General features: G+C 45.0%; 1 protein-coding gene across 1 annotated transcript; it reads right to left on the reverse strand.

Moving 5' to 3' along the window:
- Positions 1-38,267: 38,267 nt before the first annotated feature.
- On the reverse strand, positions 38,268-58,576 carry Cdc7 (cell division cycle 7). Its single transcript, XM_038349138.1, is given in 22 exon segments — positions 38,268-38,684; positions 38,687-38,977; positions 38,980-38,997; positions 41,226-41,253; positions 41,255-41,317; positions 41,320-41,378; positions 43,437-43,462; positions 43,464-43,492; positions 43,494-43,518; positions 44,722-44,896; positions 46,917-46,983; positions 46,985-47,029; positions 47,031-47,092; positions 47,095-47,171; positions 47,983-48,076; positions 48,079-48,109; positions 48,111-48,125; positions 48,210-48,303; positions 50,796-50,931; positions 51,384-51,466; positions 57,804-57,989; positions 58,503-58,576. Coding segments are annotated over 21 exon segments (1,572 nt in total). The 5' UTR covers positions 57,905-57,989; positions 58,503-58,576; the 3' UTR covers positions 38,268-38,631.
- Positions 58,577-72,089: the final 13,513 nt, after the last annotated feature.

Raw genomic sequence — 72,089 nt, forward strand, 5'->3', positions numbered from 1 at the left:
GCACCCAGCAACCGTGGTAACGAAGTAATCTTGCCACACAAGAGGGACTCCCACCCTTCTGTGGTCAGTCCATACTGATAACTCAGGACATCTGGTTATCGGAAGGATCAAACGAGGGGCAGTTTCAAACTGACTTAAGAGGGCTGAAGCAGGACGGTCATCTCACTTTTCACAAAGGCCTGGGCACCAAGCCTTGTAGAGCGAGATCCTCCTAGCCTGCCTCCCGAAAAGCAGACATAGTAAATGCCTTGCCTAAACATTTAATGCTCTGTCTCCCGAGTACAGAGCTTCATCTCCTGAAAACAGACATTTAACACCTTGCATCCCGAATGCAAAGCCTCATTTCCTGAGAGTGGACATTGAAGGTCTGTCTCCCGAGAACAGACAAGATACGCTGCCCTTCAGAACGCTTTGCTGTCCAGAGAGCAAAGCTTCGTCTTCTGAGCAGACAGAACGCTTTGCCATCCCGAGAGCAAAGCTCTGTCTTCGAGAATAGTGAACTAAGAACCTTGTCTCCCGAGACTTGGTCACCCGAAAAGCCGAGTCCAAGGCCCTACATTCTGAGATAGACTAGCACCAGGCCATAGACAACGTTGTCAAGGACTGATCCAGTACCTGATACCAGCCTGGAACGGGACATGGGAACCTTATCTCCCGAGCGCAGACTATGGGGTCAAGAATCAATCTACGCTATCCAGCCCCCAGTGTAGACAAGAGCCCAGCCTGAAGAAATTCAAAAAGTCCTTTTTAAGCCAGGGAATACCAGGTCATATGATGCTATTTCATGTGTGTATGAGATGTTAAGAGAAGAGCATAAACGTGTTAATACATATGTTTAGTGTGTGAAATGTTAAGAGATATCTTATGGATAATTGATAAGATTAGGAAATATTAATGGATAAATTAAGGTTAAGAAGTGTTTATAGATAAGTAATGGATAAGTTGTATTAATGTTAAGAAGTGTTTTATGAATAAGTGATAAGTTAGATTAAGGTTATGAATTGGTTTTATGTATTAGGATTAATAGGATTAATAATTGTGATATTAAATTGCCTGTGTGTTGACCATTACCAGTCCCCCAAGCCTATTAAGACTGTAAACCCCATTGACGCATTGGATATTGAAGTTGCTAGTAAAGAATCATTATAAAAACAATTCTCTTGCTTGGTCTGGTCACTCATCGCTCTCTGGGGAGAAGGGCACAGAGTCCTCATAGATATTACTCGAAAAGAACCTGGAGCTGCAGCCCCCCAGCTCGTAACACCACATCTACTAGCAGAGGAGGGTGTTCCCCACATCTACTAGCAGAGGAGGGTGTTCCCCACATCTGTTACGTTTACTGAGCCCAGCACCTGGCAACACAAAGGCAAACACTAAAATTTACCAAATCTATGTAGGTATTACAATCTTAGATAAAATTATAATATAATGTAATATTATACTTAAAGGAAATTTTGACAAGAAAGAGAAAGGGTGAGTGTGCGGAGGTTGGAGAAAAAGAGAGAGAAAGAGAGATAACAGAGAGAGAGAGAGAGAGAGAGAGAGAGAGAGAGAAAGAGAGAACAAATGGAAAAGTAATGGCCCCAGGGGGCATGGGAAGACAAGGCCATTGGTGGGTCAGGTTTATAATACTGAGGCCAGCATAGGCTTAACCAATTCCAGGACGGGGTGGGGGGGCTCTTCTCTGCCCCTCCCAAATGTGGACTGTGCCCAAATAACTGTCACCACTCTAGGGGCAGTGGGACTGGGGAGAACGGAGCGGAGCCTCAGACAGTTCATACTCTGAGGGTTAAGTGGCACCACATGAGTAAAATTCTCAAAAGTTCAAGCTGTGTACAATCACAAGGACACGCTACACGTGGCAAAAACACATTTTTCCATAGAGGATTATAAAGGGTAGTTTGAATATTCAATTGAGTAACACCAGCAAGCAATAATGAGCAATCCAAGGTAAACTCGCTCCCATCGGCTCCACCTGGGAGGAGCACGGAAGCACATTCCGAGAACAGTCCCGTGTTTTGAAGAAACTGAGGCCACAAGACTCCTGTCTTGTTTCCTTGGAGTGTTCTCACAAGCTCAGACTTTTCCTCATGTGACTCCACTCCTGGACTGTGTTCAGACAGATAGCAACAGCCAACATTGAAAACAATTCCCCACCAAATATAACAAAAGTAAGAGATGCTAAAAAGATGTCTTCAAATGAATGAGACCAATCACAAAGCAAAATAGGAATCACCGAAAGAGGTCTAAACAGTTTATGAGGTGGCCCAGAACCAGGAGCACCTAATGGCCACCGGGTGGTGACCACTGGGTAGTGACCACTGGGTGGGCTTCACTGAGGATGGTCGTTGACAAAGACTAAAGGGTGAACAATATTTGTACTCGGTGGACAAAGCACTAGCCCTGCAAACACAAGTCCTATATCATATCCCTAGGACTCACGTGGGGCCAAATGTGGAGTATATAACTCTAACCCAACAAGGTCATGGAAAAGGTGGGAAGGGAAACCCACAGGAGACCCCTGAGAACTTGCTCTCCTGCAGCAGGAACAAGAGAGAATGCCCAAAACAAAGTGGAGGTGAGTGCTGACACCCCCACATGTGTGCCCTGGAATGTGCACACTGCCATGTACACATGCATACATATACACACACACCACAAAGAAGGAGGGAGAGACTCAGTGCCTAACTGAACTGACTTACATTTGACCAAATGCAGGAGAATGTGAGCTCACCCTGACACAACAGAACACCCCTGTGCAAACCCCCAGGGATGCTTAGCTGTCTGACAGCTGCCTGTCTGTAAAATGGCAGGATAAAAAGAGAAAATTGATGATAATTTTTCCATCTTGTTGGAGTGAGGGCTGCTTGTTGGTTTCCCTACCACCCGGCAGATCATACCCGAAAAAAAAAAAAAAAAACACAGAAACTGTATTATTTAAATCACTGCTTGGCCCATTAGCCAATAGCTAATGGCTTCTTATTTGCTAACTCTTACATATTAATTTAATCCACCTCCATTAATCTGTGCATCACCAGGAGGTCGTGGCCTACCAGCAAAGTTTTAGCATGTCTGGCTCCTGCGGGGCTACATGGCTTCTCTCTTCTCCATCTCCTTTCTCCCAGCATTCAGTTTAGTTTTCCCTACCTAACTAAGTTCTACCCCATTAGGCCAAGCCAGTTTCTTTATTAACCAATGGTATTCACAGCATACGGAGGGGAGTCCTACATCAGTTTGTGTTTTGCTTTGTTTTTAACTTCTGATATAACTGTTAGAGAAGAATAATGCATGAGGAAGAAACACTGACAACCTCACGGACATGATTCAAGGGAAGATTGGTTTTGCTCATAGCTTTAAAATATGTATTTATTTGATGTCTGTCCACACACCGTGTGCATGCCTGGAGCTGCCAGAGTCCGGAAGCAGGTGTTGGATCCCCTGGGACTGGAGTTACAGATGGCTGTGAACCTTCACGTGGTTTATGGGACTCAAACCCAGATCCTTTGGAAGAGCAGCAAGCTCATTACGACCGACCCATCTCTCCAGCCTTGCTCTAAGGCTGTGTGTGGAACCGAATCACCTTCTGGCAGTGACATCTCGTGCTCTGATGTTTGATGCACAGGTTGGTGCATGAGGAGGTGATTTCTGTTACTCCCCAAAGTTTCTCCCTTGATTGCCTGCTTCCCCAGCTGCCTTATAAGGTGTGATGTTTATTATTACTACTACTACTACTACTACTACTACTACTACTACTACTACTACTATTACTATTACTGTTGTCACTGTTGTGGACTTTGGCTGTCACACTGCAGCCTAGGCTGGTCTGGAACTCACCAGGAAACCCAGATTAAATTGCCTTTGCCCATCTTGACAATCATCTTCCCTCAGGCTCCTAGACACTGGGATTACAAGAAGAACAGTCACACCCTGCTCTGTTCATTTGTGACAATCCCCTGTCTCAGCCTTCAGAGTGCTAGGATTGCAGGCCTCAGGCAGGACCATCGTACCTAGCAGAAGAGGTTTGTTTTTCTTTTCTTTCCAGCTCTGGGGGTTAAACCCAGGCCCTCATGAATCCTGGGTAAGCACTCTCTCTCCGAGCCATACCCACAGCTCAGTTTTTAAAATTCATTTCCAATATGTCTTAGAGCTTCCCTCATCTTCACCCAGCCTGATGCTTTCCTTCCAAGCTGCCTGCTAGCGGCCATGTCTGGGGATGAGGAGCCTTTCTGGTTTCCTGAGGCTCAGTCAGAGACAACAGGACAGCCTGGAAAACACGCACAGGCCCTGAAAAGGGCTTATCTGCCAGAGGTCAGGGTTCCTCACTGATGATGTCCCCACCATTTGCTTCAGCCTGTGGAGGCTGAAATGATTGCTTTTCTGCCACTACCCCACCAAGGTAGCTTGGTGCTGCCAGGAGCAGATGTGTCTCACTGTCATGAAAAGTCCTAAATTTTTAAAACATTTAAATGCCATATTCTGAAGGTCTCTGAAAGATTTGAAGAATACCTATCTAACTTAAATATATCTGTATATATCTAGAAAACCTAACTAACATGACTATAATCTTGACTATTATAGATGACTATCTATTAACCTATATTTCTTAATTATACATTACATTTTTAAATGAAATACACAAACACAATACCTTAATCAAGGGCAGAAAAAAATACAGTATAACAAAATTGACCTTAAATTTGTATCAATAAACCAAGATCCATACAAAAGCAAATTATTAATCTCTATAGCATATCCCCTTTTAAATGTAAACAAACATTTAAAGACAATATTTGGGAATTTGGGTGTAGTTGTGTTCATACTGCTTCCAGCTGTTTGGGGTGCTGTTAATCAGGTCTTTCATGGTGTATCCTGTGTGCTAGGTTCATCTCAGCAGTTGGGCTGGCAGCTGGTGAAGTTCCTAAGGAACAAGTTGGAGCCTGAATGTTCTGAGATTCAGAGTCAAAAACAGGCGGCAGAAGGCATTCGAAATCTATTTTGTGTTTATAATGAGAAGTGAAAATAGTCACTCTTGGGGAGGGTACAACTAAAACAAAAGAGAGTCAGAGGGGCTGGAGAGAAGGCTCAGCAGTTAAGAGCACTGGCTGCTTTTCCTGAGGACCCAGATTGAATGCCCAGCACCCTCATGGTGGCTCACAACCATCTGTAACTCCAGTCCCAGGAGACACCCTCTTCTGTCTTCTTTGGGCACTGCATGCACGTGGTGCACAGACATGCCAGTAGGCAAAACAAACATTCCCCCCATATATATGTGTGTGTGTGTGTGTGTGTGTGTGTGTGTGTGTGTGTATATAAATATATACATACATACATATATGTATACATACATACATATATATATATTTTTTTTCCTGTGGTCCTCCATACTAGGTTGTGGGATACAAGACAGTCCTTAGCTGCTGACAGAGAGGTAAGGAAATCATCGATCAGTAGTGACTCTCATAACTAATTGTACCGAGCACTTGGTACTAACGATCTATTTTTTAAGCCCAATTCTCAGCTAAGAGACAGGGAAGATGGGCCTGTGTGTATAGATCTGAACTTCAGCCCTCGGGGTCCCTACTGAGGCTGCCCCAGGGGACAAGCGGCCCGTCATTACTACTTGGTCAGTGGGTGGCTCTTCCTGACTTCCAGAGGCTGTGTGCTCCCTCTGGCCTCCTGGCTGGCCTGGAAGGTCCTTGTGCTGTCGCAGACACAGGACTGTTTGCTCTCTCTGGCCGGGAGAGCTGGGCTGGGGACCAAACTGGCCCACAAGCTCAGCTTTTCTCATTTTATTTCAAGGACAGCCAACTTCAGGCCTTCGAAACAGGCTATGGCAACACAAGGGTGATGCCGAGCGGAGCCAAAGTCAATGCCACCCACAGGACATGCTGCCTTCAGAACAATTTCCCATCCTTTGACCCAACTACAGAGGGATTGCCAGCACATCCTCTAGCCTAGACTTCGTTTCCCAAACCATGACATACTTTTTTACAGGGGGGCACCTCTAAGTTTAGTGCTGAAGAAAAGAAACAGTAAACTTGGGTAAGTCAGGCAAATTGACTATTTTAAATGACCTCTTTCCTACAGAGGAAAAATTATATGTGTGATAATGCTAATATTAATAATAAATAATATCCAGCCTACCAGGCAAAATATTGCAATGCTGTTTCCAAGTTTCCATGAAGCCAAGTCTCTGCTCTCTGCTCGAGTTGTATTTACAAAGGTACAGGTTACAGGAGTTTCTAGGAAAATTCCAGTTCACAGTTGGAAAGTTTAAACAAGGCTGAAGGAGGGACTGGAGCTACAGTCCCCTAACAATGGATCACCTGGAGCTGACTCAGCGGCTAAGAGCCCTTGCTGCTCTTCCCAGAGGACCCGAATTCAGTTCCAGTGCTGGTATCAGGCAGTTCACAACCATCTGTAACTCCAGCTCCAGGAAGCCCAGTGCCGCCTTCTGGCCTTTGAGGCTACCCATGTGCATGCAATGCAACACACACATACACAGGCACGCACGCGCACACACACACACACACACACACAAATAAACCTTAAAGAAAAGAATCATCTAGTTTTCTATTCTCTCAAGTTCACAATTTAATGAAGTAAAATAGAAGAAAAGAGAGAAAACGTTGAGGTCTTTTAGTCTTAGGCTTTAGACCTGGAATTTTCTCATGGGTGGGGGCTTAAATGTGGATATAAAGTTTCACGGTGTAACTCAGGCCTTGGCCTCCAGGCTCCTGCCTCAGCAACCCCTGTGCTGGGACTATCAGCATGCACCGCCACACCCAGATTGAATAGATTCTATCCAGTGGAACCTCTGAATTCCAAACCTTTGCATTATAATATTTCTAAGGGTGTGTGTGTCTTCTATACAATCTTTGCTATAGACGCTAAAAGAAGCAAGCTCCTCTCTGGGTGCAAACCTGCTGCTATAGTCAACCTAACACTTCTGGGTTCTCCTTCTTCAGACAGACCTGAATTATCAAGAAGTCATAACACGTGGCAGGAGACTCTGTTCTGTGACCTGTAATCCAATAAGTAATGAAATATCCATTTGAACATTATATCTGAAAAGCACATGAATTCTGGGTCGTGGTTACAATGCTGAAGGAAGGGGCTATGATGAGGAGACATGTCTGTCCTGGTGAGCTCTGTCAGCTATGATGAGGAGACACGTCTGTCCTGGTGAGCTCTGTCAGCTATGATGAGGAGACACGTCTGTCCTGATGAGCTCTGTCAGTACGACAGTCTGGGATCATCTGAGAGGGGCGTGTTTGTGGGTGGGAATTGTCTTGATTATTAACTGGGGAGGATCAGCCCACTGTGGATGGCTCCTCATCCCTAGGCAGGTGTCCGGCTTGTGTAAGAAAGCAAACTAAGAGAGTTGGCTGGAAAGTAGTGCTCGCTCCTCCATGGCTCCTGCCCTCCAGTTCCTGAATGGGTTTCTACCCTGACTTCCTCAGCGACAGACTGTGGTCTCCTCTGAGTTGCTTTTGGTAATAGAGTTTTAAAGAAGCAACCAAAAGGAAACTAGAACACACACACACACACACACACACACACACACAAATAGACAAAAATGCGAGGAGCTTTGGTTATCTGAGGATAAACTTTGCTGATCACAAAGCAAGAGCTTCTTGGGGAAACCGAGGCACTCACCAAACCCTACCTGGGTGCCTACTATGTGCCAACACCCCTACCAAGTGTTTCACAGGTATCATTTCATTTACCTTCTCCCAGGCGTCAGCCAGGGAAGTGGTCACCATTGCTAGCAAGGACACTGGGGACACTAATTGCTTTGGCCAAGTCTAGAAGTTTTCCTGTCTCAAATTCAAGTTTTAACTACAATCTCTCCAACTTTAGTATTTTAATTTCCCATTCGGAATGTTTCCCCCTAAAAAAAATCAAAAACAAAAACACGCTGCTTTTAAATTTTAAAGTAGGGGAGAAAAGCAGCATGGAATAAGAAAATAGCCATATCTGGGATAATAGCATGCCCAAGAGTCCATGCCCTGCTTCATTTCTACGTATACCATTAGCAAGGTTCCTAGTACCCTCTTCTCCATGCTTACTGGCCTGTACGTCGGACCTACTCCTGCCTTGTCTTTCATCCTGAAACGTCTTTCTAAAAGAATTAGAAGGTGATGGATTCTGGTTTAGGTTTTCTAAATGGCTTTAATATTTTACCTTCTAGAGTCCCACAATACAACCAATGTAATCACAACAGAGTCCACAACCCTTCTGCACAACAGGAAGTGGAAGTCATTTTCCGTGCTGTGTGCTGTGCTCTGTTCCTTTAAGAACAGACAAGGGAACTCGTGTATCCATATCAGTCCCATGAAAGCAGCATGGGGCAGCCTGGAAGAGAAGCTGGCCCAGGATCTCACTGGCAGTCACTGGGGGAAGCAGTTGGTTGGCAATGTCAGCCAGGATGAGCCGTATCTGTCCACAGAGATGCCTCAACATCCTCGTTGTCTTTGTTTGAGATATTTCTTTGCTACTTTCTGGTTGGAAAGCTTATACTAACTCCATATATAGTTTAACTGAGGTAGGAAGAGGTCCTTGTGTGGCTGGCTGCCTTACCCTGAGAGGCAGACGGGAGTCGGGGTGAGCCTCGGAAACAGGGAGAGGGCTTTGTGTTGCTTGTAGGTGCTGAGGAACCGTGGTCTTGAGAAGGCTCCGTGGATGAAGGGTGGAATCACGGCGATGATTCAAAACTACATCTTCCTTCCTTCCACGGTGCTGATTGTGTGGTGTGAAGACCCACCGAGGGTACCAGAACTACAGTGTCTTGGACACCACAGTGAAGAAGATATCATCTACAGAGCGGTGTGCTGTTCCGAGAGGCCCATGAAGATGGTTAGATGGCTACCAGCTAACCCTGTACTTCTGGGTTACAAACATCAATTTCGGTCCGGCAGATGTTTGAGGCAACCATGCTGGGCTTAAATCCTGTCCATCATCCAGAACCTACAGTCCTGGGGAGCTTTACTTACCTCAGGCTCAGCTTTGTGCTCAAAGTAGGGGCAACTTGGTTATGATTGTGAAATGGAGTGAAATCATATCTGTTGGCATTGAGCATAGTCCCTGACTGCCTAGTAAGGCTGAGGGGGCAGGGCAGGGGACGGCAGTGGGAGGGGTGGGGGTGGGGATCTGACGCGGACTTGGACACCGTGCCAGGCTGCCTACTCTCGCAAGCCTAGGTTGCATATTGCCTTGACTTTGGATCTCCTGCTTATCAGCACAGCAGCGGTACTGAGGAAACTGCCTGCTGAGGGTTGGAAGGTTAATGGAGGGACCAGACAGGAGGCTGGGGAGGTTCCCTTAGGGATCAAGCTAAAAGTTAGGAACAGGATAAAAAGTCAAAATATTAAGAACTAGAATATTAAGCGGAGCTGGGGTTGGAGAGATGGCTCAGGGGTTAAGAGAACTGATTGCTCTTCCAGAGGACCTGGGTTCAATTCCCAGCACCCACATGACAGCTCACAACTGTCTGTAACTCCTGTTCCAGGGGATCTGATTCCCACATACAGACATACTTGCCAGCAAAACACCAATGTATATAAAATAAAAATAAATAAATTATTTTTTTAAAATCCAGATGGTGGTGGTGCATGCCTTTAATTCCAACACTTGGGAGGCAGAGGCAGGTGAATCTCTTAGTTCAAGGCCAGCCTGGTCTACAAAGTGAGTTCCAGGACAGCCAAGGTGACACAGTGAAACCCTGTCTCACCTCCACCCCGCCAAAAAAGAAGCAGGACTGGAGAAATGGGTCCAGAGGTGAGGCAAAGGACCTAGATTCTGTTCCCAGCACCCACATGGCAGCTCACCAACCGCCTAAACTCCAGTTCCAGGGGCTCCAATGCCCTCTTCTGGCCTCTATTGGAACTGCATGCATATGGTGTATAAGCATATACATGCAGGCACCCACACATACACAAAACATAAAAATGAATCTTTTTAAAAACCAAGGCAGGCGGATCTCTGTGAGTTCGAGACCAGCCTGGTCTACAAGAGCTAGTTCCAGGACAGGCTCCAAAGCTACAGAGAAACCCTGTCTCGAAAAACTAAAAAAAAAAGAAAAAAGAAAAAAAGAAAAAAGAAAAACCTAGTAAAGCAGAAATGGAATTTAGGATGAGAATGCTTGTGGGGCTAAAGCTACCATGGGAGGGGTCTGAGGATGGCCCACACCCTGAAGAAAACTGACACCCCCCCCAGCAGGTATCAAGTGTCAGCTGTACCTGGACTAGGGATGGGACTTTTTGGGCTCCCCCACATTTTGTTTTTGAAGCAGGGTCTTGTAATGTATCTACACTGGCCCAGAATTCAGAATAATCCCACTGACTCAGCCTCCTTGGGTGCTGAGATTTATACAAATGTATCACCTGGCTAAAATAAATAAATTGAATTAATTAAAACAATAATTAATCACAGACTCACAGGGACAACATCTGGTGTGCCTCGGTGACGTGGAAGAAAAACTGCACTGACTTAGTCCTCTTCGTGAACGCTCACCCACCTTTTCCACGGAAGTTTTCTTCGTTAAATGGTACAAACAAAAAGCCTCTTAACGCCAGGGACCAGAGGGCAGCTGGGTGCTGAGAAGGGGGGGGGGCTACAGAGGATGGACTTAGAGAAGAGGGGCTATCACCGGGAAAGCATTGGCCATCTGGGCGGAGCTGCAGAGGGAGGCACCGAAGGGAGCAGGCCCCTAGACCAGAAGGAATAAGCTGTAACAGAGGCCTCCTGAAAAGACATCCGGTTTTAAAAATGGGAAAGAAGTGTCTCTATTTGACAAGAACTCGGAAGACATCAGCCCCTAGCAGATCCACAGAAACCAGACCCATCCTGTCTCCAGCCCGAGGCGGTACCCAACACACCCGGTTGCGAATGAGGGGAATTCCCCAGGAAGGTGACTTTTGGTCATTCTTGCTCAACCTATGAATTGCTGTGGAGTGTTCCAACTTACTCCCTCCTCCCGGCATCTCCGTACAGACTGAAGCAAAGGTGGAGATAAGCCAAATACCCATTTGTGCCTGGAACATGTTTTCTGCCCCCTTCGGAGCAGGGTCAAGTGAACGGCACAACTGGGGGTTCTGAGAGATGAGGGGGAGGGCAGAGAGATGGTTGCCGCATTGCAAGACACAAAGCCGGGGAACAACCCTGTCTTTGCTTCATTGACAAAGGAGAATGAGGGACCGGAGCCAGGCTGGCTTGAACTGACTGTAGAAAAGCCACTTTTGTAATTCACGGCCCTCGGGCGTGCAATGGAAACACTGGCAAAGCAGCTGAGCAGGCGCGCACTCTCCAGGAAGCAAGAACGTGGTGTGTGAGATGATGAGAGGCTCTGTGGTTGTGGACAGGTTGCCCGGAGCCTCAGGGACTTCCAGGATGCGGTAGGAGTAAGAAGAGAGCTTCCAGCCCTCGGGGTCCCAGTGTCCTGGGTATACTTCTCAGGATACGTGCATCTAGCTTCCTGGCAGTGGAGGCAGTGTGGGCTTCCGCAGCGTCCTGGACATGGTACCTCGGAAGATGTCCAGAAGACATCGAGGGCCTCTAGGATATGGCTGTTGGCCGAGGAGAGGTACAAAGGCTGAATCAGTTGGTAGACAAGGATTTCATGGGCGGTGCACTCACTTAATGCGTGAATACACAGAGGTAAATAAAACCACTTTATTAAGGGAACGCAAAGCCAGGGACAAACTAACAGGATACAGATAAAGGTTGAAGCCGCTGCTGACCCCACACTGTCTCTCTGCCGTTCTGGGTCTCCCCTGATGCCAAGCAAGAGACAGAGCAAGAGAGCGAGAACCCTTCTATCTTAGCAGTCCCCAGTAGTACCTCAGACCTGAGTGCCCCAAACGCTATTGGCTGAATGAATTTACACAACACCCACCGCTCAGCACAGCTGACCCTTGGCTCCCATTGCCTTTAACTGGTACAGAATATTGAAGATCCGCACCCACAGGTGCTGTAAGAGCCTCAAAGAGAGGGTGGAGTCTTGTTGGTTGATAATGGATTTCTTATCAGCATTGGTAGGCACACCTTTTATATCCAAGTCATCAGAGAAAAGCCTTACTAACTACCAGGCAGCACCCTGCTGTGGTCATGTGCTAAATTAGGTGTGTGTGGGGGGGATACAGCTGTGCCGAGATGGAGCGAGATCTCCGGGTCCCAGAATGGGGTCCGTGCTGGAAGAATGGGGTTGGTGCTGACACATGGGCAGGGTATGGAGCAGAGGAAACTGGGGATGGTAACACAGTCAAAGACTGAGGTGAGCAGGGTGGGTTTAGGGGTTTGGGGTAATCAGCTTGTTTGAGGTTCAGCAGGTACTTTGGAGAGACAACTGGGGTACAGTTGCCTATGGGGCAGGACACCACGATGCTTAGGAGGGTTCTGGCTTTCAGGGTCTTGAGGTTCATTCTGGGCCCTCTGTTATGAAGACCTTTCATTGGGTTTCCCAGCATGTTTTGGCTGATTTTCTCTTCTCACTCACTGAATCCCCACTGCAGGGTGCTGTCAAGAGCAGGAGCGACTCCTCTGAGGTACTAAAATGCTGACACTGGGAAAACCTGTGCTCTACCCTTGCGAGAAATACGAGAATTACTCATCTTTTATGCAAAACGCAAGTTTCAGGTCTCTTGGGCAAGAAGGCAGGGGATGAAGCAAAGAGGCTTCGCCTTTGCTGGGAGACCACCAGGTTCTCTTTGGAAAGACAGAACCTAGGATCTGCTGAAAGGCAAGGACGTTTGCTCTTGCTGCCTCTGTTCCTCCTTATACAGATATCCTAATCGATGCTATGGGCAAGGAAGCAATCAAAGATGTGCAAATCAGAAGGGAAGAAGTAAAACTCTATTTCCATACCACAGTTTTATCTGTAAAAAAGCCTAAGGAATCCACAGATGTCTCCCAGAGCCAGTAAGCAAAGTTAGAAGGCCACAGGATACTCCATCAATAAACAATGGCACACACCTTTAGTCCCAGCACTGCAGAGGCAGAGGCAGAGGCAGGTGGATCCCTGTGAGTCCAAGGCCAGCCTGAGCTACACAGCAAGTTCCAGGACATCTGGAGCTATATAATAGAAAGACCCAGTCTCAATAAAACTATAATGATAATGGTAATAAGCAGGAAAATAAAACCAAGAAAGAAGTTTCATTCATACTAACATAAAAAGAATAAAACAGGACCAATATTTATCTGTTTAGCCTGTATAGACATACATCACACGCACACAGTGTCTGCAGAGGTCAGAAGAGAGCATCAGATCCTTCTAAAACTGCAGTTACAGATGGTTGGGAGCCACGATGTGGATGCTGAGAACTAAACTGAAAACTTCAAAACACTGCTGAGGATAAAAAAAAAAGAAAGAAAGAAATCACAGGTCTGAGCAAATGGAATGAGCCGCTGAATTCACAGATTACAGGATGCAAAAGTGTTAAGGTAGCAATTGTTGCCAGGTCTAGCTGAGAGGCCTGTGATTCCAGTCTGAGGCAAGAGGACTCTAAGCTCAAGTCCAGGCTGGCACCCCGTCTCAGGAAACAAACTAACTAACTAGCAACACAAAATGAAAAGGGTTGAAGACACTCAGTGGCAGAGCACCTGCCTGGCTCTGGCTTCAGTCCTCAGTGATGGGGAGAACAGAGCCCACATGCTGCCCTATTTAACTTTAATTTGTAACAACCCCCAGAAAGCATTTGCTTGTGTTTGTTTCGATAGGCTTGTCCTTTGTGTGGAAGTGCAAAGGACCTAAAGGAAAGAATTATGATCAAAAGTGCGGAAGATTTTTAATAAAGTTGCAGCAATCAGGGCGGTATGGTGTTGACCTAGAAACACAGATCAACAAAAAGGGCGGACTTCAAACACACTCACAGCCAACTGGCTTGACAGCAACGCTAAGACAAATCTTTTTTAGTCTATTTTAGAATATAGTCATATTTTTAGAAGATCGTCTTTTCAGTAAAGGATGCTAGGATACTTGGATGCCAATATAAAAAATATAAATAAGTAACATTTTTCATCTCACATGAGCCCAATGCAAAAATTAAAAATGAATCATGGATCCAAATGTATGAGCTAAAACCATAAAAATCTAGAAGAAAACACAGAAAAACATGTTTGTGTTCTTTGCCTAAAGATTTCTTAGACGTGAGACCAAAACCATGTTTTCTTTAAATGGAAAATATTGGTAAATTCAACATCATCAAAATTAAAAGCTTTGCTTTTTAGAGAAAAAAATAAGCCAAAAGCTGAAGATCATATATCTGTAAGGAATGTACGACCAGAATATATGAAGAATTCTAACATGAGAAACGAAACCATAATATTTTCGGGGAAATGGATGTAACTGGAGATTGTTATGACCAACGAGAAAACAAGACTCAGAAAGACAAATACTGGATGTTTTCTCTCGATAGGAGAAACTAGATTTTAAATTATATATGTGTGTGCCTGCGTGTACAAAAAGGAAGTCTAACAATTCAACCAGAGTTGATAAAAACAAAAATGACCAGGATTTAAATGGCTATTGCAGCAAAGCAGATCTGAAAAGACGATCAGCATCATTGTTTACTAAGGAAATGCAAATTAATGCCGCCACTGCCCACCACTAGAGTTCCAGTAACCAAAGATTGATGTTTTCAAGTTTGGGCAAAAGTCTGAAGAAACCGGAACCATAAGGTGGTGCATTTAATCTAGGTAATGGTTCGGCAGCTTCTTAAGATGTTAAACATATTTGCCGTATGATCCAGAAATTCCACTCCTCGGTATCTTCATAGGGATATAAAGTCCTATAATTACAGACTTAACATGCAGAAGTTCATAGCCACACTATAATAGTTCACACTGTAAATTATTTAGAGGACTTGTCAACCTGTCTATACATGAACAGAATGTGGGATAGCCATACCCACTGACACACGCAACAACACGTGTGAGCATCGTGTCACAGGTCAAGGTTTGATTGTATTGATTTGCCGCCTCTGGACGTGGCAGAGGTATGAAAAACGAAGAGCTCAGGGGAGCAAGGACATCAACAGTGACTGACTGTGTGTGTGTGTGTGCACAGTGTGTGCACATGTGCTTGTTCGCAGGAGAGAAAGCATCCACGGGAGATGGGTTTGAACCTGAGTGTGGTGGGAAAGCATAGACACTTTGCTGGGCCTGAATTTGGCTCTACCATATGCTAACTGTGTGAGCTGGAGAATTACTTCTCAAGTCTGTTCTGCCTTTTGTGTGTACCCTAGAGTCGTGTGCATTGATGGTCGCATGTGTGAAGCACTAAGCCTGGAGCCTGACACCATACAAGGTGCTTGCCGAGGGAAAGGTCTGAACTGATTTTCTTTCTTTCTTTTTTTTTTTTTTTTTTTTTTTTTTTTTTTGGTTTTTCAAGACAGGGTTTCTCTGCAGCTTTAGAGCCTGTCCTGGTTCTAGCTCTTGTAGACCAGGCTGGTCTCGAACTCACAGAGATCCACCTGCCTCTGCCTCCCAAGTGCTGGGATTAAAGGCGTGCGCCACCACCGCCCGGCTTTGAACTGATTTCTTCTAAAAAAAAAACAAAAACAAAAACAAAAAACAAAAAAACTCAAGGCTTTGTTCAAACCACAGACCTGTGGGCCCTCCAGGTATATTGTAGAAGATTCCAAGACACTCACTGGCCTGACTTAGCAGCTTTATTAACGGCCAAGGCTGACACTACTGTCCACAGACCACCACGATGGGTGTGTGTGAGTATACCACAGCTCCTAACCTTGTCTGGGTTCCCGGGATAGACCCTTCCTTCGCAGTGGGGTGTCTGGGTTCCCGAGATAGACCCTTCCTTCACAGTGGGGTGTCTGGGTTCCCAAGATAGACCCTTCCTTCACAGTGGGGTGTCTGGGTTCCCGAGATAGACCCTTCCTTCACAGTGGGGTGTCTGGGTTCCCAAGATAGACCCTTCCTTCACAGTGGGGTGTCTGGGTTCCCGAGATAGACCCTTCCTTCACAGTGGGGTTGCAGGATCACAAGTGTCCTGTGTAGTAGGGTGATGTGGGCACAAAACGCAGGGTGGGGGCTGGGGACCAGCACGAAAGGGACAGTCTGCACTGAGTCTGTGTGCTGGAACACATGAAGGGCAGCCAAGCGGGAGGCCATGGAAATTTTCACAAACTAAAATTGGCATTTGGAGCGGAGCTGGAAAGCTGTGCACACAGGATGCTGTGAAAATGGTGTGGGCAGCGTGAGGCTCTACCTGAGGTGTTGGCAGGCTTCACCCCTGCCTGTTGATTGCAGGAGGATGTTGGATCATCAGGAAATAGGGATTTGAAATAATCCCACAGGAAGGTGTGAACAACAGAAGTAAGTGGGGGACAGGGGCGCCCAGCACGCGTTCAAAGATGGCATTGTGGTAGATTCTTCCACGAACACATCCTGGAGTGGGGGTAGCTTTGGGCGGGCAACTCATTCCTGGCTCAGGATCCTGGCAGCAAGCCTTCAGTGTAACTGCTTGTAGAGGACACTTGCTATTTATTTTGGATTCCCAGTATACACTTCTACTTTTTCCTGTAACCTCACTTGAATTGTTTGGGGGGAAGTTTCCTCTTGCCCATTATGTACACTGTCTTAGTCAATACAGGAATACTGCCCTCCTCTGGCCAATTAAATCCTCTCTTGGAACTCCAAATAAGGCTGAATCACAGGCAAGAACTAAGACACCCTTGTGGGAGACCTGACTCTCAGGCCGCCACTCCACCTTTATTTCTAATGCTGGACCCCGCTCTCCTCCGGTTTTTTGGATGTTCTCATAGCCCATGACCTCTGGACACTAGTCTGTGAAACTGTTGAGCTAAAGGGGACTGTGGTCCATGCTGTTACACAGAACAGACATGGAATAAAGCTGTGATCTTTCCACGGCCATGCAAGGAGAGAGCACACCTCTAGCTATGCGCCACTGAGCTTCAGATTCCTATGTGAATACAGATGAGTCACGAACTCCTTCTGAGGGTCAGTTTCTCCCATGAAATGGAAAGACTATTGCTTTCCAGCACTGTTGAGATTAAATGTATTTATGCATCATGTATGTGCTGTGGGCCCAGTGATCTGGAAACCCGTGAAGAACCAAGAGACGTGAACAAGATGGACGTAGTCTTCATGGGTCATGTGCCCTCCGAATTGAGAAGAGACATTGGAAGTATGGTGACAAGGTTGGTAATGTCAACAGAGAAGCTCAAGGCACTGAGACGGTGGTTAAGAAGAGGACCCAAGGAGCCTGCAAGAGAGGGGCCCTTTCTTTCGGGTGTTCCTTTCCTCGTCGTGACATTCTGCATCTCGTAAGCATGTTTTCTTCTTCATGGACCCTCACGCCCACATATGTGAACGAGAGCACGCCACAGAGGTCCTGATCTCAACCAGAGGCAGAGAAGCAGCCACCTATTGTACCTGAATCCTAGATTCAAACCCACTCCTTTTAACAGGTGAACCAGTTTGTGGGGGAGAGTAGTCCTTCACCTGAGCTGAGGGAGGGGCCAAGGTTCACAGACAGGAAAAGGTACAGGAGGGCACTTACACCTTTAGAACCGACTGCTTCTTGCTAACATGGTCCAGATGGAGTCTTTCCTACAGTTGGTATTGACAAAACCATAGTTAGAGTGGGACCAGGGGCTGCTGGAGCCAGGACGCCTGCAGTAAGCCTTCCTTTCTGGGATACCGACTGGCGCTCTAGTGAGAGCGTTGGCTGTCTCCAGCAGACTTCACCTGGGAAAGGTTTAAGGTCCTCAAAAAAAAAAAAAAAAAAAAAAAAAAAAAAAAAAAAAAAAAAAAACGGATATTGGGAAGGTTGCATGAAGCAGCTCCAAAGTAAAGCAAGTATTACTCCAACAAATAGTCACTGAATGCCAGCTCTAGAAAAACTACACTGGGTAGGCAAAGGGAGGAATTTGAGATCTGAGAATTAACACTACCTGTCAGTTATTCAAGGAGGATGGGCACATAAACCATGCTGCTGCTCTGAGGCAAGATAAAGAAAGCCATGTTCCTCAAGGGTACAAAGTACTGAGGCTTTCTGGCATACAAAAATTAAGCTGGGAATGGTGTCGCATGCCTGGAACCTCAGTGAGAAAAAAGGCTGGGAAAACAGCTCAGTCAATAGCACAGAGACACGGATTGATTCCCCGGAACCCACAGAAGAAAAGCTGAGTGTAACCAGGTGTGGGAGAGCAGACCTTTAGCCCCAGCATTCAGGAGACGGAAACACACAGACCTTTGTGAGCTTGAGGTCAGCCGGTCTACATAGGGAAGTCTAGCCCAACCAGTGCTACACAGTAAAACCCTGTTCTCCTTCCCACAACTCAGTAAATACATTCCAGTTTGCCAGGTGTGGTGGTGCATGCTGTTACTCCCAGCACTTGGAGGCAGGTGGGCTTCAGTGTTCGAGACCAGTCTGGTCTACAGAGTGAGTTCCGGGACACTCTGTAGTGAGACACTACCTCAAAAATAACAAATAAATAAGTAAAGTGGTAGGTGCCTTGTAATCTCAGCAGTGGGGAGCCGAGACCAGCAGATCCCTTGGCAATCATCCTTGCCTACTCAGCCAGCTCCAGACCAATGAAAGACCATGCCTCAAAAAGGGTGTGTGTGTCACCTGAGACCTGAGACTGTCCTGGCTTCTCATTACACATGTACACATGTATATGCACAAAGAAAGAAAGGGGAAAGAAAAATTCTCTAAAGTTTATACCCATAGAAAACTAAAAAGCTTAAGACCAACCACATTTTTCTCCTTATTCCAACTCTGTCATATGCTGGAATATATATATATTCTTGCACAAGGAAAGGGACACAGTGTTCTCATTTCCACCGACTGCATGCATCCCAGCTGCCAGTTCTAACATCTGCCATCCCTTAAATGTGCAATGAAGCATCAGGCTTGAGGACTCACACAGAATTGCTAAGCCCCTACTTGGGCCGACTGTATAAATAGTCTCTGGAGAGAGTTAAGAAATCACCAGGGGAGCCTTACATCACCACATATATTCTTACGAATATTATAGATATCCATTCGGCAGAAGTTTCTAAAAGTCTGTGTGCACGGGAGAAAGTACTCCAGATTTCTCAATGGCAGGGTTAAGGCTGGAGTTCTTGGCTGATAACGTCGCTATACAAGGAGAGTTGGCTGCAACATTTCATAACTCCAGAGTGCAGGCCGAGGCCACGCTCTTACAACATAGCTGGACTCATCGCGTATTGTGGTGGAAAGAGAGTGGGAGGAAATTTAAACATTCTTAGCTTTGTTTGGATTCTCAAAACAATTCCTCCTTATTGAGAGCACCAAGGTGTATCTTATGACTTGTCAAGGGCAAAAGGCAGGTTAGGATTTGATGCGGAGGAAGAGAAGTGCACTGTTTTCTCCCCTCGCTACGTGGAGGCTGGGATAGAGGTAGGGGCAAAGATGCCCAGAAAGGGGAAGCTGAAAAGGAAATCAGGAAGAAGGTAGATGGGAGAGAGGAAAGAGCTCTCTCTTGGATGTCCTAGCATGGAAACAGTTAACAGAGTTAACTAGGCTCTCTGATCACAGGCAGAAGGGTGAGGAGAAAACGAACCCGCCAAGCTTCAAGAGCCACTTCCTTCAGTTGAGAAGGTGGAGTATTTGTGTTCATGCCCAAGACTTATACAACAACAGCTCTCTCTCTAGAAGTCAGCTTTCTTATAGCTTAGTGTCTGGCCTCTAATGCTGGGTCAGAGAGCTTAGAGCCCCCATGTAGAGGTTGAGAGTATGCACGCACTCAGGAATACAATAAGCCCTTAATCCCGAAGCTACTGTGGACACTGGAGTTGAGGAGGACTGTTGGGAAATATTTCCTTAACTATACAAAGAGGTGTTGCGGTGTTGCATTGGTTTAACTATGGAAAGACAAGCCGGGCGGTGGTGGCGCACGCCTTTAATCCCAGCACTCGGGAGGCAGAGGCAGGCGGATCTCTGTGAGTTCGAGACCAGCCTGGTCTACAAGAGCTAGTTCCAGGGCAGGCTCCAAAGCCACAGAGAAACCCTATCTTGAAAAACCAAAAAAAAAAAAAAAAAAAAAAAAAAAAAAAAAAAAAAAAAAAAAAAAAAACCAAAAAAAACAAAAAAACTATGGAAAGACATATTGCTGTTTTACTTTGTCTGCCTAAGGCATCTGATTGGTCTAATAAAAAGCAGAATGTGAGATGTGAGTCTGGGACCTCCAAGGGAGTAGGCCTGAGCCAGGACCTCTGCCAGAGCAGGCCCAAGGCCACAACCGCAGCAGAAAGAGCCTTGAGCAAGCAAGCAATCTCCATGGGAGCACGCCCGAAAGACCTATGGTAACGCAGAGCAAACTCTGGGAGTGCTGAGTGACCTCCAGGAAAACACAGTGACCAATGGGGTGATTGGAACTGTGGCCCTGACTGCACCACTAGGAGCAACCATCTGAGCCTTGGATCCAATTTTTAAAAAAATGGAGTACAGACCTAAACAGAGAAATCTCAACAAAGGAATCTAAAATGGCTAAAAGACACTTAAGGAAATGCTCAATATCCTTAGCCAAAGAAATACAAATCAAAACAACTCTGAGATTCCATCTTACACCTGTAAGAATGGCCAAGATCAAAAACACTGATGACAACTCAGAGGATGTGGGGAAAAGGAAACACTCCTGCATTGCTGGTGGGAATGCAAGATGGTACAGCCCCTTTGGATGTCAGTGTGGCAATTTCTCAGGAAATTAGGAAACGGCCTTCCTCAAGACCCAGTAATAACACTTTTGGGTATATACCCAAAGGATGCCCAATCGTGCCACAGGGACATGTGCTCAACTATGTTCATAGCAGCATTGTTTGTCATAGCCAGAACCTGGAAAGAACTTAAATGCCTCTCAATGAAAGAATGGATAAGGAAAATGTGGTACATTTACACAATGGAGTACTACACAACAGAAAAAGATGACATCTTAAAATTTTCAGGCAAATGGATGGAGCTAGAAAACATCATATTGAGTGAGGTGACCCAGACCCAGAAAGACAAATACCACATGTACTCATTCATAAGTGGCTTTAGACATAAAGCAAAGAAAACCAGCCTACAAATTCACAATCCCAGAGAACCTAGACAACAATGAGGACACTAAGAGAGACATACATGGATCTAATCTACATGGGAAGTAGAAAAAGACAAGATCTCCTGAGTAAATTGGGAGCATGGGGACCATGGGAGAGGTTTAAAGGGGAGGAGAGAGGAAGGGAGGGGAGCAGAGAAAAATGTATAGCTCAATAAAATCAATTTTTAAAAAGCTGAATTGCTAATAGCAAGGGAGGTGGTATAGGTGGAACTTTGGCAGGGAAAGTAAGGAGGAGAAGGGCATTCAGGCTCAGGGGACTAAGGAAGGGAGCCGCCAGAGGCTAGCCAGCCAGATACGGAGAAAGCAGGGATGTACAGAATGAAAGAAAGGTAAAAAGTCCCAAGGCAAAAATGTAGATGAATAGAAACAGATTAAAATACGTTATAAGAGCTAGTGGGACAAGGGCCAAACATTCATAACTAATAATAAGTCTGTGTCTTTATTTGGGAGCTGGTTGGCAGTCCAAAGAAAATGCCAGGTAGGGCTCGCTTGGCCAGGTCCTTACCATCACTAAGAAGAGGGCATCAAATATACTTCATGTATTTATCTCTCAGTGGACTGTATTAGATTGAAGAGCTATCGGGATGTATTATTTTTTTTTGTTTTGTTTTTGAGACAGGGTTTCTCTGTGTAGCTTTGTTGCCTGTCCTGGAGCTAGCTCTTATAGACCAGGTTGGCCTTGAACTAACAGAGATCTGCTTGCTTCTGCCTCCCAAGTGCTGGGATTAAAGGTGTGCACCACCATTGCTCAGCCTAAAATGTAACTTTGGAAGGGTTTCTCACGGTCAAGTCTGGTTCTTTCCCACTGTTGTGTGCAGCCTTATTGCTCATAGCTGTCTAGATCAACATGGGTTCTCCATCATCCACAAATACCTATGGGCTCCTTAAATTTGAGCTTTTGCAAGCCATGTATAACTTTTTAAAAAATCTGTGACAAACCCTTTATTTAGTCACTGAAAGCATAAACCAGCATAAAATCTATTTAGACAACCGCTATTGTATCTTGCTTGAGAGGCCATAGATGCTGTGGTCACCAAGAAAGGCTGCTGCCAGGTTTCTGGGCCATTTCGCCTCTGCTTCACTGACCTCAAAGAACAAATCACAGAAACATACTTCACTGCAGCTGCACCATGAGCCGATGAGATAGAACTTATGTGTGCTCATTTGTCAAGTATTTGTTGAGGCCTGATTATTCCAAGTATTAGAGATACAAAGGTACACGAATAAGATGATACATCCTTGTTATTGGGACCACAGTCTTAGTGGTAGACAGGAGGGACGGTCATACAGTCCTGTAAGTGTCCAACAGGAAGGGCCGGAGGCTACCCTGTACTGTGGGAACAAAGCCATTCCTTGCCATGCGGGTTCTGTTTACTGTGCCAAGGAAGAGCTGTTAACTAACTAAACCAAGATGTTCGAGAAGGCAACATTTGAGCAGAGTACCGAATGACCAGCATTGTGCTCACAAGCAGGACAGGATTGGAGGACTGGACAAGAAAGGGTGTGAGGTCGAGAGAGTCTCCTTACGAGTGATGCCCAAAGGATGAAGTCGGGCGCAGAGCCTGCGCCTGCAGTGAGCCAGGAGCAGAGGTCTGGGGAAGTCCAGAGAAGGAAGAGACATGAGAAGTAGTTAAACTATCGGTAGGTGTTTGCCTGAAAACTTAAGTGTTGTGTGAGCATTCACGTTTCGTGTTTATTTCTTCAGAGTCTTACTGATACACCCATCCCAATGTTCTGGACAGCTTGCAGAACATGCCAAAGGAATTCCTGCCCCCTGGTGGACAGAGACGACGCCATGGTGCATAGCTCCAGGTCAGTGAGTTAGGCAGTCAGATGGAGCTGGCTGTGGTGGCCACAGCTACAACCTCAGCACTAGGGAGGCAGAGGATCAGGACTTCAAGGCCAGCTGTGGTCACACAGGCGTCTGTCTTCTGACTGGTGTGAACCAGGCACAGCCGTGCTATACATACAGACAGACAAAATATTCATATTCATAAAATTTAAAGATCTAAAATGCCTTGATGTTCTTTATTCCTGTTATCATGTTGGTAAAGATTTATTTTTAATTATGTATGTAGGTGTGTGCGTGTGAATTTGGGTGCACATGGAGGTGCCCAGCATGGGTGCCCAGAACTGAACTTGGGTCCTCTGCAAAAACAGTAATTGCTCTTAACTGCTAAGCCATCCTTCTAGCTCCTCAGATGTATTTTTTAAAAAAAAAGTTAAGGAAAATTCTCTCCTGTACGAAAGACAACATGAAGGAGAGGGGAGAAAATGCTAATGGTGTACACAGGGATCTCCTGCATGCCTGCACACCTCCAAACGCTCACGTGAACCCCACTTCACAGTCGAGACTGCTTCAGCCCTGGTGGACTCCTTTACTTCACGCTCCTCCTGTCAGGGTTTCTTTGTCAATCAATAAAGGGTAAACAAGGAGGCATTAAAACATATCCTGGTTGTGCCTTTTGTACTTAAATGTGAATATGAAATTAGAATACTCCAGGCCCCATTCAGTGCCCAGAAGACCCTCAGGGACACACATCCATCCGTCAGTCCCCTGCACAGATGGCGCAGACACCCATAGTGCAAGGGACATACTTTTCAAAGTCAAGAAGTTGGCATACATTTCTAACAAGTTTTTATTACTCCCAGTTGAAGAAGACAGCCTTATAAATGCGATTTGGATGTAGAAATGTTGGGTTTCTCAGAACAAGTTTTTGCAATTGACATGATCCTTTTAGAACTGAAACTATCTTAGGAAATGTCTAGAATAAGCAGAAGTATGAATAATCCTGAAATGTATGAAAAGTAAGAATAATCCTGAAGTATGATTTATGTAGCGGGGCATAATCAAGTGTGAACATTACACTTTCCCGTGGTATTTAATACACACTTGAATTTTTTATTGTTATGGCGTTTGACCCATGAGCAAGAGTTAAAAATGGAGAAGTAGGAAACTTTTGCTGACTGGTCTAACACGAGGCTGTGGAGAGTTACTGAAGATAGGCCGTCCACCAGCTGTTTCTCCTCCGCTGAGGTCAATGTTCTGGGAACAAGTACCAGCAACTTGGAGAGGAGAGGAATTAGTATTGAGATGGATGGACGATGGGGGAGCTGGGAAGTCACAGGGCAGCTAGTTCAGCACAGGCAAACAGTATCACCCTTTGGCTGTCTAAGAATTAAAGGGGCTATCTTTAGACGGGGGCTGCTATGACGGGGCTCAAAACACCCGCCTGGGGTCAAGTTTCCAGGCAACTCTAAGGTTGAGATGGACTGCTGAGTCTCTCTAGTGGTAAGGAGCGTGAAGGAATGTTAAATGGGGTCTCTATCTTCACACGGCTTATACTCTCTATAGGTCTTCAAGGAAATCGCTATTTGGGCTGAGTGACCCTGGTAGGCTTTGTATGGAGAAAGGTGGGGCTGCTGATGACCAATACGAGCAAAGCATTTGGGAAACACAGACTGAAGGGAAGACATTCCAGGTAATGGCAGCTACAAAGTCCTAAGTCCACTTTGGTTTATTCTGAACTGAAGTTACACTTTTACAAGGAAGGGAAGACTACTGGAAAAATACACAGGGGCAAGCTATTTCCTTTCTCTCTCCCTCTAGCTTTCTCGTCTAGTGTAATTATATGCTGGTTTCCAGACGAGCTACAGAGGAAACGCACACAAAGATAAACACATCAATCAAACAACAGGCGTACGACTGAACATGCCCGTGACACCAGCACTTGGAAGAGCAGGGGCATCCTCGGTTACACAGGAAACTAAAGGCCAACCTGGGCTACACGAGAGAGACCCTGCTTCCAAAAACAAACAGACCAAACCGAATCAGATGACAAGCATGGATGGTCTTGTTGAGAGGTTTCTGACAGACAGAGATGGCTGGAGTCATGTATTTAGGAATATATGCAGACAGGTAATTTTAAAAAGAGGCATAAACCTGAAGGAGGGCAAGGGACTGTATAAGGGGGGACTTGGAAAGAGGAAAAGGGGTAAGCGATACAACTGTATTATAATCTCAAAAAAAGGTTTTCAGTCTGGAATTATTGCCAAGAAAGCAAATTAATTAACAAGTGGATTATTTCAAACAGTATTTGTCAAGCACTTGGCTTCTCAGTGTTAGGATGATGAAGAGACACTTCTCAAAAGACACACAGAGGGGTGCAGAATGCCAGGGTACTTCTAACATAAACTGATTACGCTTCCTTTCTATAAATAAGTGTTGGATATGAATATTTACGGGATTTTAAAGTTCGCCAAGACGGAAGGTGCTGAGGGCCAGTGAAGTGGCTCAAGGGTTAAGCCATTTGCTTCCAAGCCTGGGATTCAATCCCGGCCCAACTACCGAAGACTGTTCTCATGCGCCATTTAAATAAATAAACACAATAATTATTTTTAAAGATATGCATCAGGAAGATTATTCAGTGATTAAGAATGGGTACTGCCTGAGTTCGGTTCCCCCGCACCCTTGTCAGGAGGGCTTGTAACTACCTGCCATTCCAGTTACAGGGGTTCCAATGACCTCGGCAGGCACTCAACTCACGCACATACAACACACACATAGAGGTTGGTTGTGATGGCACATACCTTTAATTCCAGCACCGGGGAGGCAAAGGCACAGGAAATCTCTGTGAGTTCGAGGCTAGTCTGGTCTACAGAGAAACCCTGTCTCAGAAAAAAAAAAAAGCATATACATACTTTTTTAAATCATACACACACACACACACACACACGCACACGCACACGCACACGCACACACACACACACACACACACACCAGGCATCTATTTTACCACCATAGGGAAAAGTGTATGTTAAGGAAACGTTGATGAGACTTTTAGACATACCTCCATAGGCAGTGTGGCTAGTTTTGTTTTTAATCAGAGCATTTGAGTAGGAGAAAGGAAACAGCAAAAACCATGAGAAACAGAGAAACTGCTATTCTCTAAGAAGCATTACTCAGGGAGTCTAGAGACACGTGGTGGCAGCTGGGCTCCCTAGATGCTGCCACTGTTCATGGAGACTGAGCTAAACACCGTGAGGCTATGGAGCCACACGACTGCTTCCAAATTCACTTTTGTGGGCTCCTCCCAGTTGGGAGTGATGTCTACGGCATATGCTATCGTCTGCGGCTACGCTACAGAAGGAATCTACATACAGGGCAAATACATGATTAAATACATGTGAAAGCACACGATAGTGAATTCAAAGCAGAGAGGGAGCTTGTGCACCCCTTCTGGTGAGAAGTAGACCGTATGACAGTTCTGTCACCTAACTGTGCTCCTCACCCGCAGCAGACAGCATCTGGGTTTAGGGTGTTCCGTCTTTCTGGTCCCCCGATAGCGGCACTGACATAAGGGAGGTTGTTCATTCTCAACCTTCTCTCGTGTTGGGATTAAATGTCCAGTGCCTATTCCAGTCCCTACTACCTTCCTTTAAACATTTTTATAGGTTTATTTTCATGCGTGAAAGGTTTGCCTGCCTATAAGTGAATAGCATGTGTTTCTGGTGCCCAATGAAGTCAGAAGACGATGTTGGATCCCATGGAGGTGCTGGTAAGTGACCCTGGGTCCTCTGTAAGAACAAAAAAATGCTCTCAACCACTGCGCCATCTCTCCAGCCTTTAAAGCCCTGCTTCGGTAGAGTCCGAGGTAGAATCCACTCAGTGTGTCACCATCAAAAGGATATTCTGCTCACAGGATATGCTTTAAAAACGTGCAAAACCATTCACACGTCTCTTAGTCATGTTCTGGCCTCACAAAGGGTTAGGAAAACACGCTTCGAGGAGATTTGAAAGTTACTCATCTTTCTGCGTTCTTTTCCATCAAGTGCCAGTTTCTAAAGCACTAAAAAAAAAAAAATAAGCTTGAGGACAATTTTATCTTTTTAGTTCATTTTCTTCCACTGAGAAAACAAGCAGGCCATGTCAAGCTAACGCTCCCACCTCACTTTTGCCTGGTCCTCACCTGATCCGCGGCTGTTCCCAAGACCACACTTTCTCACTCGCAATCCAGAACACCGCAGCAGGCAGAAGCCTTACCTTATCGGTGACTCTGGTTATTCTGAGGAAAACCTCATGTGAAATGTGGGCCATCAACTACTTCTGATTGCTCATCTGGAACTTTCAAAGTCAGATGGCAGTTCAGACACACACCGACAAAAACAAGGAACGACCACATCAATTTCAAGAAGATGGAAAAATATTCTGAAGTAAGGCTTGACACAACTGTCTGCAGATAGTGCTCTTTAAAGACCACAGACGACATGCACCACATCTGCAGGCGCTGGCAGGCGGGACTACTCGCCAAAAAGAGATAAATAACTTTACAGTGACATGCTGGGCCGCAATTACATAAACAGAAGAAAGCACTAGGACCTAAGCCTACAAGTTTTGTGGGTTTCAAGATTTTATGCAATCAATATTCTGACATCTGTCACGCAAATTTGTTTCTACGATGCTGATGCCAGAAACTAAGGGATCAACATTACTTGATGACTTTTGTTCAGATTCTGAAACAAACACAGTTGGATTCTTTGGAATAACAACCCTTGAGCCACTTTTTATTTCTCTTTTCTTAATTTGGGCCATTAAGAAAAACACAATCATCTCCTTATTAGGCAAAGTTTCATTAGGAAGGCTTGGAGTACAGCCTGTTTCAAAAACCAGCACTTGTAGCTTATGTTAATAGTTCTAAATGTCTAAAGGCCCATTAAACCAAAACAACCTCAACAACCCGAAGTTCAAGCAGTATGAATTTTTAAAAAGCTGGCCATGAGAGTAGTCAGATATTCCAGGAACTTTTTAATAGGAAAACGTTCAGTCACTTTGAGACAGTCCTGTGCCACCATGTCCAACACTCTTAACCTTTCCTTAGCAATGACTGTCCTGAGATGGTGTTAACCACAAGGGAGCTGAGACGACTCAGTCAGTAATGTGTTTGCCACTTAAGCACAAGGACCTGAGTTCGGATCCCAAAAACCGACATACAAGCTGGGGTCAGTGGTAAGCATCTGTAATCCCAGCACTGGGAAGGTAGACATGGGCAGTTCCCTGGGGCTTGCCGGTGACTAGCCCCACTACATTGGTGAGCTCAAGGTTAGTTGAGAGCCCCTGTCACAAAACATAAGGTCTTCTACTGAGGAAGACATCTGATGGCAACCTCTCTCTCTCTCTTTCTCACTCACACACAAACATACATCGCCACACATACAGATTCCTTACTAATTTTGATAAATGTGGTGGGAATGTTCCTGCAAAATTGATGCAACAGCCTCAAGGTTCCCTGGAAACTAACTTGCAATACTGGCTTTCTTAAGAAGTTACAACAACAGCTGTGGATTCTAAATTTTCTAAGACTATTGATCCCTCTCTTTTGGCAAATTCTTTTACCCTCTGACTCTCCTGATAGTCAACTTGTGAGTCAACGTTGTAGCTGGGTTAGACTTCAGTCTGATTATGGAGACAGTGTTTTACATTTAGGCCAAAGAGCACATTGCTAGAGACACTGCCATCTTCTCCAGCCTCACTCAGGCCAGTATTTGTACATCTATTCTCCTCTATGTAGTGGAGGAGGATTGCACATTACTCTCAGGTGTAAAAATAATTTTATTTATAGACAAGGAATTCCTACAAATAGTAGCCTTTTAAGTTACCCACCCACTTGGGTGTGGCCTCTTATACTATATATGCCAATGTAAAGCACATATCTGACCTCTTTTCGGCTGCGGGATTCGGTTCCTGTTCCCTGTTTCAGCAGAGGATTGGGATCTGTGAGTCTACCCCTAAATAAATAACCCTCTATTATACTCAGTTCTGAGCTAGTGTGTGATGTCTTTTAAGTGTTCTTCATCTGGCGCCCAGGTGGATCTGGACTCTACACCTACCAGGTGGATCAGCTTAAAGGCCTAAAGGGTCCACAGCCCAGAAAGTCTCCCACCCCCACCTGCTTGCCTTGCTTTTACTACTAAGCAGTTTTTATATAAAACCCCTGCCACAGTGGAGCTGTGTGCAGCAACTTGGAAATTTCCCAAGCAAGCGCCCCCACCACCCCCACTGCCGTGTTCCCTGCCGTGTGGCAACTTGTGCAGCTTCCGGTTTGTACTCCCAGCTCCTGAGTTCTGGGCTTCTTGCTCTGAGTACAGAATTGATTTAATTGCTTTTAATTTGTAAAACAAAGCATATCTCTCAGATTTAACCAGCACCAAGGTGAAAAAACCAAAGCAGCTCAGGACTGTTCCTGGCACCAGGTTGTGCCTCTAGTCGCGACTCTGCAACCACAACACTGGCTGGACAATAAAGATTATTACACCTAAAACAATTTACCAGAACTTATGACAGGTAATTAATAAAACAATATGGCAGACTACATTAATATTGAAACTTTTAGTAACCTTTGTACTAATACTACGGATTGTATTCTACAAGGCTTATATGTTTATGTGATACTTCCATTTATTGGACATTGGGACTCAGCTTTTTCTTCATATTATATCCTTAAGAAAATGGTTTGACAACAGAGCCAAGAATGAGGCACTTTTAGAAATGATACAGTCTTTACAGACTAACAATGAACAGCTAGTTGACAGGATTAATACCATCGAAAATCAAGTTACCTGAAAAAATAAATACTATTGAAAAGGGTAACATTAATTTGACAGACAAAATTGATCCATGTCAAAGGACACTGAGGAAATTATCTGAAAGAATTCATACTGTTGAATTTGACAATCAAAATTTGTTAAAAAATTTATGATAGGTTAGCAGATAGAGTATCTCTCCAGGATGGCAATCTGCACACTATGCAAATAATGTCCAAGGATGAGATGTTATCTTTAAAGGAAAAAACTCAGACCTTGGAATCACATGTGCAGAATGAGGAGGAGAGACTAGGTGCCTCAATGAAATCACTAGAAATATATACAGGCCAGGAGATTCGGGATTTACAAAAGGCAGTAGTAACAGAGACCCACATTGGAGCACTGGACTGAGCTCCCAAGGTCCAAATGAGGAGCAGAAGGAGGGAGAACATGAGCAAGGAAGTCAGGACAGCGAGGGGTGCGCCCACCCACTGAGACGGTGGGGCTGATCTAATGGGAGCTCACCAAGGCCAGCTGGACTGGGACTGATGGAGCATGTGATCAAACCCGACTCTCTGAACGTGGCTGACAATGAGGGCTGACTGAGAAGCCAAGGACAATGGCACTGGGTTTTGATCCTACTGCATGTACTGGCTTTGTGGGAGCCTAGTCTGTTTCGATGATCACCTTCCTAGACCTGGATGGAGGGGGGGAGGACCTTGGACTTCCCACAGGGCAGGGAACCCTGACTGCTCCTTGGACTGGAGAGGGAGGGAGAGGAGGAGGGGGGAGGGGGAGAGAAATGGGAGGAGGGGAGGAGGTGGAAATTTTTAAATATTTATTTATTATGTATACAATATTCTATCTGTGTGTGTGCCTGCAGGCCAGAAGAGGGCACCAGACCCCATTACAGATGGTTGTGAGCCACCATGTGGTTGCTGGGAATTGAACTCAGGACCTTTGGAAGAGCAGGCGATGCTCTTAACCTCTGAGCCATCTCTCCAGCCCCTGGAAATTTTTAATTAAAAAAAAGGCAGTAGTATAGAGATTTGAAACACTTGAGGAAATTATTGGAGCTGATGAGCGGGGAAAGAAGGTACAAGGACAGTATTCAACATTGCCAGTAGCTCTCAGAGATGAATTACACAGGGTTTTAGCTGCCTACCCTGTAATCTACTCTGACAAAGCATCAAGTTCTAAAAGGCCCAAAGAATCCAAAGAAGGTAGATGAATACCTATAGGAATGAAAGATCTAAAAGAAATTAAGCAAGGAATTGTAATTTATGGCTTGCATTCTACATTTGTTAGGGAGATGATAAAGACATGAGCTTCTAGCATTAAAGCCATGCCACACGACTGGCTTTCAGTTAGTTTCAGTCCTGGATGATGGGCCTCAACTGGTATTTAAATGCTACTTCAGAGAACAGGCTAAAATCTTAGAACAACAAGGAAAAGCAAAAAGGCCTTGAGCACCCTAAGATTAAATTCTTGGTGAGGGCACTTATGCTGACCCACAGGCTCAAGCTCTTTACGATGAACAAATCTTGTCCCTATGCCACAAAGCAGCCTTAATGCTTGGGACGGAATTCAAGAACCAGGAAAACAAACTGAACATATACCAGGGTTAAACAGGGCCAGAGAGAACCCTTTAGTGGCTTTTTACAAAGACTAAGGCTGTACAAATAGGAGTAACACCCAGAGGCTAGATGAGTACTTATTGAATCTCTGGCTTTAGAAAATGCCAACTTAGAATGCAAAAAGATATTTGGGCCTTTAAAGGTTAGATAAGCACCAGTGGATGAATGGATCCTGCATACAATGAACATTAAGACATTTGACTATAATATTGAATCTTGGGTAGGAGAAGCAATTTCCAAAGCTATGAGGAGACATCAAAATGCCAAATGTTTTAATTGTGGTAGAATAGGACATCTGAGAAAGGACTGTAGACAAGGAATTCCTAGGAATAATGTCTCCTCTGGGAATGGCAAGAATAGGAGGACTCAGCCTTCAGGTATATGTAAAAGGTGTGGCAAAGGCTGACATTGGATCAATGAATGCAGATCAACAAGACAGACAAGCCAACCCGATTCCATTGGGAAACTCCTTGGAGGCCTCTCGCAGGCCCCCAAGTCAAAAGTGGCACAGTCATTCCCAGTCACTGTAAAAGACATGTCTCACCAGGAATATTAAAATATCTAGAGCCTTCTGCAAAAAAAAACATACTGTTATACATGATGGAATAAACATGAAGGATAAATCAAAAATTCCAATAGGAAATAGGAAATGTATATTCTGACAGACTTCTACAAATCATCAAAGACTAAAGCTAAGTATATAAATGGCATTGTTAATTATGGGTTTGATAGACACAGGTGCAGATGTGAGTATCATCAGTCCAAAATCTTGGCATCCAAATTGGCAGATGTTCAATTACTAGGACTTGGAACCCTATCTCAAGTGAAACAAAGAATGAGATGGGTTGAATGCACAGGGACAGAAGGAGAGAGGAAAGCTGAGGCCATATGCGGCAAATATTGCAGTGAATTATTTGGTTGTGACCTGCTGCAGCAATGAAATACACAGATTAACATTCCTGCAGTCCCAGAAACTCACAATTCTGGAAAGGATATTACAAGGTACTATACACAAAGGTCACCAGCCATTCAGGCTGTACAAGAACACAAAGCAACTAGCAAACCTTTAGAAGTACCAACAGCCCTACCTTTAAAATGGTTAACTGAGAAAACAATACGGGTTAAACGGTGACCTCTAGCTGAGGAAAAGTTGACAGCTTTAGAACAGCTGGTACAAGAGCAACTAAATGTTCACCATACTGAAGAATCAACCAGCCCTTGGAATTCCCCTGTATTTGTTGTTTAAAAGAAATCTGGTAAATGGAGAAAAGAGACATATCTAAGAGCTGTCAATAAAATAATTCAACATATGGGCCCTCTACAGTCTGGAATTCCTCTGCCTTCTCTGTTACCAAAAGGATGGCTTCTTATAGCTATTGATTTAAAGGATTGTTTCTTCGCTATACCTTTTAAAGAAAAGGATAGAGAAAAATTTGCCTTCATAGTGCCTACCTATAATAATTCTCAACCTACTAGGAGATATCAATGGACCATCCTCCCACAGGAAATGCTCAATAGTCCCACCCTGTGCCAATACTTTGTCAGTCAGCCATTGGAAATAATACGTAAGCAATTTCCTAAGTCTATAATTTACCATTACATGGATGACATTTTGCTATCTGATTCAAACATACTTTAGAAAATGTTTGAATAAGTAAAGAAAGTTTTGCCAAAATGGGGGTTACAAATTGCTCCTGAAAAAATACACAGAGAGTAGACTCTGTCAATTACCTAGGAGAGATAGGTTGTGGACACTTAGTGACTTTCAAAGTTGTTATGAGACATTTCCAGTCTACAATCAGCTGTTGGGATAATACCTGATCCGATAACTCATTTAAACAAAACCTTAGATGGTGATAAAGACTGAACAGTCCCAGAAAATTAACAGCTGAAGTGGAAAAGGAATTGACAATTGTTTAGGAGAAATTACAGGAGGCACATGTAGGGAGGGTGAATCCAAATCTTAATTGTATTCTAGTCATATTGCCTTCCAGAATTTCTCCTACAGGAATTTTAATACAGAGGGACAGTATTATCTTAGAATGGATATTTTTACTACATAAACCAAGTAAAAAATTAAAAACTTATGTGGAAAAAGTCTCTGAATTAATTATAAAAGGTAAAAATTGAGACTTCATCAATTAGCAGGTATAGACCCAACAGAGATTATAGTGCCTTTCACTACTGATGAAATAAAAAAGTTATGGGAACACAATGAACCATAGTAAAGAACTTGTGCTAATTTTTTGGGAGAAATTAATAGCAATTATCCCAAAAGCGATAGACTTAACCTTATAAAGAGAACTTCTTGGATTCTCCCCTGAATTGTACATGATGCTCCAATAACTGAAGCCCGTACATTTTATATTGAAGCAAATAAAACAGGAAAGGCAGGTTACAAATCAGAAGATTAAGTAAGGTGGAACAAAGCCCTTATAATTCTGTGCAAAAGGCAGAAATTATATGCTATTCTCATGGTGTTAGGGGACTTTAAAGAAACTTTAAATATAGTTACTGATTTACATATGCAGAGTTGTTTTGCATATGAAACCTCTGAATTTATACCACATAATATAGAATTGACTTCATTATTCATACAGGTTCAGTATATAATCACGAATAGGCTTTTTCATACATACATAACACACATCCGATCCCACACGGGTCTGCCAGATCCTCTAGCACAAGGTAAAGCAAAAATTGATCAATTATTGATTGGAAACGTGTTGCAGGCCTCAGAATTTCATAAAAAAAATCATGTCAATAGCAAAGGTTTAAAGAGTTTTTTATTACATGGAAACAAGCTAAGGAGATTATAAAGAGATGTCCTACTTGCACTTTCTATAACCAAACACTGCTACCTGCAGAGACTAATCCAAAGGGTACTCAAAGGAATGAAATCTGGCAGATGGATGTGTTCCATTTTACAGAATTTGGAAAATTAAAATATGTACACCACACCATTGACACTTATTCAGGTTTCCAGTGGGCAACTGCTTTAAGCTCAGAAAAGGCTGATTCAGTAATCACACATCTATTAGAAGTTATGGCCATCATGGATATTCCTGCACAAATAAAAGACATATAATGGTCCAGCATGTCTCTAAGAAAATGAGAGTTTTTGCTTGCTATAATATAAAGCATATTACAGGTATACCACACAATCCTAGAGGTCAGGCAGTTTTAGAAAGACCAAATCGAACTATAAAGGATATGTTAAACAGAAAGGAATGGAAAATACCCCCAGAAATAGACTGCATAATGCTTTATTAACCTTGAATTTTCTTAACACTAATGCCAAAGGGACAACAGCAGTAGAAAGACATGGATAACAGAAAAGTATTCTGAATTAAATCAGCTGATGTATTTCAAGGATGTGTTGACCTCACAATGGAAGCCAGGAGATGTGCTACGTTGGGGAAGGGGGTTTGCTCTTGTTTTAACAGGAGAAGAAAAGTTATGGATACCATAAAGATTCGCTTTGAAAAGAGGAAATCTCTTGAGAAAGAGAAATGACAGCTCATCCACAGAGGTGACAACCAATCAGGTGGTAAGTAAACCTTTTAAGGGTTGGGGCAGGTTCTGTTCTTGTCTTTGCAGGGAAAAAAACCTCATCTTCAAAAAGTCAAGAGACCCTGGGATAACTAGATGCCTAAAAAGGAAAAGATAATTATCCAGATAGGATCACCAAGCAAAGAGAATTATCACTTATGAGGACAAGTCACCTGAGGGTAAGAATCTCTAAACATAAATTAGAATAATATCATAACTCATTTAAAAATCAAAGCTGGCTTTGGAGTGGACAATGGCTCTGTCCTCTAAATCCAAGCATGTTGTTAAAAGAAAATTCAGAGTTTCTGTCTCATGTCCAGAGCTATCTGGTATGGGACAGAAAGAAGAAAGAATTTAGAAAAAAATTTACGTTTCTTCATATCTATTTTTGTCTCTATCATACCTTTCATTGAATATGTCTGTATATGTCTATATAAATAATGTTTAAGCTTTCCACAATGAACAATGAATTTTCCTACAGTAAACTTTGAAGTTTCCAAGAAGATGGGGCCCCACAACTCCACATTGTTGATATGATGTCATGATGCTGATAGACCATTTTGGGTACCAGCTGCCTCAAGATGGTTCCAACTTGGTTAGCTGAAATGGTGCACTTTTTTACAATGTTCTGGCCGGAACTCCAAATAGGAACCTCAGAAAAACCCTACTAAATATTCAAGAGACTATTTGCACTTATACCAGACAGTAATCTTGGAACCTTAACCATCATTTTACTTTTCACAGGATCCCATAGAAAGAACATTGCCCCCATGACAGCTGGAAGTAATTCTAGAAGATGACATCCTCTCTCCCAACAAAGTTTGTCCTCAGAGTTAGGGATGTCATTTAGGAGTTGATTATAATTGGTATAGGGCTGGGGGAAATTTATGTAGGACCGGGGGTCTCTTTTAAAAAAAAGAGGAAGTTGGATGGGGATAATAGATTATTCTGAGCTTACTCACACTAATAATAATAGTGAGTAATAGAGTGAATACTTGTGAGCTACTATTTATAGACAATTTACACTGGTATAGATTCTTGTATAGTGATACAAACTTATTGAATGTTCCTATTTTCATCTACAATATTTGTACATCTAGGCAAAGTTATTTTGCCATATTCTATGCATGCATACTTCTCTACCTCTGCTTAAGACATTTTGAATATTGATAATTTTAGGATATATTTATCATATTGCAATATACATTTCTACCTCTGAACAAGATACTTATACATTGAGATCAATGTCCTCATTTGTTGCAGTTGTTTAAAGATTGTTTAATGTTCTAATATGAAGTCTTAGTCTTTAAGTTATATAGGTATTAAGATTCATAAGTTAATAGTCATGCATGTTTGTCATACTTATAGTTAGACTAATCAGGTTCTTTAGATACATAGAGATTGTATTCTGCATAGACAAGTAATCTTCAACCACTTCAAGGAGCTGTAGAATATGACCTTTAAATAACTGTTGACCTGAGACAGGATTGCTCCTGGAAGCACCGATCTATTCCCAAGAGAAGGTTGAGCACCGAAAACACTCTACTTGGAGCTTGTCTTCTTCTTGGCACAAATGACCTTTGGGCAAGGAACTGCCCATGCATCAACCACTGACAAAATGCATGATGTCCAGACAGGACAAGCAGGACACAAGAAAAAAGACTGTCAAATCCTGCCAAGACAGGGAAAGATGGTTTTGAAAAATTCCCTGCCTCTGAAAATCGGCTGTCTGTTACTACTCTAGGCCTTAGCCAAAGTTGTTTGCTCCAATGTTGCAAATGAGACTTTGGGTGATTGCCCAGGTGACCAGTTGTTTCTGTTATTTGTTGTACATTTTTGAAGTTGCTTGATTACACTTCCTGCTTACTCAAGTAATATTATTTCCCTTCTCGGTCTTCATGGGGTTGAAGACTAGATAGTTGTAGTTTACTTTCCTCTCATGACTTGGCCTGAGTTATTTATTATCTAAAACTTAAACTCATTAGGATAGGATAATTATTGAAACATTTATTACATGTTCCTTGATATTGCGTATGCTGGCTGTAATTCTAATTTTTATACCTGTTATTGTTCTTATTGTATGTAACTTTGTGTTAGGCTTAGAACTTTCTTATTTAAACAAAAGGGGGAGATGCTGTAGGAATTCCTACTGCCAGTAGCCTTTAAGTTACCCATAAACTTGGGTGTGGTCTCTTATACTATATATGCCGACTCTGGGATTCATTGCTGTTCCCCATCCCAGCAGAGGGACTGTGATCTGTGAGTCTACCCCTAAACATATAACCCTCTATTATACTCAATTCTGAGCTAGTGTGGGGTTTCTTTTAAGCGTCCTTCTTCATAAGGTCTCACTATACAACCCTTGATAGCCTGGAATTCATTATCCAGGTGAGGCTGGCTTTGAACTTAGAGATCTGTCTGCCTTTGCCTGCCGAGTGCTGGGATTAAAGGTGTGTACCACAATATCTGGCTGAGAAAGAAAAATGTAAAGCTGTTCCTTTTTATCCCCCCTCCTCCCTATTCTTCTTTGGCTCTCTCCATGGCTCAAGCAACCTGGAGACTATAGCACACACCACACTTGTCCAACTCAAGCAACCTGAGAAGACTATAGCACCACACCCAACATGTGTTTGACTCAAGTTACCTGAGCAGAGTACAGCACACACACCACTTTGTTGGCTCAAGTAACCTGGGTAGACTGTAGACACTTACCACATATGCCTGGTTAAGTTTACCATTCTTTAAAGTAGTCTGACATAAATATTTAAAAGGAAATGTTTATTATTAAATACATATCCCCAAAACATTCACATTAAAAAAAATACACACAAGGACAAAATGTATATAAATGCTGATCAGTGCTCAAAACAGGATGAGTTTTCTGAGTGAGTGACAGCTCCCTAGAACCTGAGATTATCCAAGGGGACTCCTCAGCAAGTCTACCCTTCCAACCCCTGGGAAGCCTGGCAGGCTATCAGACACAGAGCAGTTTTTAATGTAAAAAACGCACAAATTGCTGTGCAAGTCCTTAACTGCTTTGTTTACTTCATTATCCTTCTTCCCAATCCACCTGAGACTCCAGTAACTATTCCTCTCTGAGCAAGGTCAGCTTAGAACAGAAACAGAGATCTGGATGCTCGCGGCAGACAAAAACCCCCCATACTGTTTCCAGCTGTACGCTCACCTTTCCTTGTGGGCAGATACCTAATTAAATAATAAACTAAGACAGTGTGAAAAAAAAATGGTTGTACAAGGAAAAAAAAGCATTTCCGCCTTATCAACAACATGCACGTCATTAGGCTGTCAATATAGACATGGGCTACACTCGGTAAAGGCACCAGAGACTGCAGCAAGCGCTGTGTAACCCCCCTACATCTCTGTGGTAACTATCTGTGCTTATACACGCACCTACAGGAAAGCCCATGCACAGTACGGACCGCACAGATCTGGAAGCAATCTTTCTTCTTCACTCATTTAGGCCCTGTCATACCCGAGAACTTCATGACCTGTCCCTTGAACCCGTGAACCAGACTAAGGCTGCCCCAGAAGCAGAGAAAACCAGGAACTAAAGCTCGGAACTCTACTTGGTGGTTTAACGCAAAGGTCGTGCCAGGACATTGCTTGCAGTCTGACCCTCAGAGGCAAATACTGTAATTTTAAAATAAGTTATTCATCCCTCCCTGGATTTGGATGCAAACAAGAACCTGTGGTTACCTGCCCCACCTCAGAAGAGACAGCAGTGACAGACAACTGTATCAGGAGCTCATATCTTTAAAGAATGGAGCAATAAGGCTCGCTTCTGCGGTATTCGTGAAGCTGGGTTTAGATCTAGAAGTTTATCAAGCAGGTCATAGTTTGCTTCATCAGGCACTGCGTCCCAGCCTTCCGAGCTGGTAGTACACTCCATGGGATGAGTCTCACAGCCACCACTGTCCCCTCGAACACAGAATCCTTCAAGTGCTGGTGTGGGTCTTTGTACGGGGGAAGACGTGTTCTCTGGAGAAGCACACCCTGGTGGACCAGCTGCTAAATTGGGGGTGTTAGGGTCCAGACCCCTTAGACTCTCACAGAGTTTTCTCAGGTCTTGTGCCGGAACTTCTTGCTACACAAAATTGATTTGCCTAAAGAAAAAAACCAATTACCCGAATTTATCAGAAGCAACTCGTGGTGATTATCTTGTTTGTACAAATGAAGCTTGCCTGAAGATCAGCGGGTGGAGTAGCCACTAGCTCACCCTGTCTGCACAGACAGGGAGTTACATGCTGGGTAGAGAGGAAGTGATGGGGTAGGGGAGACAAGAACTCAGTCTTCTGACTGGGAAGCTGAGTAGGTAAGGTGTGGTTTTGCTTCTTTCATCTCTCTGATCCCTCAGCATTTCCCCCAATATTTGACTCAGGGCTTTTAATAAGACCTATCAGAACTCGTGGTACAGCAACTCATGAGAAACATGTAAGCCACCACATGCCTCACGAATGTATTCACCTTCACAGCTGAAAGTCAGGTTACAAAGTAGGGAAGAGAAAACAGAAAGAAGGGATTTCCTGAGCTGACTGCCACTTCTCCGCATACCTCAGGTATGTTAGGATGTTCTGGTATACACATCTGGCTAAGCTCAAGTCATCCTATGTGTGAGGTCTGTATTCAGAAAGGGCACTTGTTAAGCTTCTGTTAATCAGTGGAGGGTTGTTACTGTGGTAAGGAATGAAACATGTCTGTCTCACCTACAGACTTTGAGCTCCTTCAAGACTCAGATGTTTTTGATCTCCTCAGACCTATGCATTCCTGGTACACACGGGATACTGTCAATGCCTGCTGTGCCAGGACATCCACGTGCTGGTCTAGACGAACCTATCCTGAACAGCAGCCGCCCACCTTCTCCACGCTCTGTCCTTCTCGACTCTACCGTCTGTAGTAGTAATGTTTCCTTGGACTTGGACTTCAGCTCACAATAAACAGTGCCTGGTACCCACCCCAGGCATGCTCATGAACAAACCAGATCTCAGTTTTTTCAAAACCATAAGGGTCAGGCGGGGAGGTAACCAGAGGATACAGCACTTGCTTGCATTGTGTGTGAGGAATCGCTCTCGTTCCCACAATCCACCCAAATGCCTAGTGTAAGTGACGGCAGACGGGAGACCTCTCAGGGCAAACTAGCTTTTAAGGATAGCCATATCATCAATCTGTGCCTCTGTGAATAAGGAGAGCAAGAGGAAGGCTCCTGTGTCAACTTCAGGCCTCCACAAGCAAGCAAGCAAGCGGCCACACGCGTGGCGCACACACACACACACACACACACACACACACCCTGTTTAAAAATATAAATGCCTGTAAAATAACCTGCCACCAGTCTGTTGCCAGAATGGGCAAAATAAGGACAGAAACAGGTCATGGTCAACTATACACTTCCTTATCAGACAGAAATGCAGCTGTAAACCAATGAGGTGAATGCAATAGGTCCCCTTGACGGAGCATACCGATGCCAACAAAGCAATCTTGGTAATAAAAAGCCTCCTTTACATATCCTAATAAATTACTGGACAGGAAAGAGGATGGGTGGGCAGGAATGGAGAAGCCAAGGAAGCGAATGAACACAGACTAAGCTGTGTGAGAATATAACAGGTGAGCCCACTCTTTACTTTTAAAACTCGCTGTTACTAACCCCATCATCCATGTACTCCTCCCCTCTGAGCTGGACTTTACTTTTTGTTTTTGTGTGTGACAATGTGCCCTAAACGAAGGTCGGGTAGTCTTACCTCTCTGCCACCCTGACCCCAGGACTACACATTCCTATTACCTTCCCTATGGCGGTCCTTCCTCCCATGCCAGGAACTTGACGCTTAATAAACAACACATTAGGGGCCGGAGAGATAGCTAGCTCAGCAGTTAAGAGCATTGCCCAAGGGTCCTGAGTTCAATTCCCAGCAACCACATGGGGGCTCACAACCATCTGATGCCCTTTTCTGGCCTTCAGGCATACACAGACAGAATATTGTACACATAATAAATAAATAAATATCTTTAAAAAAAAACAACATATTAAATCTTACTATTAAAAACATTTATATAATAAAAGTCAAATTACAACCAAAGAGTTAAGATTACAAAGCTGACTTCTAGCTGGTTGACGAAGAAATGTAGAGTCCAGCTTTTGGTACCAGAGCCATCAGTGCTCTGTGATACAGCAAATGATTTCATGTTGTAAATAACCATTTTCAAGCAAGTGACAATTTCCTAGGAGTAAATGACTATGAATACCAAGAAAGTATTTGCAAGCATTTTGTAAGGATTTATTTAGCAATTATAGGCGATAATGAAAAGCATCTGTGTTGCTCTAGGACATGAAACTCACCGAAAGCTTTAGCAGCCTGGACAGTTTCCCCTGGACCCTCGGACTGTCATGATCTGAGCCAGGGCAGTTAGGTCGTCGCTGGCCTTGTAAAAACGGGGTACCGCCCACTGGCAGGGATAGCAGGATGACACCCTGCAGACCACATGTCGATCGCTGTGACAGGAAACCCGCGTTAGAAACCTGTGCTCCGCTGTGAGCCTACAGCCATCTACACTGGTGTCTGCGGACCTTTCCTGTGAACTGACAGCATCAACAGAGTCCCCACCCAGTACTTCTGGAACGGCTATCTAAGTTTCAGAGGAGAAACCTTATGTATGTACCACAACTCCAGTTCAACACTCTTCCTGCAAAGTAGTTCTCTCTCTCTTCAACACAGTGGGGGGAATTAGAAACATTCCATCCACTGTGAGTAAATGTACATCACAATAAAATCAGAGGAAATTCAACAACAGCTACATGGGAAGAAACCTGGGTGCTTTTCAGGAATGCACCTTGGTAGTGCAGGGGTTCTCCTTTAGTGAGACACGAGCATTAACACCAGCACAGTGCAACCTTGGGTCTGAGCCCCAGGACCAGGAGGAAAAACACAGCCAGCCTGCCTCAAGCCGCCTCACCACTGTCTGCTCCTCCACCCTGTGCTGAGGTTCCTCAGAATTCTAGTCTCTTCCCTGCATATTTCCCAGCTCCACCACGCACAGCCACAGCTACCATTGATATCTGGTGCTCACCGTGACTCCGTTCCAGCTCCTGCCCTGAGCCTGGGGTCCCCACTCTGCAGGACATTCTGTCTGGATGGTGCCATGAGTCCAGTCTGATCTTTTCCCTGCACACCAGGCTCTCCTTCATTCTCTGTCTGCCCACATCCCTCAGGCTAGTAATTAAGCACACTGGATGCCTTTTTCCCTTCCAGTACCCCAACCAACAACCTACCAAGCTGTGCTTGTCAATTCCGTACCTTCTTCAGCCCCTGTACTAACCCCATCATCCATGTACTCCTCCCCCTCTGAGCTGGACTCTGTAGGACACTAGCCTACAGAAGCTACCTGCTGCAGTCACCTTACAATACAATCCCTACTGTCTGTCCTTGATGGCATCTACGGCCCACAGTCCGAGGAGTTTAACAAGCGCCACCCTGTCTTTCCCGTTGTACTCCAATCATGTCCCATTTCTATTTCACAAAGCAAACACTAGACCCGCGGCTTCCTCTCCTGCGACCGTGCTCTTTCTGCAGAGTCTCAGGTCTTGCTCACTGCCAGTCCCCAGCCCACAGTATTTCCTCCGCAGTCATCTTCCCAAGGGCCCCCCTTTCACACGCCCTCAGTGCCCTCCAGGTCATCACCACGCCCAACCTGCCCCTTGTAACTTGTGAATGTAGCTAGGCAGTCGTGCTCATTTACATGTCACTAGTGTCTCTGGACAGGTTCATAGTGAACGATTTCTTCGAGGGCCACGATCAATGCGAGCAGTGGCATCATCTCGCTCCTCTAACATGGCGTCTCCAGGCCCCACCACCACAACAGGAGGCTCTGCACTTCTGACAGGGTCTTCAAGGCTCTACGACTTCCTGGATTCTAGAAACCTTTCTCTTTTTCAAAGCCTGTTAACTGTTATTGAATTATTTTCATGGTAACAAAATAACTAAAACATGTGTCTGAATCCGGAGCGGTGGTGGCGCACGCCTTTAATCCAGCACTTGGGAGGCAGAGGCAGGCGGATCTCTGTGAGTTCGAGGCCAGCCTGGTCTACAAGAGCTAGTTCCAGGACAGGCTCTAAAAAAGCTGCAGAGAAACCCTGTCTTGAAAAACAAAAAAAAAAAAAAAAAAAAAAAAAAAAAAAACAACAAAAACAACAACAAAAAAAAAACAAAAAAAACATGTGTCTGTGCCACAGAAAGCATTGTGTAGAGACTTCTGAGGTGGAAAGAGAGACGGGTAAGTGCTGCGAGCTAACACTACAGGACTACTGGACAGTGCCCTGCTACAGGGTAGAGTGTGCAGGCTAACGCTACAGGACTACTGGACACCCCCCTGCTACAGGGTAAGTGCTGGACCTAACGCCAACAGGACTACTGGGACACCCTCCCTGCTACAGGCGTCCTTAGGAAAGAGCAGCAGCACAATCAGAAAGAGGACGATGCTGCAGCTGCCAGGACCTCAAGCCTCGGGCATTGGGATAAACCCTCTGGATGACTCCGTACCTCGTGCTACATACCTGTAGTTTGGTTAGGACACTTGTCAGGACTCCGGTGCCCTGAATCCTGGTGTGCCCTGCCCGAGGGGCAACCTGCTGCCGCCTTATGAGGAAAAAAAAAAGACACCTGGTTACATTTAAAATTGAGCTATTAGTGGGGCATGGGGGATACATGCCTTAATCATCCTAGCTTGAGAGACAGAAGCTAGCCTGGTCTACAGATAACAGTTCCAGGATAGCCTGGTCTACACAAACAGAGCTCCAGGCAGCCAGGGCTACATAGAAACCCTGTCCTCAAATAACAAACAAACAAAAACCCCACAAACGTTAACTGTGGAAGTCCAAAAAGTAAGTCTGTAGCCTGAATAATAAAACCCAGAGACAGATATCAGGGTGTCAAGCTAAAGATCAGCAAAGTAAAGCAGCCAGCCACTGGCTCTCACCTCTACCTCAGACTAAAATGGCAATTCTGCCTCCAGGAATCTCAGAATGAGACTGTGTCTGAGAGCTGTCTCCTCCCATCTTATCTTCCTCTCCAGGGCTGGGATTAAAGGTGAACACCACCACTGCCTGGCCTGTATGGCTGGCTAGTGTGGCTGCTTTGCTCTGATCTTCAGGGAAGCTTTATTTATTAAAACACAAATAATATACCACTATATAAGCTACCAAATTAGTTCACATGAATTCTGTCCTGGTGTCAGCAGAAATAAAATTCTCATAAGCACTGAACACTCCCTGTGATAAACATTCTCAATTGACTTTCATTCTCCTCTGCCAACCCCCACACACTGGCGCTATTCCAGATGGATTTCAACACAGTTTTCAAGTATAAAAACAGACAGTAGGTAATAAAAACTGTGATAGAAAAACAAAATACAACAGGAATTCATATAAAAACCCTCTGGTTGGGGGACCTTGAGTTACTGATATACTCACTCACGTGTAGATTTGAGTTAATCGGGAAGAACCTATAAAAACCAAACCTAAAGGAAAAACTTTCCAGGCAGAGAAGAGTAAGAAGCCTTATTTGGTTCTGGTTACTCAACACAGGCAGGAGTAGTAAAATCAACAGAAACAATGACTTCTGCGAGAAATGTCTCCAAGAGCCTCCTCCACCCACCCTTAGTGCATGTGAGAGCAAATGTGTTTTCCAGAGAAAGTGTTTTCATCACACGAATAGTGACGGACCGTAATTTACCAGCCATGTTACTCCCCTGCACCCACTAAACCAAGATCCCCACCAGTCCTTCCCAGTCTAAGCGTGTCTGGCAGCACGCTGTGATCTACAGCACAGCGGAAACCTCACCTCGCCAGGCAAATGCTGCACACTCTGTCTGTCCCGTAGCAGTCGCAGGTCAGCGTGGCCGGGCAGGAACTGGCGGTTTTCCTCACTACGCTAGCCACAGCTTTGGTAGAAATGGCTGCCTTTTTTGTTGCTAGCTTTCTTGAGATTACGTCCACAGTCTTTGATTGCTTATGAGCTACAAAAAAGTTGCATTTTCTATTTTTGTGGTATTTAACATGACACTTTCAAATGCTGGCATGGTAAAAAGCATATCAGAAGCATGAACTTCATTCAAAACTGCTGATGAGGAGCTACAGACTGCATTCAACAGCTGTCTACTAAAATGCTTAAGGCCACTGGGCAGGGTCCTATGTATTAGTAATAGCTGAACTAGGGAGGCTGAGGCAGGATTCCAAGTTCGATGCCAGCCTAGGCTGGGTAGTACAAATTCTGCTTAAAAAAAAAGTCTGGCTTTGTCTAATAACTAAGACTCACTAGTTAGCGTGGCAGATATGACGCTTTACTAGAACATGTCCTGACACACTAGAGAAGCACCTAACTGCACCTACAGTTGCTACTCACCAAGTCTGACTCCACTCACAGCTTTACACGCGTTACACTGCGTCCATCTGGGTGTCCGAGTGCTTGCCGCCAGAGTCCCTAGCTCAGGGCAATGCAACATCACCTGTCCTGAAGGCACATACAGTCTATTAACCTACTGTGTGGGGACTGAGGTGCTGGGAGCTCAGGTGGAGTCTAGCCCTGTTCTGAATGTTCTTCTAGAGAAAGAACAGCAACAGCCAATCAGAATTAAAAACTCCATCAAAAAGCTCGGAAAAGAATTAAAGATAGACTTTTGAGTAAAAAACTACCTTCTGCCAAAGCCAAAGTCTACAGCATGCTCTAGCGCTAACTCTAGCAGATTCCCTGAGCTCGTTGGCGTGAGGCTGACTGACAGTTGAGCTACGAAGCTACATTACTTACTTTCTCTGCGGGCTTCTCATGTGAAATGGAGCTGTGTATATTGAAATTTCTTTCTCCAAAAACAGAGCGCTGGACAGAAAGGCCACAGATCCCTCCTACAATACCAAGGGAAACAGGAAAACAAGGATTACATCTGTAACACTTTCCTGACCAGCGATACTCTGCTCTAGTTTGCAAAGAGTTAAGTGAACAAGGACAGTTTGCAGCCCACGACATGAAGGAGAAATAGCCAGGCAACCTGTAACACCCCACCACGTCATCACCACGTCCACACACACACACACACACACACACACACACACACACACAGCCAGGCAACCTGTAACACCCCACCACGCCATCACCACAGTCCACACACACACACACACACACACACACACACACACACACACACACACACACACATAGCTAGGCAACCTGTACACCCCCACCACGCCATCACCACACACACACACACACACACACACACACACACACACCACACACACACACACAGAGCTAGGCAATCTGTAACACCCCACCACGTCATCACCACAGTCCACACACACACACACACACACACACACAGCCAGGCAAACCTGTAACACCCCACCTACGCCATCCCCACAGTCCACACACACACACACACACACCAACACCAACACACACACAGCCAGGCAACCTGTAACACCCCACCACGCCATCCACCACCAGTCCAACACACACACAACACAACCCACACAGCCAGGCAACCTGTAACACCCCACCACGCCCATCACCACAGTCCACACCCACACACCACAACACACACACACAACACCACACACAGAGCTAGGCAACCTGTAACACCCCCACCACGTCATCACCACAGTCCACAAACACACACACACACACACACACACACAGAGTCCCCCACCACCGAAGTCTCTAAAACCACTTGCACAGATGCTTCACGTTCCTGAGCAGCTAAAATGGAGACAGACACTTGACATTTCCCCCACAATGCTTTTTAAAAAGGAGAGAGGGCATCTACATGTAATAACACATAGGGAATCCCCCCCATTTTATTATATAATGCACTCTATAACTGCAGAGACTGCAGGCAGATAGAGCAGGAAGCCTGAAGCGGAGTAACAATCCTAGTGAGGGGCCCACCAAACCAAACGTGTGACATTTAAAGGTCTGGCCTTCTATCCCCCTCCGGCGGCTGATGGAGAACATACTAAATGTTTGTATTTGAAAATGTAAAAGGCAGAACCTTTCCGTCTTTCCTGGCTTAACGTGAATCTGTGTGTTTGCGTAGGATCTTTTGACGGAGGTTGTTTGCGGGACACTGCTGATCCACATTTTTAGGTGCTGGACGACTTCAGTGATCCCTTGTGTCCAGTGACTCCGTGGTACTTGTTTCGTGAACAACCTTCCTGCTGGCCTCAGACTGAACAAACTTGAGAAGCTCAATTTTTGTGTCATGGGTTCCTTGGGCCAAGCCAAAGTCCACCAACGCATACCTAAGAAGCAGAGTTCAGTATTATCACCTGCTATAGCAATTTAATAACCTTATAACCTTAATAACATCCATTCAAACCATATCAGAAACTGTAATTCACTCCAGAACAGTTAAGAACTTATGATGGGGGACGGGGTGGCTTAAGAGATGGCTCAGCAGTAGGAACACTGCCTGCTCTTCAGAGGACCCAGATTCAATTCCCATCACCCACACGACAGCTAAAACGGTCTGTAATTGCAGTTCCAGGGGATCTGAGTATCAGAAAGGATGAATCCTTTAAGCGCCCAGTCAGTTTAAGCGCCCTCTCTCTTCTTTGGCCCGTGTGGAGACAGACAAGGCAGAGGAGGAGACAGAAGCAGAAGACACACCACCGGGCCATTCAGGAGCGGGAGAGGCTCACAGTGGGCAACCTTGCACTGGAACAAGTATAAAGAAATTAACAAAAACACAGGCTACAGAATTGGTCTTAGTTTCCTGATCAAACTAAGTATGATATTCAGCATAAATACTATTTTCAGCTTGTAACATCTCTTCCATATTTAATCATAAATGCCTTTTGGGGGTTAAAGGGCTCTAAGATCAAAGGGGCTAGAATTCTAAGTTTGTCTCATCTAAGTGCGTATCTCATGATGCACATGTTTATAAAGACAATTTTATTTTTCCTCGTTGCATATCCTCTCCTCTCCCCGGTCACAATAAAAACCTGAACAGAAACACAGTGAGCACTGTGGTTGTTTACATTGTATGTCTAAGAAATGAAACTCCACAAGTGCAAATTCAACTCTCATGTTTGCTGGATTCTTCCTACTTACTTTTTCAAGCGTCTATTATATAAAAAGTTGCTGGGCTTCACATCACGGTGAAACAATACCAAACTGAGAATCCGTTTCAAAGCAATGAAGAGATAAACATATATTCCCGCACTTCTTCAAAGGAAAGCAGAATTCAAAATGTCCTAAAATAGAGTTATGAGCGAAGTCACAAAACTACTTCAGCTAAACATTTAGCTAATCAAAGCTATAAAACTATTGAGACCTACCAGAAATGACTCATGTTCCAGATACGGCATGGCAATAACCACATGGTCATCCTTCCTGAAGCAGTACTTAACGCCCATGACGTGTCCTGCCCCCCTGGTGGGAACGAACGCACATGCACTTTAGAGGGAAGGGCAGAGGCGCTGCAGCTTTATCCCTTAAAAACGATATTAGTTCAGCAACACACATGTGCTTCTACTAGAATATGCAAAAAATCACATTAGGGAATACATATCATTTAACTGACATATAAAAGGTAAATTTTTCAAACAAAAATAGCACCAGTTATAAGCGTTACTATGACAACCCAAAGATGAGAAATCCCGAAGTTTTAAGTGAGGACACGGCAGATAACAAGGCTTATTAGCAGATAAGAGGGGGCAGAATTGACTGTAAGAGCCAGGGGGGACGGAGGGGCTCCAAGGAGACGGTGTCTTCCAGACACCGCAGACTGAAAGCATGTGTGAAGCACACACTAGGCCTGCAAGAGGTTCGAGACCCAGAACTGTGAGGGAAACGGGGGTAAGAAAGGGCTCCCACCCGTAACCAAGAAGCTATCTGCAATTGATATCCCCTTGTAAAGGAAACTATTTGGTTTTCTCCAACCGATCTCACCAGATGTATTAACCACCACTTAAAGGTGGGTGTGCCCAGCAGCAGACTGCCAACATGAAGAAACTCAATTCATTTTTTATAGGCATTTGTCTCATATTGTTTGTTGGGGCTTTTATTTTTTCCGTCTTACTAGCATTTTGTCATGTATTGTGGTTTCTGACCTTGTGTTGTATGGGTGTTGTTTGGGGGGGGTGTGTTTCTCATGATTTCTCTTTCTTTTCACTCATTCAGATGATCCTCCTGCCTCCCAACCCCTAAGATGGAAGTGTGCACCACCGCACCTGGCCCAGTCTGTTCTCTGTTTGACCGTTTGTTTGCTTTCCATACAGAGAAAGGATGTGGAACTGGGTGGATGGGAAAGGCCCCTAAAAGCAACTGGGGGAGGAAGCCATGATGAGTATATATTGTATGAAAAGTTTTCAGTTAAAACAAAACAAAACCCCAAACTTCAGTCTGCCAACACCTCATGAAAAAAGGTTTATCCTCCACCCCCTTCTCACAAATGAGGGAACAAGGCAAAGGAGACACCACCACCCCAAAGTCACGAAAGGAGTTAAGTCTGAAGGTCTGACTGAACCCAGGCAGTCCTTCCTCGGCAGTAGATACTCCTATTCACTGAGCTAGAAGGGACTTTAGAGGGAAGTTATCAGTAGTTAGCAGTAAATTAGGAAACACCAGAGATGGAAGCATCGAAAACACCAGTCAACAAGGCATTAACCACCACACCTTCCAGTGGAAGCCAAGCGAGGGACTGAGAACGCACAGGCAGAAAAGACACCTTTTGTAGCTCAGGTTCTCACGCTATAGTTCAGTCTGGTCTAAAAACCTCAGCGATCCTTCTGCCTTAGCACTGCTGAGATTATCGGCATCGCCCGACTTGGACAATGCCAGTTCAGGAGTAAAATGAAGAAGCTGAGGATGGTATCACGTGTCAGGCTTGAACAACTGAGCAGGCAGATGTAGTGTCTTTTACACACAGGCAGAGGAGAACAATTGCTGGACTGGTTATTTTCTGGCTAGGCAAGACAGATTAAAATTTAGGGGTGTATGTGCACATCTATACATAGACAAATACACATCATCTTGTTCACACATGGAAGCCAATAAAGTGGATCTCACAGGTAGGAAGCAAAAACAGGATCACTAGAGGTCAAGGTTAGTGATAATGGTTATCAAAAACACATCTGGCTTGCCAGCAATAAGGCCTGGGGTTCTGCTGCACAGTAGGGGTGACTATAGTTCAGAGCAATTATTTATACATTTCATCTGAGGTCTGAAATACAAACAAAAATAAATCTTTAAGGAGATAGAATTATAACTGCACCTGATTTTGCTTGTATAAAATTATTTACCATGCTCTATTGAATGTGCAATTATTTTGTGTCTGTTAAGTCAATTATGGTCAACAAAGAGAGCAACAACTGAGTGTGTAGTTCACGTGTGTAGGCAGAAAGTGTGTGGTCAGAAGTGTGTAGGCAACAAGGTGTAGGCAGAAACGACACATGTACATAACTTCCGCGAAACCTGGCGTTAAGGAGAGCTGAGGGGCAGCAGTTGTAACAGACGACGAAGGACAGCTCAGAGCAGGTGGACACTGGTCATCATGTCCGTGTGACGACAGGACTGACCGAGCTGAGTCTAGACGCCGCGGGGAAAAGAGGAGAACACAGGAGGAAAGGCTATCAGTCTGGAGAGGGAGACAGTTCTTCCCCTAAGAACAAGCCCGGGACCATAAGCCAAAGCCAGTATTTGCCAGGAAGGAAGGTTACAAAGAGATATTGGATAAAAACAGGAAGCCCATGCTGGAGCTCAGGAGAAATCCCCTCTAAAGGATTAACGGAAATTTAACCACTGCCAGGCGTGGGCGAAGCACTAGCCAAGAGCAGTGAGGTGACGGGAACTTCAGGCACAACCTCTCATTCCTGCAAACCACAGCCAACCAGTTCCGCTGAAACGCCCCGCGAGTCGCCTACCCCGCAACGGTCAGACACTGAAGCTCTGCGGCAATTCTTACAGGGTGGCTTGTTGGAATTAAGTGTTTCAGCCGCAATTTTCTCTCATGTCCTACTTGCAACTGTGCCGTGGCCAAATAAACAGAGCTGAAGGTGCCTAGAAGCAATTCAGTAGATTTTTTTAGTATTAGGCTTTAAAGATGTAAGGTAAACAATGCTATAAGATTAATATAAATGTCTCAATGGGGGGCTGGAGAGATGGCTCAGAGGGTTCAGAGCACTGCCTGCTCTTCCAAAGGTCCTGAGTTCAATTCCCAGCAACCACATGGTGGCTCACAACCATCTGTAATGGGTCTGGTGCCCTCTTCTGGCATGCAGGCATACAGACAGACAGAATATTGTATACATAATAAATAAACAAACAAATAAATTAAAAGAAATAAAAAATAAATGTCTCAATGGATAAAAGACTAAGTTATGACTTTCTGTTTTACCCTAAATATTTTTTCACTTTCATTCTTTCCAAGAGGGAGAAAATCTGTTCACCATAGCCACTAACATTATCATGATTTCAACAGTTTAACAATGTAAGATATACTCTTAAATTACCTTCTCCGATTTTGTCCTTGATTTTGAACAGACTGACAAGCTGTGGAACAGCTTCACAAAGCTTCTCAATATCTTTTTAATGCCTACAAGAGAAGTAAAAATTTATAGTTAGAAATCAATGAGAGGTATTTAAGGGTTTTGCTGTTGCTCATTTGGTTTGGGACAGGGTCATGCATTACCCCCCCCCCCGGATGTCCTGGAACTCACTCTGTAGACCAGGCTGGCCTTGAACTCACAGAGAGCTTGGGATAAAAGGTGTGCACCACCACTGCCACCAGGCTCAGACAGGGTCTGACTGCTCAGCTTCTACGACTCCTTAGGTTAAAGATAAATCAAGTCAGGTGTGGTAGTGCACGCCTTTAATCCCAGCACTTGGGCAGCAGAGGCAGGCGGATCTCTGTGAGTTCAAGGCCAGCCTGGTCAACAGAGTAAGCTCTAGGAAAGTTACACAGAGAAACCCCTGCCTTGAAAAACCAAAAAAGAATAAATCAATGAAATACATTTAAAGCAAGTAATTAACCACAAAAATGACTAAACATTAAAACCCCCACAGAGTTGCTAAAAAGTTACAAGCTACAAAAGTTACCAGCAGGAAAATAAAAAAGACAGCCCCAAAATCAAACACGGCGATTTCTACAGACTAGAGATACATGGCCAGTACATAGCTGGCCTTTAAGATGAAAATGCTAAGTTTAAAGCAAAGAGACCTAAAGGTGGGCAAGGTGGCCCACGCAGCAGTCCCAGCTACTCAGGCCCCTAAGGCAGGAAGAGCACTGGAGCCCCAGGAGAGAGTGTGATAATACATGCTGCACTTCCAGAGCCCAGACGTGGAAACGAGAGGGTAGGAGTTCAAGGCCAGCCTTAAACACATAGTGAATTTGAGGCCAGACTGTCTCAAACACCCAAAATATATGAATAAAATACAAACAAACATGCAATGCGTGCTGCAGTCACTAGGTGGCACAAGTAAGGGCACACCGCAAGCGTCTTAAAAACAATTTCCTTCACCAAGACCCCAAATCTCCCAGGCTGTCAAAGTGTCGTGCACAGATTGGTCAGTCCATTCTTAGACAGATGGCCTTCTAAGGTCCTCTAGTTTGGGGGTGGAGGGAAGAAACTCATTTAATGTGACCCCCAAAGGTTAACATCATCCTCTGTCTTTGACCCCAGAAAATGTCTAATTTTAACTAAACACAAAAGTATAGCTAACATTAAATAAGCAGTAACATAAAATCGAGTAAATTATCAACACAAAAGAACCCTGTAAGAATTGTCAAATAAGCATGAGCTAGTTTCTCAAAATTATACGCAAAGTGTACGGCATTTCAAAGGTGCTTTCTCACGCCATTACTTTCTCTGTGGTTCTTCTCCCTGCAGCGGTGTGGGCCAGAGCTGAGGGCTCACTAGGCTGGGCTACCCATCCTGCAGCACTTGGTTTCTTGACGCAGCCTTATTATGTAGCTCAGGCTGGTCCCAAGCTTGCAATCCGTTCTTCCTGAATGCTGGGACTCCAGGCCCACATCACTGCTTGGCCCTCAGATCTTCTTAACAGCACTGTAACGTTGGCACAATGACTATCTCGCCAGGCACGGTGGCACACAACTTTAGTCCCCTCACTTAGGAGGCATGAGTTCCCAGCAGCCTGGCCTACACAGGAAGTTTGACGCAGCTAGCTAGGGCGTTGTACAGAGTGAGACCCTGTCTAAATCAGATTCAGAAATCAAGTCGGAGAGGTTACATCATTTGCTCAGGATCAGGGAGGCACCACGACGCTTATACTCACTCACAATCACTACCTTTAAAATGTTCGGCAACGTATATACTCTTTAAAATGAACAAACTCAAGCAACTGAGCTTCTCCAGGAATTTTAGTCTAGTAGAAGAGACAGACTCTTTTGTGTTGTTTTTCTAAGACAGGGTTTCTCTGTGTAGCTGTGGCTGTCCTGGAACTCAGAGATCCACCTGCCTCTGCCTTCCAGTGCTGGGATTTAAACGTGTGCACTGCCACTGCCCAGCCTAGACAGGTTGTGTTCTAGTGTGAAAATGAAAGAGGGCATTTTAAGAAGACAGAACTATGTATGCAGAGACACTGAGAAAGGAAAGAAAGATCGGGGTGAGCAGAGGTCAAATGCAGCAAAGCCGAGAAGGGCAAAGCAGAGAATGTAAGCGAAGGCTACAGAGTTCAAAGCAGAGAAAGGACAAGGAGAAGACAGACTGAAGGGGAAGGAAGGGGAGCAGAGTCCAAGAGCAGTGTCCAGACAGAGGAGACTCCACAGAATTCAACACAGGAGGCAGCGAAACAACCCTGGAGATGGGAGAGTAGGGTCTGTCTTGAGCACAGAGTTCATCTCTGTGAATCTAAGTTTCCTATGCACAGGACTATGTATATCATCATCATCATCATCATCATCATCATCACCACCACCACCATGGTTATTGGAATGCTGAGGACCAAACCTTGTGCACACTAGCACAGCACTCTACCGCTGGGCTACGTCACTAGCTGTTGCTTTATCATCTACAGAATATAAATGTTGGGATAAGAAGGTTCTAATAATATCCATGTCATTTGGGCATTTAGAGGATTAAATAAACGTGTACACACACTTCAGACAAAGCTTGTCACATAGCAAACATCAATGTATGACTATGATAATTCTTACTATTATAGTTACACGGGTGGGGTGGTTGAGACAGGGTGCCTGTTAGCACTGGCTGTCCTGGAGTTTGCTATGTAGACAAAGCCAGCCTCAAACTCAGAGATCCTCCAGTCTCTGCATCCCAAGACCGTGAAAGGCTATGCAGCCACTACCAGCTGTAGGAGCTTGAGAAACATTAATCACTGATCTATCGCTAATATCTAGAAAAGCGCCTGCATATAATGAGTATATAGTGAGCATCCATCACTTGGATGTTCTCAGTCTCACCATAGAGCAATAGTATGGAGTATACTGATTTAATTTCCCATACTTAGGGGATCATGTAGTTTCATACAAGCTGGAATAAATTTTAAAGAATAAAAAGAGAGCAAACCAAGGTAATACCTGCAACCACTGCAAGCATGCACTCAGGCATCCTGTACCCACTGCAAGCATGCACTCGGGCATCCCGTACCCACTGTAATGCACACACTCAGGAATCCTGTACTGTAAGGATGCATTCAGGTACTCAGACCCTCTACTTTAGTTTAACACTATGTGGGAACATTAGATATATAATTTAAATTTTATTCTTTCATCAAATAAATTTTGTCATTAAACTTGGAACCTGTAACTTAAAAACAAGCTTGTCGAAACAACAATAACATTTAATCTAGCCCCACGCCAGGCATTGATGCAGTGCGGCATTTTTCTTAACAGGGAACAACTGAACACGATTCAAACTCTCAACAATAAAAAGGAATGACAGCATATGAAGCAATTAAATTTAAACAGAGCTGCAGATTAGTTAAGTACATAAGAAATGGTCAAGCTATGGACTAATCAAAACAGAGCAGAGGAGCCAGGGTGTTGCTCAGTGGTGCCGTATTGCCCAACAACACAAAACTCTGAATCCAATGTCTAACTGTCAAGATATGTATCCTAGGGCCAGGCAGATGCTCGGTCAGACACTGCTTGCTGTGAAAGTGAGGACCTGAGTCTAATCTCAAAACCCACATCAGAGAGTCAGGCATGGCGGTGTACACAGCAGAGACAGGCAGGCTCTTGAGACACACCTGCCAGCCGCTTAGCCAAACTGGTGTCTCAGGCTGCAGAGACACTGTCTAAAACAGAAAGGTTGGTAGGACTTGGAATGGCTGTCCTCTGGCCTCTACACACGCGTACATCCATGTGTTCTGTCTACATGCATGCACAACTAAAGGACTAGCAAGTGGAAAATGGTGTACTCTGGCTTTCTAATTTCCCTAAAGTTTCTTCAATAAGCATGAGTAATTTGTTCTATTACAAAAATCCAACAATACTTCTCTAAACAAAGAGCTTTGCTATTCACCTGGTATACTAGGTATTTATTTTTTCACATATTTAATAGTGTCAAGCCCCTACTGTGTGCTGGATCCTCTTTGGTACTACACATGCAAAGACAGATTAAAAAGTCCCAAAAAAAAAACTTCAATAAGGAGTTAAGGTAAGGCCCAGGGAATAACTGCTTAATGATCTTACTGACTCATAGTATCTGGATCTTACCCGTATTCCTCTACTAACGCAGCATTTCTGATATGGCTTTCGCGTTTATTAAGAGTCACATTAAAGAACCTCATAAATAAAATTTCAGCATGTTTTACATGGTTTATCATGGGCACTACTTGTAATGCCCCATGTTGGACTGGTTACATAATAGCTACAAAACTTTTGAAACAGGACATAAAAATCACCCCCACTAATTCATCAGATTTTCAGGATATTAGAAAAGGAGGAATTCCTCTGAAAACAATTCTAAAGCCAGATCAGATTCATGCGCTCACACACTCCAGACAGTGAACAGCGTGCAGGAGAGGCCACGCTGAATACAGAACACCAAATGATGCAAGTGCAACTATGCTATGGCGCTGCATGTGTGCTTATTAATTAATAAAGCGGCCGAAAAACGGTCATTCTAGAAACTCAATAAAGGACGGGGAACTAGGGAAGACGGGTGTTTTAGGGTTAACCTGACGCATGTAAAAGGGACGGGAAGCCTGAGAAGGGAGCAGACCAAGCAGGCGCTTAGGTTAAGGAGGTTAACGGCACTGCAGTAGGGAATGGACGAGGGTCTCGAGTTCCGCAGTCAGAAAGCAGCACTGGTCCCCGTAAACAGGGACGCTGACAAAGGCGCTCACTGTGACAATAAACAAGTTCAGTTTTAAGAACTCAAAACTGAGACGCTGTGCTTTTGAAGCCGGTGTTGCGGCTTTTGGGAGTAAACTGTAGAGAACAAATTAGAATCACTGCATCTAGAACACACATTAGAACGGTTGTTTTCTAAGTGCTTAGACCTTGAAGAAAGCACTGTGGGAAACAGACTCTGGTCACAAGACCCTCCTGGCACACCCAGAACACCTTGCTTTATTGGTTCCGCAAACAGTGCACAGTAAGGAATAAGCTGCAGGGGTGTGATGCTTCCTTCAGAAAACAAGGATTAGATCAGGGCTTTGGTGTGAGGAACTTGTGTTAATAATCAATAAAGACGCCTTTGCATGGCTGTTCCTCCCTGCTGTGACAGAGCCTGAAATCCACCTGGAGTGACCCTCTTTCTTTGATTGTTCCATGATAAACAGGACACCCCCACAGCAAATGAAGTGCATACCATAAATTAAGTCAGAATTAGTATCTTTTTGGACAAGTCTAAATTTTCTTAGGACAAAGACAATGGCTATATTTTAAGACTCTTCTGTTTAAAAACATGCATGTTAAATGAACACTACTACATGGGCACCGGGCACAGTGTGTATGAAGAGTCACTGTTTCTGTGGGTGGCCCTGAGACTGGGTGTCAAGTAGCGCGGGCTTGGCTTGAACTCCTGATCCTCAATGCCTCCACCTCCACCTGAGCTTATAGATGTGGACCCCCACACCCGGCTGAAGGGGCACGTTTTAGCTGGTACCCAGCTGAAGAAGGGGGCACATTTTAGCTGGTACCCGGCTGAAGAAGAGGCGCGTTTTAGCTGGTACCCGGCTGAAGAAGGGGTGCGTTTTAGCTGGTACCCTGCTGAAGAAGGGGTGCGTTTTAGCTGGTACCCGGCTGAAGAAGGGGTGCGTTTTAGCCGGTACCCGGCTGAAGAAGGGGTGCGTTTTAGCCGGTACCCGGCTGAAGAAGGGGTGCGTTTTAGCCGGTGCCCGGCCGAAGGGGCGCGTTTTAGCCGGTGCCCGGCCGAAGGGGCACGTTTTAGCCGGTGCCCGGCCGAAGGGGCACGTTTTAGCCGGTGCCCGGCCGAAGGGGCACGTTTTAGCCGGTGCCCGGATACCATATTTTCAATCATCATCTTAAGTAGCAAGCTACAAATCATTCCATTCATGTTTCTATGAATTCTTTTTCTGACTACTTAAGATTCCTTTCCTGACAACTTCTAAAACCAAGCTTTCCCAGGTAAGGCGGGTCTACAAGGGAAGTGCCAGTTTAGGCATCAACAAACACGTTTCCCTAGAGAGTCCTTAATATCTGGACTAAATATTTGTCATCTAAAAGGACAAAGTTGGATTCCAATCCTCTTAAAATGCAACCCAATCCTAAGTCTTGATTTTATGAATCTATGCGACAACACTTGAAATCCTACATAAACATACGACTCAGTTTATGAGTCAGGTGTTTGTGGGTTTTTTGTTTGTATTTCCGAGATTGTAATTCAATTACAGTTCTCCCTTCTCTGCCCTCCCAGTTTTCAACGAATTAGAAAATGCCTAAGAGCCGGCTGGGCGCGCATCGTCCGAATTGGAGCATTAAACACATACCTGAAAGTTTAACATTCTGCTCATATTTTTTTAATGAGTCATCAGAGGGGCTCCTGTCACAGCCCTGCAGAGCAGAAAACGCCACCGGCTCCTCCATCTGAGCGCCCAATGAGGCTTCCACCACACACAAATGGAATGCCAAATGCCAGCTACGGAGACATGGCCACAGGGGAGAGCAGCAGCTGTGAAAACCAGAACACTGTGAGAAAGCAGAACCCTGGACCAGGCACACCGCGCCAACTGCCCTCAACGGAACTAACATTAAAAAAACCACACCGTGCGTCCACCTCCCAGCCTGGAGGGCGGGATGAGCGGGGACTCCAGCGGGCTGCGGTGGAGCCGGCTCAGGCCGGCCTGGACACCCGCCCGCCCGCCGCGGGCTGTGGGGGAGGGACGGCGGTTTGACCCGAGAAGACCCGAGGGGAGAGCGCTCGCCAGGAGGCTGGCCCACGGCCCCGCTCTAACCGGGTGCCGACCGAGCGCCGGGTCTGACCGCAGGGGAATGAATGAAGGGGAGAGCGGAGGGAGAGCACCCCCACGCCAACGGGGAGCTCAGTGCGCAGGCGCACGCACCCCTTCCCGCCGCGGGAGCTCAAAGGAAGGATGCTCGCAGGGCGACCAAGCCTAAATCAGAGGGGAACTCGCCCCCGATCCCTCACAGTGCAGAGCTGGGGAGCAGCCTGTCAGAAACTCACGGTTTAGGAGAGCCCGGACTTGGACGGTCGCGGCCGCCAGGAGCGCCCACCGAGGCGATGCACCAATGCGCCTGCGCGAGTTTTCCCGCGCTGCTTTGAATTGTCATGCGCGCTCCGAAGCGCTCGCTGCCAAGACTCGGCCGGGGGCCGCTGGCGGAAGAGGTGTGGTCTAAGGCCGGCTCGGCGGGTCTGCTGGGGCCGCTCCGGGAGCAAAAGCAATGCCGAACCGTGGAGAGATCCTGAGGTTGGAGAAGGAAGGCCGGGCAAGGGTCCGTCCATGGCGTCGGTCCCAGCCGACACTGGCACTTCTCGGGTCAAAAGGCCCTTAGCTGAGTCCGTTTTACCTTTCTCCACTGAAAACAAAAAGTGTAATTGCTGGTTGGTGGTGGGCAGTGCCCGTCAGTGTATGTGGTTCATTTAGCCATGACAAGCCAGTTTTTAGGGGTTGAGCTAATAACGGCGGTGAACACGGCAGGCAAAAACCATCCCAATCTCGAATCTTTTTAAAATAACCAGTGAAGTGCCTATGTGCGTGGGCGTGGGGCGAACATGCCTGGGATTCCTACCACCCGTTGCATCCTCAGTGATTCTAACTGACCTGGCCACGACCCACTGCCGAGAGCTCGGTCAGGGCGGAGCCCGGAAATCACCCACCCACTCTGTGCTGGCGTTTTGGCTGATCTTGTGCAGGTAACCGCAGCTCCCCAGGCGCCCTGCCTTACCCAGAAGAGAGCATTCCACAGCGCTCCTCACCACCCCCAGATCTTACTGCTTGGGTGACGCCCACCTCCTCTAGACCAGCCTAGCCCCTGCATTCCTACCCTTGCGTCTTTCAGGAAGTTCCCTGGCCCTTGGTCGGGGAGAGGGGGTTGATAAAGACGTCCGTCCCCTTTAGGGCTGATCCCTTGGTCTCTTATTCTCAGGACAGCTGTTGGGCCAGATATTATCTAAGCATATATTATAGATATTTATGACTGAGTTCTGGCTGCTCAGTTTTCGTGTGGAAAAGAGAGAGAGAGAGACAGGGAGGGAGGAAGGGAGACAGAGAGAGAAAGAGAGAGAGGGGGAGGGAGGGAGGGAGAGAAGGAGAGAGGGAGGGAGACTGCGAAAGAGTGGCCCTAAGAGATTAAAAGAATCAAAAATCAAGGAAGAAAATTTTACAGTTACAGAGGAGTGACCAGCAGGTAGCAATTGATACATGGAAACTGAAGACACAGATTTAGACCCCTTGGCACCTGGCAGTGCTGGCGCATGCCTTAATCCCAGCACCTGGGAGGTAGAGGCAGGCCAGACAGGTTCTAAAGTTACAAAGAGAAACCCTGTCTCAAAATAAAAGAAAAAGATTGAGCCTGTGGCCAAGAGTGAAGCAGAAAGATGGTATAGTAAAGCCTGATTTAAGAAGAAAAGATCTTCCCTCAACCTTTCTATGATCCTAGGAAAGGTCAGAGGAGCTGCCGGAAACGAATTTTCAATATAGCTGCCAGATGGTGACTCAGAGGCAAATTAAATTTGGTTCAAGTGAATGCAGAAATGTGTCCTCTCGGGAGAAACTAAAACTGCCCGACCAGTTCATACGACAATAAATGGGCACGGATTTAATTCCGGGCGGGCTTTTTGCTATTGGTTTGTCCATCGTCAGTGTTCTGCAGTGTGAAGACAAGCAAGGGCTTCATGCATTCAAGATGAGTTCTCTCTCCCAGTGCTGCGTTCCTGGTCCTTAACTGCAGTCCTGGGCTGCAGCCCTGGTCCTTATGTCCCAAAGCCTGTGCATCATCCAGTGAAGGAGGGAGAGAGCTGGAGGGAAAACTAGCTACCCTCACTCTGAGCTGCGCCCTGCAAGTCCACTTGTCACAAGTTCTACTAGGGTGAGGACAAAATCTGCCTACTCCAGCGAGGCCACGCCTACTCCAGCGAGGCCACACCTACTCCAGCGAGTCCCTGGGGGCCATTCCTAATCCACGCTGCAGTATGCATGTATATTGCTTTCAGCTCAGAGGCACTTTCTTTAGTAGTTCCAAATTCAGGGTATTCAACACCAAACAGCCTCACCATGCCCGAGTTAGATTTCAGAAAGATCAAAGTTGTGTACCTCAGATGCACCAGAGGCAAGTTGGCACCACATCCTCCTTGGCCTCCAAAATCCGTCCCCAAAATCTCCAAAAAAAAGTTGGTGATGACATTGCCAAAGCAGCCCGTGATTGTCATCTGAGGATGACAGAGGAAGGCTTGCACCGTTCAGGACAGACAGGTCCCCATGAGGTGGTCCCTTCTACCTCTGCCCTAACCATCAAAGCCCCCATGGAGCTGCCAAGACACAGAAAGAAACAGGAAAACATTAAACACCTAACAGATGCAGTACTGGTCTTTAGCCACAGGAGTTTCTAGAACTGTTACAGAGACACTGGGTACACCTGCACAGTCTGTAGGCAGCAGTGTGGTGGCCGCCATTGCCCGTCTAGATCAGAAGAGAAAATAGCTCGGTTAAAAATCATCAGCCAAAATGACTTTTTATTGTATAGATATGGGGTTTTGTTTGCCTGGATGCATGTCTACTGTCCAGGGAGGTCAGAAGTGGGCGTCGGATCCCCTACAACTGGAGCTCTAAGGAGCTGTGAGCCTGTGTGTGGGCGCTGGGAACAAAGCAGTGTTCTTAATCACTGAGACTTTCCACAGCTCTGGGGTAAATTTTTACATGTGGTGTTAGATAAGGGTCTAATCTTGTTCTTTTTTTTAAATGCTATTCTTTTGTTGCACATACTCAGTTTTTCTAGTACACTCACCAATATTTTTGTTTCTTTTTTTAACATAAGTATCAAAGAAAATGCTTATCTTAAATTCCATTTAAATATCCAGGTGACTTCATTCTCTACAGTTAGGATACTCATTTTTGTCTTATTTTATAACATAGTTGAAAGAGATACAAATCTCAGCTTAGAAGGAAATCTGCTTATTATAAAAATTATCTGTCTAACTTGTTTGTTTATCCATCCTTTTTTGTGACATCTGTGGGTAAATGCGACCCAGTTTCAAAAGTTAAAAACATGAAGGCTGGGGAGTTTTGAGAGAAACATTTTGAAATCTAGCAATGCAGAATAAAAAAAAAGAAACAATACTGTGACTGCGTTGAAGGTGCCTGCAGCTCACAAACTAAAAGTAGAATGCCCCCAACATATCCAAACCCTGGAAAAATTACCTTTTCATTACTAAAATTAAGAAATGTGATCAAATTCATATTTAAGTGCTCAAATGTAAACATAGGAAGATGAAGGCTGGGCTCCAGGGTACTCCTAGGTCAAGCATCAAGAACTGGAATGGCAGGCCTCCTTCCCAGGGACAGAAAGTTGCTCCCCTGGCAGTTCTGATGGTTTACGTTCAGCCATTAGTGTGGGAAACAAACACCCACTGTGGTGAAGTCATGATGTTCACTTCCAGAGTGCTTGTTATCTTTAACTGAAAGAAATATGTGATTTTTTTTCTTTTTTGAAGGTAGACCAGGCTGACCTCAAACTCACCGAGATCTGCCTGCCTTTGCCTCCCAAAGGCTGGGATAAATTAAAGGTGTGCGCCACCACTGCCTGGCCTAGGGTCACATTTTTAAAAGCTTATCTATAATGGTATATTATTTGTGTTTTAATAAATAAAGCTTGCCTGAAGATCAGAGGGCAAAGCAACCACTCTAGTCAGCCATACAGGCCGGGGAATGGTGTTGCGCATCTTTAATCCCAGGACTCAGGAGGCAGAGGCAGACAGATCTCTATGAGTTCAAGGCCACCCTGAGCTACACAAGACTGATCCAGAAACAGATCCTGGTGGTGGTGACTCACATCTTTAATCCCAGTTTTTGGGAGTCACACACCTTTAATCCCAGCACTAGAGAGGTGGAGACAGGAGCCGTATGGCTGGGCAGAGAAGAAAGATGAAGGGGAAGAGACAGGAACTCAGTGAAGTATAGACTCTGAGGATTTGTGGAGACAGGATCTTTCCCTTTTGATTTGGTAGAGGTAAAAAGATCTCTCTAGTGGTTGACTGTTTTGCTTTTCTGATCTTCAGCTTGAACCCCAATATCTGTCTCTGGGTTTTTGTTATTCATTCTACACATTTCAAATATTGTATTAAACTTTTAATATTCTTGTGTGTTTTCAAATTCCAGCTAACTTTAATTATAAAATTTAAACATGTGGATACCTGTCAACTTATTGGAACACAGATTACTGAGGTGTATTGCCACAGAACGGCTCAGGGGAGCCACTCAGACCATGGGAGAAGCAGGGTCTTGGTAACAGGAAGGCACAAGTTCGGTGAATGACAGACAGACACTACACACAAGAGAGTGGTTGGAATCTGCTGCGATTTTACTGAATTCATGTTTTCATTATATAGTATTCAAACAAAGAACTAATCAGAAGGTCATGTATCATTGGTTGGCACAGTATGAAAGCTTTTTTAGTCACATCAGCGATATTTAAAAAAAGTATATTATCAGAGACAGGTGTTAGACATAAAGCATCCTTAGAAGAGGAAATCTTGTCCTTGGGAATGTAAACCTCAGACAAGTGGTTTCATCTTATGAATAGAAAGTTTCTGTCTCATTATTGCTATCATGGCCTTTCCTCTTTCTAACCCTTTCTTTATCTCATCTAGTGACCAAATATGCCTAATCAGTTCTCTGCACCTGTTGAAATATACTTTTTAGTACCTTCTTATGCAGCAGACACCATGGGGGTTGGATGATGTAGGAGTGTTTCTATCTAGCTGTTGTTTCATTGGTTAATTAATAAAGAAACTGCTTAGCCTGATAGGTCAGAACATGGGTGGGTGGAGTAGACAGAACAGAATGCTGGGAAGAAGGGAAGTGAGTCAATCGTCATGCTTCTCCTCTCTGGGGCAGTCGCCATGAAGCCAGCCACCAGGTCAGACATACTGAATCTTTCCCGATAAGCTACCACCTCGTGGTGCTACACAGATTACTAAATATGGGTTAAAGCAAGATGTGAGAGTTAGCCAGTAAGAGGCTAGAACTAATGGGCCAGGCAGTGTTTAAAAGAATACAGTTTCCGTGTAATTATTTCAGGTGTAAAGCTAGCCAGGTGGCAGGATGCAGCCTGCCACTCCTTCTACAGGGTGGCGCCCAACGTGGTAAACTGGATCCATGTAAAACCTGAGGTAGTTTAAAAAGGAGAGAGAGAGAGAGAGAGTTTAACGCAGCTCTTTGCTGTTTGCTAGGGCGTACTGTAGAGAGATTTCCTGATTCAGCGAGATGTCTCTGTCATTTCTAGAGTTTGTTCTCTGCTTACCACCTGGGATCAAGAAGTGAGCTCTCAGCGTTTCCTGCTGCCATTCCTGGTGCTCACTGGCCGCCGTGCACTGTGAGGGTGCACCGGAACTGTGGATCTAACCCCTCCTTTCTATAAGTCACCTTGGCCATGATGTTTTACCACATTGATGGAAAAGTAGCTAAGACATGGGGTCTCACGTAACTCAGGCTTGCATGAAACTCACCAAGTAGCTGAGGATAACCTTGAACTCCCGATCCTCCTGTGTTCTCGGTCCCAAGTGTTAGGATCACAGACAGCACCAGTGTGCATGGATTCAGTGCCCCATCTGAAGCCAAGGCAAAGACACACTGAACGTGTCCTTGCTGCTGCTTGTGTAGCTGGGAATAAACTGTGCTAATGCCAAAAGTTGTCTCAATAGCAGTGTTTGGAAACCTTTACAATTCAAATCCTACATTGTTACCTTTCTTTTGTGGATGTTTATGCATGTGAGTGTTTCCCCTGAATGTCTTTGTCACACATGCAGCCGTTCACTGCCCACGGAGGCCAGAAGAGGGAGTCAAACCCCATGGAATTGAAGTTATAGATGGTTGTGAGTTCTGGGAGTCAAACCTGGGTTGTCTGTAAGAGCAACAGATGCCATTAACCACTGAGCTATCTCTCTAGCCCTGCTGCTGATCCCTTCTGATACACTCTCATCCCCCCGATCAAGTGGAAACTGGGGCGTCACATGGTCTGAAACCAGAGCTAAAGTATGTGTGATGCCCCTCTACAACCCCAGAAGCTGCTCTGCCTTCTCAGAGCTACAGTTAGACTTCCACCGCTAGAAATACTTCCTTGTGACTGACTGTTCCTCCGAGACAGGGCCTTTGAGCTCAGAGAAGGCCATATAGAAGGGAGCCAGTGGGAGAAGGTCTCCTCAGGATCTCAAGTGATACACTTTGTATGTGTGCAACTGCACATATGTGTGGGAGGGTGCATGTGAGTAGAGGCTAGAGGACGTCCCCAGGGCTCATCATTGTGCTGGTGCCGTCTATGTTTGGTTTGGGCAAGAGCCAGGCCTGCTGAGTCCACCCATCTCACGACACAAGCACTCACTTTTTAAATATGGGTTCTTGGGACCCAATTCAGGTCCTCCCTCTTGAAGGAAAAGGAATTCACCAATTGAGCCATCTCTCCAGCCCAATCTACACACTTCAAGAGTATAAAGCTACCACCTCTTATAGCCATCGTAGCATAGCCAAGAAAGTGGCTGCCTGTGGGGACCAAAGTCAGAGGAGAACACAGCTCACAAGTTAGAGTTACTAGTACCTTCTTTCAGACAATGTATAAAGCATAACATCTCAAATATCACCCTTAAAATTAAAATTAGAAATCAATATGCATTCTGGTTTTCGGTCCTAGAAAGAGACAACAATTGTGTAAACATTCACCTCTCAAGCAGAGATCACGTCTCTGGGACGGTGATGGGTTTCGCTATCTCAGACTTTCTGCTCACATGAATCACATCTGGACCCTGTCAGAGCGGGTTAACTTTACACGATAGCTCCTTGTAGCAGCACCTCTGGCCAGGGCCTTCCTTCTGTCACTCATCCACCGTCTTTCCCCCTGAATAGTCACTGTGAATATTAGACAGGAGGATAAGTTCCTGTAAACGTCAGGTTGAGCTTGGGAAGAGGTGGGAAATGAGATTCTAACAATGAGCACCGCTCGTTTATCTTTTAGCAAATGTGCTCCTGTGGTCTGCCCTCTTTCACGTCAGTTTTCCTGGTTATCATTTTATATTTGCTCTTTTACAGCATGAGATTAGGAAGTCTTTGAGCAAAAGTAACGGAAGTGCTATTCATTTGCAGAGGTCCTGCAAATGCCCCTTTCTGTAAGGGACCAGGATCCCAGGCTGTTGCCACTAGACCCCTGGGTCGCAGTATGGACGCATCAGTAACCGATAGGACGCTCACAACGTTAACTCCGCCTGTGTTCCTCGCTCCTGTGATATTCTCGCAGGCCTCCTCAGCAGATGGGCAGATCGCGAAGCGGAGGGCAACAATCTGTATGACAGATCGGGCCAGGAGTCCAAGAAACCACTTTGCCATGTGAGAAGGGAACAAGGTATAACCAGGGACTCCACCCCTGCGGTTCATGTTTCTTCATTACCTGGAGGCCCTGAGGTAAAGGGGCAGGAGTGCCTGGTGTGATCCTTCTTCTCCTAATACGAGTAATTGTTCACCAAGCACAAGTAGTGATAACAGAGCCCGGAAATAGGCTGCACTGGACTTGTGGCATCCAGGGAGGTAAACTTAGTCCTCGCTGTGTAATTTAATCATCATTTAGTGGATCTCCTAATCGGCTTCTTAAGATCTCTGGACCTCCATTTCATTCGTCTTCAGAGTGCAGGGTTGGCTTGATGAATGACTTATAAACACCGTGCCTTGTCCTGTCATACCTCAGGCCTCCCCTCCACCCAGTGCATGCTGCACTTCTGAAGGTGAATCTGAGGTCCAGGCCCAATAGCTGTCTACCTTCCTCTGTGTAGGTGAACATGTGATTACATCTGGTCTTGGCTTATACACGCTGATATTCACTGAGAAACCTAGCTTCCCATCCTGCCCTCGGACAGCCCACGTAAGACCCCTGTAAATCATTATTCTTCAGGATTCTTGAAGGCCGTGCAGCAAAGGGCCTCTGTAGATCTCCTTTGCTCCCACGTCTATCCCGCTATATTTTTGGTCTTACGTTTACCCAGACTCCTCTGACACCTTGAAAAGCAGGAATACTCGGTAAACTTGTTAAACGCTATGCAGCTAATTCTGCCCCATTGGTGCCCCAGAGGTGTTTTTCGCTGCTGGTCTATGAGCCAGTTTACATTATTGCCACATACCCTTCTTTTTGTAGGCTTTAAAGAAAGGATTGTTGGAGCCCCTTTCCAGGCTTCATTTGCATTTATACTTTGTCTGATATCCAGTCCCCTCTTCCTGACCCCAGGGTAATCTTTTTCCCTGTTCACTCTTCTTAATCTCTTCATTTTTTTTCACCAGAGGCATAGAGTATAGCGGACAAGCACCCAGATTCTAGGAGCCCCTATACACAGCCTTCATATAACTAGCTCTGGCCTCAGGAAACGTGGGCAGTCACTTCTGCTCCAGTTTCACTTTGTATAAAATGACAGGAAAACTCTATGAACAGTCGACCCCCGCCCCGTTTGATTTTTGATTTTTTGACACAAGGTGTCTGTGTGTGTGTGTGTGTGTGTGTGTGTGTGTGTGTGTGTAGCCTTTGTGTCCTGGAACTAGCTCTGTAAACAAGGCTGGCCTCGAACTCACGGAGATCTGAGTGTCGCTGCCTCCCGAGTGCTGGGATTAAAGGCATGCGCCACCACCACCTGGATATTGCTGTGATTTTAATGTATCACAGTGATTTAAACAGACCAGATCTATTGCTGTACAGTCCTAGAAGTCAGAGTCCTGAGGGGTGATAGAATCTGCTGGTCTTATTTTTTTTTTTCCTTTTCTACACTTAGCCTTAGCCAAGGGACCAAGAAATTATACCTCTTTCTTTTCTAGAGACTCCTGCATTCTGCGGGCACGCTTCTTTTCTAACTGTGCACACATGCACCCTGCTTCCGTGTTCAGTCACATGTCTTCCTCTTGCTCAACTCTCCTGCTCCTAATTGATTCTAACCTGGAGACTCTGGGCTAATTTCCACATCTTAGACTTCTTAGCTTAACCTCAGCTGAGTACTTTCTATGATCCATAAGATAGCAAACCTATCTGTCATAGCTTGGGAGGCTTGGAGATAGACATACGGTGTGAGGCATTATTCCGTCTCCCTTACCACCTAACAAGATCATTGTGAGGAACAAGGTGAAAGAATGCATGCCCACACACGATCCTCTAACACATCTTATCATCTAGACCGTTGGTTCTCAACCTGTGGTCATGACCCCTTTGGGGGGGTCATAGGTCAGATATCCACACATCAGATACTTGCATTATGATTCATATCAGCAGCAAAACTACAGTTATGCAGAAGCAAGGATATAGTTTTGTGACTGGGGGTCTCTACAACATGAGGAACTGCATTAAAGGGCTGCAGCATTGGGAAGCTTGAGAACAACTGCTCCGACCTTCTGTTACGAGAACGCACTTGTCTGGGCCCTCATCCTGGCCTTTTCTCTACTCTGATTTCCTCTGGTCCTTTCCTTCTCTCCCAAATCCCCAAGAAGTCACGCAAATTCTGAGAGGGACATTACACTCAGAGCTGGGTACAGTGGGCAGTGGCATCCTGAAAAACAGTCCCACCCCACCAAAGGAGGGTTGCTTTAAATGTCCCCACCCTAGAGAACATAAATGCTGAGTGGCAGTTGAATGGAGGGAGTCTTGCTTGGCTCATCTGAAGAGAGCCACCTGGTCCCCACAGTCCTCCAGAGCTGCACTAGCTTGACTGGGCTAAGGCAAGACTGCAAACTGCCAACTCCCAAACGAAGAAAGCGGGCATGGAGAGCCAGAGCCCAGGGAGGAAATTCCTCTCAAATGCCGGGAAAGTGTAAGAATGTGTATTCTCTAAGACAGGGTCAGCAAGTCCCCGGAGGGAAGCTCTGCCTCGTTTTGTGAAAAGCAGGGGCCTCGTGGGAACCAAGGGGCTACTCCAAGGGTTAGTGTGAACACGGAAGGAAGGAGCTGTGGCTGAGGGAAAGAAGAGAATCCATTCATGTGCAGTTCAGAGCAGCTGCCTGTGTCTGGGTCGGCACCTCCAGCACATACCACTGGCCAGTAAGGATCACCAGATACTGGCTTACCATGTTCAGGACCAGAGGCTTGGGACTTGTTTGTCTTGTCTTTTTGTTCTTGTTGATTGTTTTGTGTTTGTTTGTTTATTTTAGGTAGATTTTCACTGTGAACACATGGCGATTCTCCTGCCTCTGTCTGTGCCACCATGCTGGCATTGTTTAAACTTTAATTCTCAAACATCGTGTTGCCACATGGTTTTATCTATTTGTGGGACTTCAGCTGAAGTTTTCCTTCCTTGTCTTTGAACTGGAATGGTCCTCCTGTCTTACAATACGGCTGGGAGAACTGAGTTTGAAAGTCTATGCTGACAGACAGACTTGGTATTTAGAGAATGTTCTGTTTCAAAAAGCACAGTGTTAGGATGCTCACAGCATAGAGAAAACGGCTTTAAAAACACTGATCAGATTATTTTTATCTAGAATTTAATGTCACATATTTTAGGACAGGCTAGTTCTTAAAAAGGAGGAATAGTAATTGGGAAAAGAGATGGAAAGAGATGGGGCAGGTGAGATCCATTATATCCTCTCATATGAAGGAGGGAGTAACTGTCAGGGAAGTCTGCCTAGGAGATGGGACCAGAGAGCAGACAGCAGATGAAATCCTACCAGCACTGTTTGAAGAAGATTTTATTTTTATACCAAATGTGAGAGGGAACCATTGAAAGACTATGGAAGTCTTCCCACATTTAGATCTGTGGTTTAGAGCATGGTGCAGGTGATCATGTGAAGGGAAGGGAGTCAGGAAGCAGCCCTAGGCCAGTGTCTGACTACTGCACACCAACAGGCAGGGCCAGGCTTCCTGGCTTAGCTGTTTTCTGACACTATGGTAATAGACAACTCATTTAGCCTATTTATATCATGACTTTTGTAACTTCGCAATCAAGATAAAATTATTTTAGACCTTGCGGGCCCAGTGAAATTTGACAAAAGGGTTAATAAAGCATTACAGACATCGCAGTGCCCGCTGTTATACATATTAATAAATATTATATATATGTTATACATGTTAATAAAGCATTACAGACATCGCAGTGCCCGCTGCGTTATACATGTCAGTAAATATTATATATATATATATTATACATGTTAATAAAGCATTACAGACATCGCAGTGCCCGCTGTGTTATACATGTCAATAAATATTATATATTTTATACATGTTAATAAAGCATTACAGACATCTCAGTGCCCGCTGTGTTATACATGTTAATAAATATTATATATATTATACATGTTAATAAAGCATTACAGACATCGCAGTGCCCACTGTGTCATACATGTCGTCTCCTTGCCTGTAGATGGGAACCTGTGAGAACCTGGGTAAGGCAGTGGCAGTGAGGTCGGAAAGGAGGGAAGAGACTTGGAACTGGGCTGATTAAGTCGCCTTTAAAGGGAATGGCGGTCAGGCCAGGTGCCCCACGCCTCTCTCTGCAGCTGCCTGAGTGCCTGGGCGGCAAGGTCACAAGGCCTTCCTACGAAACAGGGCTGCCTGGCTACAGTCCAAGTTCAAATCTGAGAGTTTGTCTTAAATAAGTAAAATAAAAACCGGGGGGCCTGGAGAGAGTGATCAGCAGCTAAAAGCATCTGTTGATCTTGCAGAGGACCTGGATTTAGTTCTCAGCACCCACATGGAGGTTCACAGCAGTCCACAACTCCAGCTCCAGGGGAGCTGACGTCTCTCCTGACCGCTGCAGGCCCCAGGTGCACAAACATGAAGGCAAACATTTATACACGTAAAAATGAGATAAGCGGATCTAACTTTTTAAAGTAATTATCTGATATACTGAACACATTAAAAGAAAAAGAGGGCTCAGTTTTTGGCCCAGTGTTAGAGAACACATCTGGCAAGGTGCCACACACCTGTTATCTTAGCTCTACAAGTCAGAGGCAGAAGAAGCTAGCGTTTAAGGTCAGCTTGGGTTATGCAGTGAGAGCCTATGGAGAAGGAAAGGGAGGAAGGAGGGAAGAGGATCCTATCTATCTATCTATCTATCTGTCTGTCTGTCTGTCTGTCTATCTATCAATCATCTATCTATCTATCTATCTATCATCTATCTATTTATCAATCATCTATCTATCTATCTATCTATCATCTATCTATCATCTATCTATCTATCTATCTATCTATCTATCTATCTATCTATCTATCTATCTCTTTATTATGTATACAGTGTTCTGCCTGCATGTATGCCTGCAGGCCAGAAGGGTGCACCGGATCTGATTATAAATGGTTGTTAGTGAACATGTGGTGCTGGGGTTTGAACTCAGAACCTCTGGAAGAGCAGCCAGTGCTCCTAACTGCTCTTTGTCAGTCACCAAGAGAATCTTTTCAGTCTGCAGCAGATTTTCCTGGAGGCTATGAAAGAAGGGAAGAAGGGGGAGGAGGAGGAGGTACCAACGATACCAAAGAAAGACAATGTATTAATTCTTCCTTGGTGTTTTCTGTCTGTAGTGTAAATGGAGTCACCTGGTGAACATGATCTCTTTAGTGTTTTCTGTGGTCGACAGGCATGATACATGCAGTTGATGCTGAACATGGGTAGTCATCCCTCAAAAACAAGAAAAGGCCAGTCTTGGAATCAGGGGAAATCAGTGCTGACTTGGGGCCATAAGGGTGATCCAGTGCTCAAACTAAGAAACACCCGTGGAAGCTAAGACAGGACCTGTGTCTGGCTGGACCAGAGGGATCCTGGTTTACCCAGGACAGCACTGGCTTCTTCCTTTTTCCTCGAGCCATCTGGTCAGTGCCATGTCAGAACTATCACAGGTCAGACAGGGTCAGACTCTGCTTCCAGTTTATAAACCCTGTTCAAAAGTCCCCAGTCTCTCAACGCTTGAGAGGAGGCCCAGTCAGTGAAGTGTTTGTCTTGCAAGCATCAGGACCTGAGATCAGACCTCCAGCACCCTTGTAAAGTGCGGTGCAAGCTGGTGTGTCTGTACTCCAGCCCTGGGAGGTGCCCCAGCCCTGGGAGGTGAGTTACCCCAGCCCTGGGAGGTGCCCCAGCCCTGGGAGGTGAGTTACCCCAGCCCTGGGAGGTGCCCCAGCCCTGGGAGGTACCCCAGCCCTGGGAGACAGACACAGGCAGATCCCAGGAGCACACTGACCAACCAGCCCAGCCAGCACCAGATTCAGAGTGGGGCAGAATCTGAGGAAATAAGGTGGAGAGGAAATGAGGAAAACACCTTTGTTGGAGAGAGTCTTGATTACCAATAATTTTCCCCACATGTATTGACATAAATGAGAAATCTGAGATTAAGGAAGATATCTATATAAATAAGCTATAAAATAAGATTTTCAATATAAACAGAGTATGCCATTTAGGCCTTTCTCTTTTACATCATTATCTTTTTTTTCTTTTTTTGAGACAGGGTCTCACGATGTAGCCTTGACTCACCTAGAACTTGCTATGTGGAGGAAACTGGTCCCAAACTCCCAAAGGTCTGCTGCCCTCTGCCCTCTGCCCTCTGTATCCTGAGTGTGGTTTTAAGGGTGTGTGCTGCCACTCCCCACCCCCCCAGGTCATTCC

This window comes from Arvicola amphibius, chromosome 1 (assembly GCF_903992535.2).
Source record: "Arvicola amphibius chromosome 1, mArvAmp1.2, whole genome shotgun sequence".
Classification (NCBI taxonomy): Eukaryota; Metazoa; Chordata; class Mammalia; order Rodentia; family Cricetidae; genus Arvicola; species Arvicola amphibius.